Source organism: Phaeoacremonium minimum (assembly GCF_000392275.1).
Source record: "Phaeoacremonium minimum UCRPA7 unplaced genomic scaffold PA7_03_scaffold_62, whole genome shotgun sequence".
Taxonomy (NCBI): domain Eukaryota; kingdom Fungi; phylum Ascomycota; class Sordariomycetes; order Togniniales; family Togniniaceae; genus Phaeoacremonium; species Phaeoacremonium minimum.
In genome coordinates this window covers 70676-142764 of record NW_006920969.1, presented here as the reverse complement: position 1 = coordinate 142764, position 72089 = coordinate 70676, and the positions used below count along the sequence as shown (strand labels likewise).

Genomic DNA, 72089 nt, shown 5'->3' with positions numbered 1-72089 from the left:
TCTCTCGGAAAGATACTGTTGGCAAATGATGCTCTACGAATTGTGCTCATCACCTGTGTTGCTTGATGTTATCGTTCTAATCGTACCGTGCCAGCCCGCGTCATGAGTGTCGGGTTTTTTGAAAACATTGTTCGTGAACTACTCCAAACATTTGGATAGCGTCATGTCCATTGATAAGACAGATATTGTGAGAGCAGAGCACCTGAATTATGAACCCATGATCGGTAGCGGTTTGAGGCTACCATGAGGAGGGAATTAATTAGCGAGGTTACTAAGCGAGTCTTCAGCCACCAATCCGGAAATCACCTGGACGCACAGTGGCACAATAACCATCATTCCTTCCTGACGAGCTTCATATTCCAAGTGACGAGCGCATCGAGTCTCCTCCCTTGTCCTGACATTGAAACAACACGCTGTCTATTTTAAAAGAAGGACATCATTTGAAGTACAATAAAGCTTCCATTACCCGGGCACCATGAAGGTTAACCCAAGCCACGATGCGTGGATTTCGAACTTCGAATTGCTTGCTCCTGAGGTCCTCCTCAACATTTTGACCAACATTTCCGATCTGCACACCCTTTATAATCTGCTAGTGGCATCTCCAACTGCATTACACACATTTAGGGAGTACGCAGTTACTGTATTCGAATCCGTTCTTTCAGGTGTACAGTCTCTCCTGCCAGAGGAGATTCAAGAGCTAGTCCGTGCAGTGGTGCTCACACGATCCGGTCGTCTGCCAATATCTTCACTCAGAGATTTCCAGTTCGGCTTCATGCGTAATCGCAAGCTCCCTGGAGCAATCAGCAAGGCACCTATTACATTGGGTCAAGGTAGTATCCCACGTGAAACACCTGCTGTCGTGCTACGAGATGTCATTGCGATCGCTCGACATCTGTCGGTGCTGACTCATACGTGTCTTGACTATTATCTTGAAAGGGTACGCCACGCAAAACAAGTGCTTGATCCTCCCGTCGATGTCATAATTGACGCCGGGCCACCGAGCTGGGTGGAGGAAATGCGAGTTGCACGGGCTCTATGGACCATACGGATCATATGCGATCTTCAACAGAGTGCCACAGACGGGACATTAGCAGCGCGAGGTTGGCCAGCTGATGACATATTACGACTTTTACGGGCAGACCGGGGTAGCCTAAACATTCTTGACGATCTACATGCTGATGAGCAAGAAGAAGCCCAGACCATAGATGATCGTCATCGAATTTTGGAGCGCCGAGCTCGACGGATACGTTCTCAACAAGAGCGTGAGGAGTGTCTCACAGTGAAGCAGTATCTTCAGGAGTTCAGCGGAAACGAATGCATGCCTTGGCCACGAGCCAACTTAGTGTCTTTAAATCCTCAGACGCAAATGCCTGTCGATATCGAAAAAGTATGGGGTGCAGTTGTATACGGCTATGGCGACAAGCTAGACCGGCGACCACCACCAGGTGTGAGAGCACAGCAGAAAGTCCCTCGACACTCGGAAGGCTTTCTTTGGGGTCAGACGCGAAGCAACCTCCTTCAAATCTCTCCTGGAGTCATATACTTTGGAGTCGTAACGCAACATGATGGGGGCTGGATGTTTGACACCACGTTCGACCCCTACCGACGGCTGGGGTTCGCCATTTGGGATCAAAAACGCATGCATCTTCTTGGCTTAATGGACGGCGCACATGCGCCCTTTTATTTACCCTCGCATTACGCCCTGACCTGGAGGAGCCTCCTCTCACCGCAACAGATTGCTGAATCTGAAGCAAGACTGGCAATGCTACGAACCATTCCTTGATACTCTGACTGCACAGATAGATAACAAAGTCTAAAGTAACTTGGAAATGGTTCCCACAAAGCTGGCATGCGGAACCTATATGCCCAAGAGCCCCCGGGGAGACTTGTCTATTCTGATATCACTTCCCTACGGCGAGTCCACATAAAACAGTAACATGATCTTAGCCGTATTGGCGATCCCGCCACCTGTTGTGCCAGTTACAGTGAATGGAATCGTCGGGACGAATACATCCACTTTATTAACGGTCTTGATACCCAGCTTTCCTTTATGCGTGAGGAGAAAATACGCTGACCCAGCGCCATTCGGACTGCCCAGGACGGCGTGAAACTCCGTGGGATTGGCGCTTTCAGTAACCGTAAGGCGATTTGCCCAAACTCCAATGGTTGGACTACCCCCATAGGCATTTCGTAGCGCCTGGAATACGAGCTCTTGAGTCAACTGGTTGGTTATCCACGAACGGAAAATGTACTTCACGTTGCTCACACTGCCTCCAGCCAGTGAGCAGGCATTCTCCCACTCCATAAAGGCCCCATCTGACCATTGCTGAACATGCGTCACGACCATACCCAGATCTCGCCAACCACTTCCGTACTGCTCAGACATTGCAGCATTGACGTTCTTGTTCTTATCTGCAATGACTACGCCAGCATCTACTATAAAGTCATTCATAAAAACTGCTTGTGTTGGCTAAATGAAGAAACACCAGGCAATTAGCAAGGACTTTCGAAAGCTTTTTGATCAACGTTTGAACATACAAATCCCTGTTGTTCCCCCTCTAGATTCTCTAGATCATCGAAGATCATGCCTCCCGCCGAATTTATCCAGTTCTGTGTCTTCACATTCTTTGTGATACCGAGGCCGCTGAACGCTGCATCGAGATAGCTACCAAAATACGGAGCGTTTGCATCCTCGAACTCTCTCCAGCCCTCAAGCTCCATATAGTTTTCTTGGAGTGACGACTCCAGCGAAGTGCCACCATTACGTGTAGCGGCCTGTTGTTGGGTCATGCCGAGTAAGCAATGAAGTCTGTTGCCTGCATCTACGGCATGGCTGTACTGATCAGTTGTAAGCCGTTTGGTCAAATTGGCGTAACTGTCGCTATCCGCGGAAAGAGAAAACTCGAGAAAGTCTCTTGCAGTAAGACTCAACCGACCAACACTGGGAGTCAGAAGAGGGCCAATATACAGAGATACGAGGAACAGCGCAATTCCGAAGAATGTGTACGAAAACATCGTCTTTGTCGCCATTTTGTCGCAGACTGTAACGATCCGCTGTTTAGGGATCACAGCTATCCGAGTCTCAATTTATTGGTGTATACCTAATGATTGATGACAGACGAGCGGTAACACTTGATATTTAGGATTGCGTCTCTTCCGGAGGACTGTCACAGTCAAATTCGGTAGACTATGCATGTTTAGTTGGCCAGGATGTAGCAGAAGTCTTGTTTCTCGATGTATCAGTACATGGTAACGTCGCGCCGCTCCTGGAGGATCTCCTCCAGGTCCCCTGAGAGCTCTAGATTGGCTCAAATCCACTTCAGGGATTTGCAGCCAATTGTAGATGCTAGCGTAGTCGGTCACCCGCAATGCTTGTTTCTAGCAAAGGTGGTCAAGCAATGTTGGAACATATCCTAGAGCAGATCACAAACGTCCTTTGCATTTCACGAAATCCTAGAGGACCATATGGCAACTCTGACAATACAGTAAGATCTTCGTGAACCAGGCCTCCTTTAGGTATTAACCTAGGCAGCGCGTCAATAGCCGCACTCCTTCAAAAGAAAAAGTTATTCTAGGGCTTACTGTAAGTTGTTCAACACCACTACCAAAGAAAATGTGATATTGTGTCCGCTGTAACATTCAAAACCTGGAACTACTCTCGCTTGGACCTGTTTGCGGGGCCACTGGTGGGCCATAAGCAGGCAACATTTGGTCGCTTATAATCTAGAACCAACAACATGCGGCGCAGCGAGTAAATACGCGTCATTTACCTGTGGTCGAATGTTATTATAGATTCCCACGTTCTGTTAGAAGAAGGTAAGGGCGTGGCGCTAGTTCCTACGACTATAATCGTGAGCCTCTTATGGCCTAACAAGCTAAAGTCCGCCTCCACGGGATACACGGGAAATCATCCTCCTGAGCAATTTCCAGCCCTAGGCAAAGTTATGTCAACCTCTTGATGTAACCATGCTTCTGAATGGGGAACAAATAGCCCCGTCTCATTGGTATCAATACCTTGACCAATGCCTGGCTCTTCAGGATCGAGGTGCCGTTTGGCCCGGTCATGATAAGACTAACTTTGAGGCATAACTACATTGCCATATATAGGGGCTTTCTGTGATAAGGCACGAAAAAACTGACGATTAGTTGTGTCTTAAATCTTCTTTGCCAGTGTGAAAGAGTCGGCAAGAATGACTTGGAAACTGGTTGCTTTCCTGACATCAGGGTTTGTGCTGGCTCCGAGGTTGATTCAAGCTGGGTCGCCAACACATCAAGACCCACCAAAAGCGCCGCCTGTTCCTTTTTCCAACATACCCAATGAGTTCAACTCGCCGAGACTAGCAATTGGCGGCAACAATGTATCTTCTCTTACTTCTCGACATGTTTCTCAGGCTGGTCATCCCACATTGTGGGTAAGACAAGCAGAACTCTGTGATATATCTACCCCTTGTGCCGATGGAAGGTGATCAGCCAAAATCATTATCATTTCAACGTTTCATTGTTTTCTAACAGGAAAATAGCTGCTGCGGCGTAAGCGGCGTATGCGGCTATGGCCCTACATATTGTGGCAATGGGAACTGTACATCCAATTGCGATGCCACTGCAATGTGCGGGATCTACAGTGATGGCGGAGACAAAGCCTGTGGAATGAATCTGTGCTGTTCTGGCCATGGCTGGTGCGGTACTGACGCCGCTCACTGTCTTTCTCCTGACCCAACAGATCCTTGCCAGGCAGGCTACGGACTCTGTGAAATCATTCCTCCACCTTCTTGTGGACTAGGCTCCGGCTCTACTGGCGGTCGTTCTATAGGATATTATCAGGCATCCAATACACGCGATCGACTTTGCAACAAGGTGCCACCCAGCCAGATCATCACAGAAGGTTTCACTCACTTGTACTTTGCTTTTGCAGCGGTGAGTACTAGTTCCACTAGAGACACAATCAGGAGAAAGGCCTAACGACGGATCACTTACTAGTTTGATCCAAAAACATACCAAATCATAGCTGTCGATGACGATGATGTTGCCCTTTACAAAGAATTCACAGATCTCAAGAGCAACGGACTCGAGACTTGGATTGCTATTGGTGGTTTTGACTTTTCAGATCCGGGCCTTACCCACACAGCCTGGAGCAATATGACTTCCACGTCTTCCGGTAGAGCCGCTTTCATCTCTTCTGTCAAATTGTTCATGGATCAATATGGCTTCACAGGTGTAGACCTCGGTGAGTTTTCCATAGTCATTATCTAAAAACTCATAGTAGACTGCGCAACTACCTGCTGATTTGATTTATAAAGACTGGGAATATCCCACAGCGGTCGACAGAGGCGGTGGCCCTGATGATACCAAAAACCTTGTGTCTCTCGTCAAAGAAATGCGCGCCAGCTTTGGGTCTACCTATGGTATCAGTCTTACTCTAGCCCCTGATTATTGGTATCTGCGAGGATTCGATGCGATTTCAATGCAAGATAGTGTGGACTTCTTCGGATTTATGGCATATGATCTCCATGGATACTGGGACGCCGATGTCGAGACTCTCGGATCCATCGTCCGAGGACAGGCGGACATACGTGAGATTGCTAACGACACACTTCCTCTCTGGTTTGATGGCCTAGATCCAGCAAAGATCAACTTTGGCCTTGCATACTATGGCCGAGGCTATACCCTAGCTGACCCCAGCTGTAACACTCTAGGTTGTTCTTTCAGCGGGCCTAGCAAAGCAGGACCCTGCACAAATTATGCAGGTGTGATGTCGCTCCGCGAGATTCAACAGAAGATAGCATCAGATAATTTAACACCGCTACTTCTGTCTGAAGCCATGATGAAACAGATCACATTCGACGACCAGTGGATTGGATATGACGATGAAGACACTATTACCCTGAAAAAGGCTTGGGCTGATGGCGAGTGTTTTGGAGGAACAATGGTCTGGTCTGTGGATTTTGCTTCTGAAGGAAGGTAAGGCAACCCCCCTTTCCGAGCAATATGGTCACGAGCACTGATAGCGATATATAGCGGCGATACTCCTCCGAGCACTACTGACGGCACATGTGGTCAAGCGAATGGAGGCACAATCTGTGGCGACTGGCCGACAGGCTCGTGCTGCAGCGCATCAGGGTGGTGTGGCAGCGGAGATGCGTATTGCGGTAATGGTTGCCAAAGCGGAGACTGTATTACCGGCGGTGAGACAACCGATGGCACATGTGGTGCTTCTTGGCTAGGATCGTATTGTGGTGATTGGGCCTCAGGAAGCTGTTGCTCGTCTGCTGGATACTGCGGATCCGGGGATGCTTACTGTGGCGCCGGTTGTCAGTCGGGCTGCCCTACGACCGATGGCACGTGTGGTGCTCAGAATGGCCACAACACATGCGATGGATGGCCAGGAGGCAGTTGCTGCTCTTCTGGTGGGCAATGTGGAAGTGGTGAGGACTTTTGCGGCCTGGGTTGCCAGTCTGGAGAATGTACCGATGTTGGTGGCAGTGGTGTGGTCTATGTTGACCCATTGATCTGGGATGATCCGAGCCCAACTATACAATGCTATCCGCCTTGCACATTTGTCTTGCCTCCATGGACATTGTCATCGGCCACTACCATACAGATTGGTACCATTACGCAAAGCATTGAGGATACTTGGCCTGTGACCACAAACGGGCTAATATCTTACACCACCATCACTACTGTGACGGTGATCACAATTCCCGCAATCACGACGTCCGAAATCCCGGTCTCAAATATCATTTGGTCCCCAGGTACATCCAGCAAATCCTCGATCAACAACATCTACAGCAGTATCGATGTCCCAGGAGTTACAGTGACTGAAGATGTCGGTCCTCAAGGTCAGCCTGGTGTTACTTACGTATACAGCATGGGGCCATATCCTACCACGTCTTATCAAACTACTTCATCAAGCTCGACTTCGGTGGTTGTGGTTCCTCCAGTTACTGTGCCTCCTGGCATGCCTAGTAATGTCCATATCACATCTGGGGCCCAAAACCAACTTGCCCTTATCCAGCTGGTTGCGGTGGCTACCTTTGCTCTGGACTACATTGCTTGGGAGGAGGTGGCGGCATCTCGATCAGTCTTCCTTGCATTGGCTTGGGATGCCCGGGAGGCGGTGGAGGTGGCGGCGGCGGTGATAGCACACCTTGCGCTGGAGCTGGCTGTCCCGACGAGGGCGATGATGAGCCAAGTTCGACATCGACTTGCGCTACCCAAACAACTACAGAATGCCACCAAGTCTGCACGACCTCGCCGTGTGCCACTGTCTGCAACACTTATATGGGCTGCGAATGTCAAACTTCTACGGTAACTGACTACTGGGTGTCTTGTCTATCTTCATCTTGCACAACCACATCGTCAGAGGTTATCACCGGCTGCTATCTCACTGTGACTGCGACAACCATTGGTGCCTACTGTCCCGCAACCATCACTGCTAGCCCTACAACAGATGATGAGGGGGATGATTCGAACGATTTGCCTCAGTTAGGAAACGTGGTGGCGGTGACTTATCCGGAAAGTGTCGTCATTGGAGTCATCCCATATCCCGTGGCAGGTGGACAGGTGGTCATTGGAGGCAGCACGTACGGAGATATACCCGACGTCACCTCGCCATTAACAACTAGTCTTGGCGGTCAGCCCGCCACGATCTATCCAACCTCTGTAGGCTCAAGCGTTTCGATTACAGTATCTTGGGTCACCGTTTCAGAATCAGGGCCAGGTACAACAGGCAAACCAACAAGTACAACGCCAAAACCGACCTCCAAAACATCAACCACGCCGACTACGACTACAACAAGCCCGCCAGAACCTTCGAATGTGGTCTATATTGATTTATATGAGCGCTTGGATAGCGACGGCCAGACAAGCAATTGGGTTCGCTATTGGGAGGTATTTGAAGGCGGTGTTAATGAAGTCATTTACCCATGCGAACTCTCTCCATTGGCTGAGGAAGTGGCTACAAGTGGTACTGGTAGCAGTCCAGGATATCCTAACATTGACCTCAGCTTTACTGCACATGGGATCGACGACTGTAAATACACAAACAAGGGGCGTTCCGAGATAGGCACCTTGTCATGTCCAGGTGTGTCTGACATCGTATGCTATGACAATCTGAGCGCGGACTCGGTCTCTTGTGGTATTGGCAATATTTTCCCGAGTATATGGTGTGAGTGGTAGCATACGGACCAGATAGTTTAAAAACGCCACCAAAGGAAAGATGGAGTCCAGCTTAGAGTTGACAAATTAAGCTTGCCATGAACTCATGCCATTTAATGTACTTGAGTTCTCTGGCAGTGAAGGCACCAATAGACCCTAGTTAAGTAAATTTTCTGCTTTTGAAAGAATTTAGCTGTAATGCTGCCCGAATCTTGCCCTCCCAGAGCCACCGACGACCCGCCGCCTTAACAGGCTCTAAACCGGCGCTAAGTAGGACGAGCACAGGTAGGCACCGAATGCTCTACGAACATGGTTCAGCCAAGTTGGCAGTGCTCTATAGCTGAGAACCCTAATGACATAACTGTCAACTCTTCGTGAGGGCTCTGACAGGGAGTTGTTTTGAGTAACTAAAATGTAAAGAGTAAACACTAGGGTTCTCTTCTTTGTACCATATGCTTACACACTGAGATTCTATATAATTCTAGAAGGCGCTCTATTTGGCTTTCTAATTCCCTCATACTTCGCTCACATATATTTTCTAAGCCGACCCTCTTTTCCTATTCTGACTCCTACCCTCTAGTGCTAATATCTTGCCTTCTTCTTTATCTACTTCTTCTACTACGTCAATAAAGCAATTGCCTAAGATACTAAAGGCAAGATCTATAGAAGATAGAAGAAGGTTTTATAGAGGAGAATAGTTATACGGATAACTATAATATTGTCGATGACAATCTTATACCTAAGATGTCTTAGACTATACTAAAATTATATTATACTAGAAACAATTAGATTTATAAGATAATGGAGTTATCTTTAAGAAGGAACTACTACCTTGAAAAGCGACTGATATAAAGTATAGGTTCAAAGAGGAGCACCCTCATACAACTCCTCATAATCTATAATACCTCATGCTCTTTGCAGAGTTCATAGCTACATCCACCCCAGACATCCTCTCAGAAATGAGCGACCGTGCAGTGCGTACGCATCCATTTCCAGGAATTTGCCTCTGGTGGAACCTTTATAATGCGAAGTCCTGTATCTCGCGCGACCTTACTAATTCGATCACCAATGTAAGCTCTAGTGAGCACCATCCTGTTGCAGTGGCTCCCTATAACAAGAGACGAGGACATTAAGACAAGGATTTAAAAAAAGCAACACTGAGATATTGCGGGACGTAAGATTATCGATAAGCGACGTCTGCTCGAGGAGCCTTAGGAGCCCTGGCTCTAGTGATATTGAGAACATCGATATCTAGGCAGACATACTACATTGAAGGCTAGCAACCTTCCGTCGCTCGCGACGCAGTAATACATCGCAGTCGCTATCACTATCTTCGTGTTACTCAAGACCTTCAAACAGGCATCCCTATCATTTCTAGGAAGTCTAGGGCCGTTACCTCAGCGCATACCCTCAGTATGAGAAATGTTGACTCCTTTAGCTATTCTTATCTATAACCTTCGTTTCTACCTTCTCTTTGGCCTCCTTGGTGCAGCTCAGCCTAGGCTTAGCCCGACTTGGTCAAATGTCTCAGCGTAGAGCCAACTCACCTTAGGGTGTCAAGAGCTTACCTTTGAAGACGGAAATGGATTTTGGTACACTTGAGTTTTGTCTCAGAGTAATGCAGTATCCTGAGACGAAACTTAAGCGACTTTTAAGTCAATATCACTAGTCGCTTTATAGGTTTCTTTGCTGGCTCGCTCCGGTGAGCTGCCTGTATTGTAGACATTGCCAAAGCAAAGATCGAAACACTTGGAGAAGGCTTAAAGAAGACCTGTCTCCCAAATATGGACTGAAATAATCATTATACTTGTTATTCACCAGGTACAGAGTCTACTAGCACTTCTAATTGCGTTTAACATAGTAATTTCTGTGACAGCGAACGTGTAAAACCCCATCAATTCTCCAGTCTACAGCTACAACAGAGGTCAAATCCTGCCGTAGCCTTCACATATGCATACGCTTGAGCGAAGACTCAAGCGGCCTTTTTTTGTTATGAAGTTAAAGCTTTCCCTCAATCGCGGCATTGAAATAAGTTTCGGCATCTTCAATACCTACTTGGGCGATTCCGACTGTCTGAAGACCTGCACTAAGCTGCTCACACATGTCAGGCTGCCTCAAATCGCATCTACAAGCCATCGTTCCCCACTCTGGACTCGAGCGTGTACAGAGCCAGATCCAGTACCGCAACTCATTTGGCGTGTTGATAAATTCGGGAAAGAAGATCGGCACTTTCTTGCTTTGCGGCTGAGTATCATGACCTCGTTCGAGCCTTCTGAGGGTATCACTTTCTTCCTCAAAGATACACCACATGACCTTCGCCAGACTATAGTTCTCAAAGGTCTGCCGCTCTGAGTCAGTAGCATTGGCAAATGGCGTGAAATACCCTGCAGGCGGGTTTGAATAAAAAATACTCTGGGGCATGCAAACGGGGTTAATAGCGCTGTTTTCCCAGCCAGCGGAATGTTTAGTATCCCAGGCCCTGCCAAGAAATGGATGAAGCCATTACGAAGGAGATCCAAACTGTTCAAAATCTACCAGAATAATATCATTGCTTTTAGATAGAACCAAATTGTCAAGCCTTAATTCTGGATAGAAGCTATCCTTAGAACCATGGATATGTTTTAGGGCTAAGGTTATCTACCGAATCCACTTCACTTTCTCTTAGAACTTGATAGGACTCGGATTTGGCGATTGTAGAACATTGTCAAGCAATATGCCGCCAGAATGATATTCTAAAATGAATCCGCAAACAACAGGATCTTACGTTTTCTCAGTAAACCTTGTTACTAAGTACTTTAGCTTGCTTATTATATTAAGATGATAGGACATTCAAAGAAGTTCTCAAAGCTTATGATATATACAAGATATAATAGAGATAGCACCCTTGAAGATAGCCATTTCTCTGTTAGGAAGAATAGTAAGAGAAACTAAATCATAGAGTCGTACTACTGTATACAATTCTTCAAAATCGAGGATTGGTAGGAAGTCTAGTAAAATAGGCGACCATAGCTACTTTAATCGATCTATAGATAAATATTGGGTTTCTACCACTATGTTGAGGCCAATCCAGATGGTATCATTCTAACCTCCAACGAACAGATTATAGACACGGGACCCCATGGTCATACCCCTTAGTACCGGTCGAAATACATTTGCGCTGCTCTATATATCAAGTTGTATGACAATGAGCTTGAGAGTTTCCTTATATTCTTGTCGCTTATCCTCCTGATCACGACTTTTGGAGAAGCCTGTTAGGGTTCGAATGCAAGGATCTTTTTCGTCTAGAATGCCTAGAAGATGATAGGGAGGAAAGGCCCGTTTGTTCTTGCTCAGCGGAACGAGCAAGAGAGCATTGGATCCATCATTTGTAATCCCCTCTATGCTCCACGCTAATGGCAATGTAGGGTTGCACAAGTCGTTTAGCATGCCGAGAAATCTAAATGAATAAAAATCTGTTGTGTGAATGGAATGATCGATGCCACGAAAAGGGAGAGATGTGATACAGATTATATTGTATTGTATTATATTATTGGCGTGCATGGGTATAAAATTTTGTACTATATCTCTTTGATTGTCTTACCGTTTATGGATGGGGGGACTTGATATCGCTCCTATATTTCCAGGTAGGCCTTTACAGCTTCACAGCGACTTCAGCAGATCCCTCCTAGTACTGATAGACGTACATACATTATACCCTTAAGTATCAAGCCTACTAAATATGTATTGACCAGCAAGCTAGTGGGAGGTATGGGGTTAGAGAATGCTGCCTGTTGCCTATGCTGTAATGAGGTAGGGAGGGCCCTTGGGCTGAAGACCATCTAGAAATGAGGGCAAAGTATATGACGTCAGAAAAGGTTGTATTGATGATGGTGAGCTAAGGCTGGTGCCTGGTATAAGAAGTAGCTTATATAGTGCCTTTAGTGCCTCCCTAGCACCTTCCCTCTTTCCCCCTGACAGTACTAGAACCTCAGACACGACTTCATCGCTACTAGGTGCTTACATTCCCTTACCCATATAGCGATAACTGAAAGTATATAAAATCATCTTATTTATAATTGCCGAACCCTCAGACTTGATAATTCTAGGCGGCCATGTAAAACCAAACGAGCATTCACTGGCCAAATCTACAATTGTTGACGAGCCTTCGTATAGCTTAGGAATTTAATATGGCTGCTGTGGCTGCTTACAATACCCGCTTCGTGTAGAGAGGCCTTTTTGACGTGGCTGCTTTACAGGTTGTCCGCTTACCGACAGTCTGTAAGGTTCTGTGCCGGGAAGCATCTTCTAGCATAGGTCATAATTCAATCTGAAACATACCATCCATCCCATCCGTGATCCTTTCTATCATTTTTATCTTAATACTGTCCTTCGCTTCATGATTGCCGGGACGCCTGGCCTGTCGCTTTCCGTGGTCGTCCGTGGGGAAGTAGTCTACTCTCAGCATTTTGGTTTTCGAGACATTAATCACCAGCAACCCCCAGATGGAGACACCACTTACTTTATTGGCTCTCTTACCAAGTCCATGTTTACAGCTTTGGTAGGAATCTTCGTGGAAGAAGGCATACTTGATTGGACCACTCGCATCGCATCCATTTTGACTGAGCTTGAAGATGCGTTTGGTGGACTTGGTTCTCAGATGACAGTTGCGGACCTCCTATCGCACCGCACCGGGGTTGCGCGCGGTGATGGCCTGTGGTTGCAACGAGCTGGGAACATCCTCATTCCCCAGTCTACAGGCATTCAGACCTGGATGTCGCAGCCTATAATTCGCGACTTTAGAGCCGACTTTGTATATAACAACTTCGGCTACGACATGGTCGGTCGGGCCATCGAAAAGTTGACGGGTAAGAGCCTTGGTGCAAACTTCAAGGAGAAGCTGTTTGGACCGCTTGGGATGTCCCGGACATCTACCCAGGACATTCCAAACAACACCAACGCTGCTAAGGCCTATTTCGCACTGGACGATGCTTCTCCTTTTGAAGTTCCCATTCCCATCATCTCGGACCAAGCCCTCATGGCATCAGCCGGGTACGTGCGGAGTTGCACAAATGACCTTAAGAAGTTCTACAGCAGTTCTGCACACGGCAAAAGATCAATTTGCTACCAAAACTACATCAACCCATAGATCACCATTTAAACAGCTTCTGCAGATCCTTAGACCACATAGTCAACTCACAACAGTGTCCCTTCAAGAACAATCTTATTCTCTCGGTTGGGGCCGCAAAGAACTACCTACAACTCTTGAAGCATTCAATTACAACAAGCATCTCATACCTGCTATGCCGCTAGTCGGTCAAGGTTCGCCATCGCGATTGACAGTATATCATGGTGGAAGCATGCAGGGGGTCACCACAGCCGTCTATCTTCTGCCCAAGACAGAGACAGCTATCATCACCTTACAAAACTCAACTAGACTAGGTGACGCTTGTGATTGGATTTCTCAGCTTATACTTCACACATTATCCAGAGAAGAAGGCCAAGACATTGACTTTGAGAAGTTGGCCACCACTGCTAGAGAGACAAGCACCACGCTGGCGTCCAAGATCGAATCTACACTTGAGGAGAAGCATGAAAAGAACACCAAGCCTCTAGAGCTCAAGGCCTACGTGGGACGATATTAGAACAAAATCAAAAACTTTCACATCAACATTACCATCCATAACGACAGTAAGCTCTACATAACCTTTCAAAGCATAGAAAGCGAAACATACAAGCTAAGACACTATCATCACCATGTCTGGGTCTAGAACATGTCTTACAATGTGACGGCAAGGCAGGGACTTTTTCAGACCCAACCTTAGGTGTCGTATAAGGTGGAATTTGATTGTGGGGCAGGAAAAGCTGCGGAGTCCCTGCTCTGGATATATGACGCAGAGTATCCAGCACCAGGTGTCTTTATCTTGGAAGAGGGGTCTCGCTAACGAGTAGGACATTCTATGTATGTCGTCGGCGGCGGAGGTAACATGGTTGTCGTTTTGGCCAGTTCTTCAACCAATCAGATCCACTAGATTATGTGGGTGATATGAGGCTTGTATCATAACTTTGAGAAACCGAGCTTGGTTGGGTAGATGGGAACTACGCCCTGACACTTAGTTAAATTCCTACCTAATATTGGCATAAACAAGCAGAGATTCGCCCGCCTGACAGATGCATATCCTGTATAAAGCTGAGCCTATCAATGCGATTATCACCTATTACATGGCCGGAAGTTGGCAACCATCGTGTAACCTGGCTACGCCTTCACCCACATTCCAAGACGCCACAGCGCTTACATTCGGAAAGAAGCTCGATTGAGAATCTTTCACTTTGACACTAGTAGAGCGCAATTTGTAAGTGGGAAGTAAAGGATCGGGCAGCTGTGTGGAGCGTCCACGTTATGGTTTGGCCGCAATTCTACACATACAAGTCATGTTCTCCTCGAGACCCCTATTATAATACAATGACATAGGTGTTATGGCCTGATAAGAATCCAGTTAATCAGTCCTCAAACTGCCTGCTTGAAGGTTCAATTAGGGCATAGAGTAACTCATAGGCAATCTATTCTTATAATTATCAAACTCTTTATATCCTGCCTCTAAACAACGCCTTTCGTGACAGTATTACAATCATTGACTGTTAAAGCACCGACTGTTATAATTGTACCTGCCATGACATCGCCGTATGAGTTCAAAGGCGATGCAGACCTTTACGGCTTAGGTGTTAGAACTGGATCATATATTTCATGGCTCACAACTGTCGTAGCGTTCCACGGGTACCCCGACAAAACAGTAAGCAAACTTGACGTCACAACCTCTATCAGAAACAATAGCCAACGTTATGCTACTATTTAGATAGAGTCTCTTACGACAAACTGTATATTCCAATTCTGTCTAATGGTTGTAACAATCTACAAGATTGCGACTTATACTGCTTATACTAGGGAGGTATTTCTTATGACAATCTTTAGCATTGGGGGAGGATTTGCTACCATAATCGAAACAATGGTTGAAAAGAAGTCGAAAGGGTTTGGGTCAAGTAAGCTCGCCGAGATTCTAAGGTCTCTCTTACTTCTTTCCTACAGTATTCTCTCGATATGGTTTTAGTATCATGGCTGTGGAATATTGGTAAGTAACTCTAGACTATTCTCCGCAATCTTGAAGGGCGTTTCCCCTTCAAAAGATGATTTGACTGCTGATGCCAATCAAAAGTTGCTTGCTTCCTGTAATTGGCGTGTTTTCTTCTTCAGCTCTACGTCCATTCAAGGCTGGTTCCACAAATTCAGCCAAGGTTTGTCGATCATCGTTCTCGTTGCGAATACGGTCCGCATATGGTATATGAGCCTCGAAGCATGGGTTAATCGTCGAGACATCAGATCATGGCTTCTTCTCGCCAGTACGTTGCCTAAGATAAGAGTTCAACGAAGGAGGGATATGTGGGCTTTGTTAGCGACGCAGACAATTTCTTTTGGTATGTTTGCAGCAGTGATTGAGCTGTTTTTGGCATGGAACCTTGTCCGAGACGTGAATTCCGTCACATCAGCGGGACAATTAATTCCACTAGTGACGGCACTGAGTGGTCTTGGCACTGTATGCTTGAGCCGGACTGACCGCAATTAATTAATTCATATATTGCACGATTGTGAGAGTATTTCAGACAGATTTGTCTGAGGGCCAGTCTATCTGCTCTGTTGCAGCCATCATCTCCCAGAATCCGTCGATGACACACTGGTCCAACTTTACTCTTGCTCAAAAAGAGACAGATAGAAGCGCTCAATCGAGAGCTAAAGGGCTTGAATTTCATACACGCGCTCTTCGCATCCGTCAACAACAGTGTGGCGAGCAGTTTGTTACTGCTATATCCTTGCACAAAATTGGTGTGCTTCTTTATGAAAGTGGCGATTGTATAGGAGCCGCTGAGGTGTTAGACCACGCAATTGCCATATTCGATGGATCGTATATGGCTATTAGGGAGAAGACAAGGTCAATTTTCTATTTGTCGCTTATAAAGGCGGATATGAAGGAAACTGACGAGGCAGAAGTGTTACTGGCCGATGCTTGGAAGTACCTGACTCAAATAACAGGCAAAAAGCGGACGCCAGAGACTGAAAAGAACTCAGACTTCTTTGATAATATTGTCTTCTACGCTTATCACTGATAAATATATACCAGAGCTAGAGATAGGATCGCCCCGCAGGCCACAATATTTACTCAGACTGTACATCTGTCTCTAGGAGAGCTATGATACAGCGAATGATGCACCGAATCTAGCTTCAGGGGCAATAGTTATGCTTGTATCTACGCGAGATCAGTTATAGCTAAGCACATATAACTAAGTCTACAAACGAGGTTCCTTGTGCTACAGGCCGAGTGTAGGAGCCTAGCATACTATGCTTTAGATTTGCATTCGTCTCATGGGTGTACCATTGAGTTACCTACTCGGTCTACCCGAAGCTAAGAGGCTTTATCTCGGCCTTCTCTACATCCCTCGCCTTCCCTAACTTCAAGGCTCTGCCTTGACAAGCATCGCTTACTTTTGAGGATTTTATATATAAATTAGCCTAGTTTAGCCAATGTAGATATGACTTTTGAAACTAGCATTATGATCTCGCTTGTGATGGAAGTTATGCCAGAGGTCATTCTGATATGTCAGGAGGATCTCCTGGCTTCTTACTTGTTCCTCTAGTGTTGCAAACCAAGCCTGAATGCAGGCAAGGCAGATTTAGAGAAGTAGGATTCGGGATGTATGAGAGGCTTAGAGCGGCGTTGCAAGACGACGTGTGGGCATCGCCAAGGATTGAGCCCTCCCCGCCTTTAAGGCGCATAAAAACTCAGGTCTAAGACTATGGTCAGCATTATCTTATGACCCTATTTGTCGTTGTTTTGCGTTATGGGTGATAGATCAATATTCCTTTGAGAGCCTTTCATTATGCATATAGGTGGATTTCGAAGGCTGTGAGCACTTTGATTCTGGCCGATCTATAAGACGAATCAGTTGATCAGTTGTATCGTGGCCCTCACACCACGTCTCCTGGTATCTAGACCTCGTCATCTACGCTCGTTCTGCTAGTTTTCTGATTTCTTGGTCGCGCTACGGCCGGATATGTCACTGCTGGGGTGCCTCCTAGGAGTCATGCTGGTGGATATATGTCAAGGGCTGTGCCCTCTCGGTCTCCATCTGTCACCCCGGAGAACATGAACACGTCTGGCTCCTGAGCAGGTGTAAAGCCAATTTCTCGATTTGCCACGGCAGAGGCCTGTTTCGCCAAGTCTCATTCATGCATGGGCCTGACTTCACAGCTTATCTCAACGAAGCTCCTGAACCCTCCCCCAGCTATCACCATTGAGGTGGTAGCTATGCTTGGCAAGATAGTAGAGATTCGCCATACTAATAGACTACTCTGACTTTCCGTTTGTTTCTTTGGTATACTCGACTATCCTTCTCGTAGATAGAGCTGCCTTAGAACTAGAAGATTTGGGAGAGATGAGATTTCTCAAAGCTATGGCAAGATAAAGGTAGCTTGTCTTGGCTTTTAAGTATTATGGTGTCATAAAGGATTGACTATATCAATTGTATAAACTATAGAGTCTAAAACCAAACTACTTTATTTACTCTAGCATATTCATCTTAAACTAACTCTAAGTCATGATGATACGTTCAATGCCTTCTTTATGCTAGTGAGCCAAATCTAGAAGTTTGGCCTATTACATTTGCAATCTCTATAGACATCCTGAAGTTTTTCATAGATTAGGCAGATCTAGGTGCCCGTGTGTTGAATGATGTCTCATTCTCTCAGCGTAGACCTCCTCGCCACGTCATTGCATGGTAGATGCTCAAGTGTGCCTTTCTCTAGCTTTGCTCTCCACCGGAAATTGTCATATTTACTAGGGAGTATCACGAAAAGTGTGCTATAACTCTATCTTTCTGTATCTCGTGAGATAGTAAGTCAGCTATACTATTTACTTAATATACATTACCTTTATATTTCTTTCAAGTTATTCTTATACTTTATTGATTTTAGTGATTTGGAAGTGGTTTTCTCTGATAGTAAAAAATCAAGTTAATTAGATAAGCTAGAAATTTAATTCTTAAGATACGAAATACGAGTAAATAATTTCTAAGTAGGAGATGAGAAAGTAGATAGTCAAGGTATTGTGTTTGGAACCCAACTTTTATTGGCTTCTGAGACTTAAATCCATTTTTAGCTTTGCGGCAACTTTAACCAGGGTGGCAGATAGAGGCTTCTAAATATTACCATAGTCAACACCTCACTGTATACCCACTGCACACCAACTGCATAGGTTAAAGCAGCAGCAGCACCGGCCCACTCACGAAGAAGGAAATGGGCGAGGGCAAGATTCGGGCAGCATTCTAGTCTGTAATCACTATAACCCTTTAAAGCTCGTGATGGACAAGGCTCTTCTTTTAAGGAGGAAATCCGAAGGTCGCCAAAAGCAAATATCTATGCTCGATGATTGTTTTTACCTATTTGTGAGCAAATAATATCGGATTAAGATGCGTAGTACAGGTACTGTGACAGTAGTCCTTACCTAAAGCACTGGGCGAGAAATGCTCAATAGCTAGCTGGTACCAAGTGTTGCCAGCTGCGAGATATATGTCACAATGCCGAAGGCCCGATTCGGGAGTTAGAATTGGCCGAGTGCTTGGATCGCCATCCCGAAAGCAAAACTCATAATTTTCTAGGATGACTCGTAAAAAGCCGGTGTTGGAGATTTTGAAAAAGTCCGAAGGCAGATATACATTATGGTAGCCCATGTTGCTTTGAATTCTTGTTCTAGCAGATAATCTACACAATTAAAGAGGATGGCCGAGACACCAACACTACCACCGCTCGCTAGCAGCGCCAAAACATGCGTGTATAAGACTGTTGGGAATACAAAGATAGAGATTGAAGTCCTGTCCCCGAAAAAAATCAGCTATGTGAACGGCAATGACATTACGGTGCTACTTTACATCCATGTGGGAGGTTGGATCGCTGGAAGCCGAGTTGATTACCCTCGGACCCTTGTCCATGAAACGCTCAGCAAGGGCTGGATATTCGCATCGATGGATCACCGTCTTCTTCCTGAGACTTCGATCGATGACCAGCTAGAAGATGTACGGGACGTTGAAGGATGGTTAAGAAACGATCTTTCCAGCCAAATAGCCAACAGGATTACGGATGCACGTATCGGTGACATCATGGTTGCAGGTGGTTCTGCCGGAGGACACCTGGCGTTGCTTACGGTAAGTAGCCTTGAGTTACTGTTTCCATACCTAGGTTGAGTTGGTTAACGATCATTCAAATGCAGCCCAAGTTGTGGGCGAAAGCTCCGACTGCTATTCTGTCTTTGTATGGACCTACAAATTTACATCAGGCCAAAGGTCTTACAGACGGGCCGAGATCCGATTTCCCTTTACCAGATTTCACTCCAGAATTTCTAGGTTCCATTACTCACTATGACAATCCGCCTACAAACATTTCTCTTTTCGCTTCCAAAGGATTCAACCAAAGGCTGCTGCTTGGGATGAAGGTGATCAGAGAAGGGATTCTGGCTGAGTTCATATTGAAAAGACTCCGTCAAGACTCGAAATTAGCTCTTCCAGAGTCGGGAATTGTCTCAAAAGAAGCGATAGACTCGATAAGTAAGTTTATATGATCCGGGGGAAGCCACTAGGCGGATGAATGAGTACTGAGTCTTTCCAAGGTCCACTTAGCATTGCCAAGAGTGTCAAGTATCCGCCAACTTGTCAGATCATGGGGACTGAAGACGACATGTTTGACGTTTCGCATATAACAGATCTCGGAGCGGTGCTAGATGGTCAGGGCATACCTCACAAAGAAGTGATCGTCCCAGGAGGAAGTCACGGCTTCGATATTGGGGCTGAAGTTGGCGACAAGACTCATCTGGATTTTATTCAGCCAGCACTGCATTGGATATCACAATTTGTTCACGAATAATATTCGAGAGGAGTAAGAATTTTGCGCATAATTAATGCGCAAGGAGATTCTTGGGAAAAGCGTAAGCTCTGCTCTGTATTACAATAGGTTTCCTCTCTCTGTTCCTCAATATCAGATGTTTAGATATCTAAAACAAAACAACCTCCTGCGCTAAAGACATGTGATTGTGCCGTGCTAGGTTTTACCTTTGAGGATGTTCGGGCTCTTGCTGAGCTTTCTCCTCAGGAATGGCATCTTCAAGGTCGGCAGCATCAGGGTCCTTGATGTTTTCAGGATCGTACAGTGTAGGCTCCTCGTTCACCAACGTGCGGGTAGGAGGCGACACAAGGTTGAGTATCAGATAGACTGATCCAGCAATAAACGTGGACGTCAGCCATGACGCTTTGTCTATTCAACGTGTTAGCGAAATGTAGTCATCAAATAAGAGACAAAGATAAGGCCAGTCCGTGAATCTACAACGACACTCCTTGAGAGAATATGACTTACAGAAATAAGAGTAGTTTCCAATGTCAACCTTGGCATTAATAGCATGAATCAAGCCCGGCAGATTGACTGGAACCACAATGATCAGTGTGGCAAGAGCCCTCCAATTCACTCCGTAATCATAGCGGTAGATGCCTTCGTTTTGATAAAGCATGGGAACGTGCAGGCGAGTGCGTCGGATGATCCAGAAGTCGACAATCTAAGGCGTAAAGGACATTTATCAGCAAACGCTTTTACGCAAAACCATTTTATACGCAGATGCTTACCATGATAGCCACCACAGGGGCTAGGACAATGATATATCCACTCAAGAAAGTCGTCAAGCTTGTTGCACTCGCCAAAATCTTCCAAGGAGCCGTTGCCCAGCCACCAATGAAAGCAGTCAAGGCTGCTCCACGTCGGAGATTAATCCATCTTGGTGCAATGAATGCCAGATCATTACTTGTGGCAATGCAATTCGTGGAGATGTTGGTTCCCAAGGTAGCCAGACCGAAAGCACACGCGCAGAAGAAGGCGCCTGCGCGATTTGTCCATAGTGCAATGATGGATGTTGGATCCCAGTACAAAGTGCCGTAGATAGATTGTCCTGCTGAAGCAACAACAATACCAATAAAAGAGAACACCCAGTATACGACGGGAATGAACAGAAGCTGCCAGTACGTGACAGAAGTCTTGCGGCCGTACCGAGTCATATCAGACTATTGGATCCGTTAATAACGTTGCAGGTACAAAAATGCCCCAACTCCGGAATCGGAAAATTGCTTACGATATTGAGTGCAAGAGTTGTCTTGCCGCTGATTGCAACATTAATACCCATAACCCAAGCCCAACTTTTGGTGCTACCCGAGATCTTGGCCTTCTGAGCAAACACAGGGCCAGCGCCGCCTGTGTGAACAGCCCATCCAAGCAATGCGAAAGCGGCTATCACAGCGACCACGGACTTGATGAAGAACAGCCAGCGCATCTTGCTAGGGTGTATCATGAGAAGCGGGAATTGAACTGAAAGCAGAGGTTAGTCAATCTCCCACGATCTGAATAGGCAAACAAGAACCTACTCAACCAAAAGACGAAATATGCTATCATCATGTTACTGGTTATGCCAGCGGATGTTGGCAGGGCATTAGGGTAAGTCTTGAGGCTTGGCCAAATCGCCTCTAGCATGATAAGCATGCATGATGCCCCTATTTTTGTGTTGATTCTATGATATGAGTCTAGTTAGAAAGCCTTCCTCACGAGGAGAGTCTCATAACCGCCAAAGTTTGCACTCACCCGAAATAGAGTAATCCGAGGACCAGACGGGAGACAACGGCGAAGTACGAGAAGTAGAAGCCCATTGACGCGCGGGAGGCAATCGAGAATGGGATGTGATGCTTTGAGCCAACAGCTCCATTTAGAGCAACCGCTGCAGCAATGATGATGTTGCCGATAGCACTGTCCATCCAGATCAGCATGAAGTGAGCCTCATCATATGTCGGATAGGCCTTACATTGCAACGGATGCTTCACGCCAGCTAAGGCCCAGAGCGACGATTGAGCCAGCTTGCTGCATTGTTCCGACATTGGCACCATCTGCCATCCACAGCCACAGAAAGTCAATGCTAGATACCCGAATTCGATCAGCATTTACTTCTTGCAAGTTAGGAATATCGGGCTTCGTACGCCCTCCATAGTCGCCTCTCTGGCGCAACCACGTCTACGTCGGCATTTGACCAGCCATGGCGTGTCGCAAAAGACGCCCGCGGGGTCTCAAGTCGCCAGTAGTTGACGGTAAACCACTTCCGTGGCTCGGGCTTCCTCATCAGCTTCATCTTGAGCACAAACACGAAGGCGAGACTGATTGAGGCTGCAAATCACACTCAATCGAGTCGGTCACACGAGCTACTCTGAGAATTTTCGTAAATGACCTTTCGCGCGCACGCGGCGTAGAAAAATAAATCATTGTGGTACCACTACTATCTTATATCCGTTGCACTAGAGAAGGATGAGGTCCACTTCGCCAACTCGTACTATCACCAGTTGATACGTTATCTGACGCTTATCAGGCCCTTATCTGATAGAGACGGGGTCCGGCCCGTTCACTTTTGCAGTCTTACAGCGACAAATAGCCGATTTCGGCTTGTCTTGGGCGCAGATAAGAGGTGGAGTTCAGCGCCGAACCGTCGTGTTAGTGACGGCTAGTCAGTCTGGGCTCCCCGAAAGTAGGGGTTCAAGTACTGACCAATGCAAGACTGAAAAAAAATCCAGGACTGAAGTGTATGTCCCCAAAGGCCTGTAAGATGACTGCAGAAGCGACCAATCAACGGCCGGCTTTCGTCTCCTTGGGGATGGTGGTGCTCGATGAGCTTCGCTTCCCTGACAGACCATCGTTATACGATGTTCCTGGTGGCTCGGGTGCCTTTTCAGTGTTGGGGGCCCGGCTGGTAGCTGGACAAGAGCGGGCAAGCCAAGTGGGATGCTTTATTCTGGCCGGCAACGATTTCCCAAAGAGTGCTGTGGAGAGCTTTAAGAGCTGGGAGGTGAATCTCGATATCAGAGTCGACCCTACGAGACAATCCACGAGGGGATTACTTGAGTACAAAGATACTGCTTTTGGCCGTAAGCAAAGATCTCGCAATTGAGTTGATAGACGATTGGATACTCAACCTCTGGTACCACGCTAACCGGTCTACTGCATGTAGGCAAGACATTCCGCTATACTACCACACCACTACACCCATCACCAAAGGATCTACCTTCACATTTCTTAGAGAGTGCAGCATTTCATATCCTTGCTCTTCCATCTCAGCTTACCGATCATATCGAGGATCTCGCAAGCACAAGACCAAAGGCGTCCATTATTGACCCACCCCTATTGGTGTGGGAGCCAACTCCTCCGTATTGTAAGGAGGATACAAGGAAAGAACATATCACCGCTGCAAAGCTAGTCGATGTCTTCTCTCCTAACCATCTCGAACTATTGGCGTTCTTCGAGGACAGCAAGTCGGCACACGACACATCTGATTTTGACCCGCGAGCCATTGAAGCGTGTGCGGATGCCTTCATTGACTCGGGAATTGGCCCCTCTGGCAAAGGAACCATTGTAGTGCGAGCCGGCGAGCATGGGTGTCTTGTGTCATCATCTACTATAGAGGGACGTCACCGTTGGCTCCCAGCTTTCTGCACTGATGCATCGGCCGTGGTGGATGCCACTGGCGGCGGCAATACGTTTTTAGGAGCGTTCACGTTTGCCATGGCCGCTTGCAACAAAGATGCCGTGGGTGCTGCTGAGATGGCAAATGTGGCGGCCTCCTTTTCGCTGGAGCAAATAGGTACACCAAAATTGCAACAGAATCCGGGTCAGAGAGAAAAATGGAACAATAGCGAGTTTGAAGAGCGATATCAACTATATCAGTCTAAACTTCAATAATATTCGCTTAATTAAGCCCCTTTTTCGCTCATGACTTGAAGTTAACATGAACCTAAAGAGTAACTTAAGTTTGTAAAGTTTGTTTCTTTTCACGTTAATTATCTGACACAAGGTGAGGGTTATTTATATACTAGGGCTTGTAGGTTAACCACGTTGTGGTCGATATCGCCGGTTTGAAGTATTAACTTGATGTTGTGCAGCCGTGTCGGAAAATATCAAAGGAAGCTCAATTTAGTTTGTATTTTGATCATGAAAGATGCCAAAAAGCTCACATGTGCTAACTTTTCTTCGAGATTATTCTATACAACGGCTCTAGAGTGTCGTTAAGACCAATCAGACACCTTCACAGGACTTTGAAGTGGTATTGACCCGAGAGAATCCAGACTCTGCGGCACCTTTTCATCCACTATATGCCCTGCTCGGCCCTGGCAATCCTCGACTGCGAGGAAAGCTTATAGCGAAGAGAATGCTACTCTAAAGTGTGTTCATGTCCCTGGCCGACGATTGACCAGATCGCATGCCTAGATATCTTTCCAGTCGTGAAGAAGACTCATACTTTGCGTCTTTCTCCTCTGAGTTGTTTGTTCTTACTAGTGACACGGGCGGCCGGACAGCCGCTTAATACCACCTTTAGGTCATTGGTTCGTATCAAAAATTTGTTGTTCGGCAAGAGCCCATCATGCCTCGCCAAGACTTGGTTCCTTGTCGCTCGCCTTCCGAATGATCCAGCCATAGTAGTCAAATGAGCCTTTCCCACTGAGAACCTCCATCTCCAGGTCCCATGCGCTGGCGGCGTCCAAGAGAGGCCGTATGAAATGGGGTTGCCTGAATGTGACATATAAGAAGATGCCATCAAAGTTCCTAGCAATGTACCACTGAGGCCTAAGATATCTTCTACGAGCCCAGACAGCAAGCCACTCTTATCCGAATCCGCATATCACCAAGCGTGGCAATCGCTTGAAGAGGGCCAAATGGCCGACTTGACGAGAGGAGATGCCATCCTATTTCTGTTTGAGCAACTCCGCGAAACGGATCAGATGCATCGAGAGAAGTCGCATTTTCAGAGGGGGTTCCAAAATTTAGTCAGTGAAAAGGCTTCCAATAATAGATGCCCGTTGTTCGCACTTACAAGATCTATCTAAGTATTATTACATCTGGGTCCGCCGCTGAGCTTTCCTTAGCGCTTAACTTGAATGCAGTAGACGTCTATCTCCATCTCCCATGACCATATCCGAGGACCAAGCGCTGAAGAGCATGTATCGAATGTCTTATAATTCCCGCTATTCACTATACAGACATCTTCATTGCAATGGTCTTATGCGGATCGTATCCCTTGATGACAAACTCTTCCACCTTCCAGCCATCAATGCTGCAGCCCTTCTCACGAGCGATCTCTAGCTCTGGGAAAGCGCGCGGCTCGCGTTCCAACTGTGTCTTCAGAGCATCCACATGGTCGAGGTAGACATGCGCGTCTCCCATAACATGTGTGAGGCTTCCAGGCACCAGATCGCAGACGTGGGCGATCATGTGTGTTAGGAGCGCATAGCTTGCAATGTTGAATGGTACACCCAGGCCCATGTCGCATGAACGTTGGTATAGTTGGCAGTGTAGATGACCCTTTGGCTTGCTCTCAGCTGATCCGTTCACTTCCTGACCTTGTCCCGGGTAGGAGACATAGAATTGAGCGAACATGTGACAAGGCGGCAGCACCATGCTGGGCATGTCCTTGAGGTTCCATGCGGAAAGGATCATTCGTCTGTCGTAGGGGTTTGTGCGGAGCTTGTGTATGATCTCCGCCAACTGGTCAACACCCTGGCCGGTGTAATCGGTCTTTGCGTCTTTGTACTCTGCGCCAAAGTGTCGCCATTGGAAACCGTAGACGGGTCCCAAGTCGCCGACTTCGCGGTGTGTCAACCCCAGATTATCCAGGAACTCGCGGGAGCCATTGCCGTCCCAGATCTTGACGCCGATCTCGTTCAGCGCGATAGACGATGTGTTGCCCTCAATGAACCAGAGTAGTTCCGCAATGACGGCGCGGGTGAAGACGCGTTTCGTGGTGAGGAGAGGAAGGATCGGGCGGCCATTGTCGTTGAGCTTGAACTTGAACGGCCGCGGGGCGAAAATGGACAGAGTCCCCGTGCCTGTTCTGATATTATGTTAGACTTCACGGCTAGACCTCAGGTATGGATAGCATGCCCACTTACCGATCGGGTCGCCGCTCGCCCTGCTCCAAGATCTCGCGGATGAGGTCGAGATACTGATATTCTTCGTGTACTGCCGCCCCCGTCATTGTCACTGTGTCATACAATCGTGAAGAGGTGGAGAAGAGCGTCGTAGCAAGTAGAAATCAAGGAGAATTCGGATATCGTAGTGATTGCATGGAGGGGGCAATCCGACGTGTTGAGGCGTGTCAATTGCGACGCGCTAAAGGTTGACGCGCCGGCGCGCCGGAAGCTGCTAGTAAAGTGCGAGCGCACGTGAAAAGTACACTTTAAGGGTATATTACGTGACACCAGAGTCTGGTCTCAACCCCCCTGTGAACCTAAGCCGACAAACATCATTGACTTGCCCTGCAACAGTCATGTGTAAGTACGCAACGGTGTAGTTCCTTTACTGAGAAGGAAAGTTCCCAAAAGGGAAATAGAGATCCTTTTGCACATCACGTGCTAAGCATTGGCACTGCTAAGGGTGGCGGAAGACGGCTGAAGTAATTGGATGAATTCGGGTCTGGTCATCGTCAAAAAGTACTATGCATGAAAATGGGCATGGGTTCCGTTGATACGGCTGTCGCACATAATATTTGGGCAGCTGTCTGTCTAAGTACATCGACTCATGATGATGGGTGTACTCTATCAAAGCTTTCCAAATTGCCGGTGACCTTTTGTGTCTTTTCGTGCAAGCAGATATTGAAAGAAAATCATGCACTCTAATGATGGATCTTCACAAGACCAATGGGACGGATTGCCATCGGATTTATCTTATGCAGGCTACAACCAAGACGAGGAAAATGACTTCGGACTGGATTTATCTGAATTCGCAGGTTACGATGATAACATCGACATGCCTCACCAAACCGGTCTGGATGTTCTAGCCATTGAGAACTGGGATCATCAGACAGGTCTCCAAGGCGTGACACCGCCGTGGAGTTCGGAGGTGACTTTCAGAACGTATCCGACAACTCAGTTTCAGACGGCGACATTGCAGCCGGTGAGGCACTCTCCTGCGGCCGCCACCGAGACACTAGAGAGTACCCCTATTGCCCTTTTCAGCACGGGGCGGGGCACTCAGAGTGTTTTCCGGGCCGTTGAGGATGTCCCCCGTGGCGCCGCGCAGCATCCTACCGAGGTGTGGGAATTGCACAAAGCCGAGATCCGGCGTTTGTATATGGAGCAGCAGAAGACACTGAGAGAAGTGATAGAAATCATGGACCAAAGGGGGTTTCGTGCCACGTAAGTTGTACATCGATAACCCAGTCAGACCTCTAAGTAGCCAGCTAGACCTGCGCTTTGTACTAACAAGGGGAAAACTGCAGTGCCAGGATGTACAAGAAGCGTCTCGACCAATGGCGCTTCTCCAAAAACAGCAAAAGAAAATCCACCAGCGGCAAGACCCATGAGAAAGCCAATCGACCCGGTAAACCACCTGCAAAAGATGCTTTAAGTCTTAAGCTAAATGCTGCGAGAAAACGGCGGCCCGTACTCGTAAAGGAAGAAGAGCTGTTGGAAGCCGGTATGGCTGTCTACGAGGATCATCGCTTGTTAGCCTATCTGACCTCACCGGATTCTCCCCTCTTTCGAGAACAATTCATGAGTGGCATAGGAGAGCTCTCAAGGCGCCACTACACCCTTGATCAAAACTTGTACCGAGGAGTCATACCTTTCCTTAGTCATATCTTGAGTGAATCTAGGAAACGAGTTAATGATCTTATCGAAGCATCATGGTTTTTCAATCAAAAAGAATACGAGAAAGGCCGCAAATGGGCCTGGAAGGCATTTGAGATGCTTTTGGACTTTTTACAAGATCAAAATTTCTACTCATTACTCTATCTATTCATCAGCATTCCCCGATGGAAGGACTCAGGTCTCATGTTGAAAATGTTGAACTGTCTGGATACCAATGCCAACGACATTATGGGTCCGAACCATCATTTGTCAGTCTTGTTCAAGCAAATGTGCAATTTTTACAGATCGCATGGCCCAGATGAGTTTTCCGCGGTGGTCTCTGATGCCTTGAAGAGGGTCTTTGACGTCATTGATGATATGGGGCGAGAGGATTATTGTATCACCTGGCTGAAGTGCGACTATGCTTGGACCTGTGACCTTGACGAGCTCTGGGTCAACGGACTTCTCGACGAAGTCATATCGCTCCGCAACTCGCTCAAAGGGGGCCTACACGACGAGGAGATTCTAGCATGGACCCATGCAATGTACTTGCATATACAAGTCGTGAGACAGATGGAAGGCGACAAGTCCAAGCGGACATTTGATGTGGCAGAAGACGTTGAAATTAATCTCTCCAGGACTGACTCCGAGGGTGATACGAATGCGATCCAGGCATTGTGTTTTCGGACCATGGCTCAATATCATAAAAGCCTCTGCACGTCACAGCAACCGGCATCAGATCCTCGGCACGGCTTAGCTCGACATTGTTTAAAGAGGGCTACTATTTTTGACGAAGCACATTGGGGCCTGGGTCCAAACATAGTGATCCAGGACCTCAAGCGGCTAGAAGCCTGGAATAGAGAAGCCGAACGGTGGGAAGAGGTAGAGGCAGCGAAAGTCAAGTGGGTTGAGGGGATGTGGATAAGCTCAAGCAACACATGGGCATCTAAATCGTAACACGTGGTACTTTGGCCTGGGAAGAGCTAGATTGGAGGCTAAGATACACGATCCTCATTCTGACTTATCTTTGAGCATTTCCGTTGTATGTCTATCTACGCAAATCTTTGGGTCTGTCTCATGTGGTGTAGAAGAAATCTGTAGGAAACATTAGCAGAGAAACATATATGCAAGGGCTTCTCTCCCGTCATACCAGGGTGCTTATCGCCTAATTCTTCCATGGTCTTCAGCCTGTCTTGTGAAGCTTGTTCCGAAAATTGAGCAGCAGCCTTCTTTGCATTCAGGTAGCCAAAATACCACCTAAGCACTAATGAGGTTACCAGGATTACTACTGATAGTGCGAGTGCAGAGGCATGGCCGATCCTATCTGTACACAATCTCGTTAATACATCGCCTCCGGAACATGGAAGGGGCCACCTACAATTCGGCGGATCGATGTAGGCGTGCTGCCCAGATATTGCAAAGAGCTGCGAGAAAATGTTGACAAAAGCGAGCGCAGAGCCCCTACCAATTCGCAAATTTTAGTAAAACCTCCCGCAACTGAAAGGATAAGGTATCAGGAAAGTCGGCAGTTATTACCTTCGAGTGTAACCGACGAAGCTCATTGCAGACCATGATAGCTGCAGCACAGTATTTGGATACATTGAGAATGCAACCAAACATGTGGCCACATATCGAGCCGTGTTGTTTGTCACGCCGATTAGAATAGCGTATCCAACAATGCCTCCCGCAGTCGATAAAGCTATGGCAAGGCCACGCGCGTTTGTACGATCAGCCACTCTAGCCCAAAACAGCACGCCAGCACATGCGAATGCGTAGACGATGACCGTAAATAATTGTGCGTTGACGCTTGTATAACCAAAGCCCTGTGTTGAATATGTTAGATCGCTTGATATACACGTAAGCCCGTAACATGAATAAGACGTTTGCCTACCCTGACGATATCCGGGAGAAAGTTGAATAAAGATGTTGTAGCAAAATGACTGCAGCAAGCAATGATCGTGAACAGCCAAAAAGGAAGACTCAACAATATCAATGGCACTTTCTTGACCTCTAGCCGAGCTTCAGCAGTATTGTGGGCTTCCAAACTTCTTTGGATGATGCGTTCTCTCTCCCAAGCATTAAAGCCGAACCGAATCCTTCTGGGACTGATCGGCAGTAATAGCAAAACGACGAAGCTAAAGACGCAAGGCATGATACCCTCGATCAAGAATATCCATCTCCAAGCTCGCCAGCCGTTGGCTCCATCTAAATCCTTACTGATACCATATGATATAAGGCCGTTGAATGCGCCGGCAATCGTAGACATAGAGAAGAATATGGCGCCTCGGGTAGCCAACTCGCTATAGGGGTACCAGAAACTTAGATCTGCGATAATTATAAGCCATTGCGTAGGCAAACAACGACGTAACCCGATAGGCTGATACTCACAGAAGACGCCTCCTTGCACAAATGCTTCCGCGGCACCAATAAGAAATCTCAGGGCAAGCAACTGCCCTGTGTTCTTGATAGTTACGGTGACTGCGGTGAAGACTCCCCACTAAAAGCATGACCATATTTAGCACTCTACCCGGTCAATAAGTGTTGCGCGGTCATACCAGCATCATCGCTCCAGCAAACTGAATGGGTGCTCGAATTTTCTTGATCAACAGGGTACCCGGAAGTTGAAGTACAACGTATCCTACGAGGAACATAGTCGCCGCGTTGGAATAGTCTTTTGGCGACAGCTTCAGTTCGTCTGAGAGACCTGCAATTTTTGCGTTGCCAAGATCCGATCTTCCCTGATAGTTGTAAGCCATTAGTAATTTTGATATAGAATTAAACGCTTGTGAAAAGACTATGAGAATTCTCAGGGAAATTGTATAAGCATAAAGAGAACTAGCAAGAGACTACATACCATGGCGGCGAAGAAATAGACACTCGATATGAGCGGTAAAATAAAGAGATCGAGCTTCCATTTCAGTTTCCGTTCCAATGCTGGATCAACCTCTTCTCGGTTTTCCTCATGTGAAGTAGTTGTCTGCAAAATAGACGACTCTTTGAGTTCGGTCGCCTCAGGGATTGAAGAAGCCATCATGTATCGGGATTAACGAGCCTCGACTGTTGTATACGCTTGGCTACAACAAGGGGTGAGGTAGCTCGTCTTCAACTACTCTGCACAGCAAGCGTATCTAGGACGAGACAGTGAAAGGTAATTATATTCAATAGTATTGGAGACATATTTAACCCTGGTGCGAATCTTCTACCCTATTCAGCTGTAAGTGGACCATCGTAGGATGCGGGGTGGCCTTTATTCGCGAAATTCGGCACACTAAGGCTCGGGATATGAAGTCGACATTCTTTGCACTAAGCCGCCAAAGTCCACCTTCATATTGTCAGGGGTGCAGCAGTAGATAGTTGGCGGAATGATACAAGTTCCCCAGCATGACGGTATTGGACCGAGGCATTAGAGATTAAACTACGGAGATAACCTTCTGACATGTGTGCTTAAACTCGCGGAACTCTAGTACTGCGTTCTCACTCAGCATGACTGCATCACGACTTCACTGGGGCCCCATCGTTCAGAGCGAAATTCGCTTGCGGGGTGCTCCACGGCAGAGATGCCGACCCGAGACTTGGCAAGCGAATTTCGCTTCCTTTATGGCGACTTTGTAGTTGCGTCGTCAGCAGGTTATTTTGACTCGTGCTGCCCGAGTAGGCGTCTGAGGCTGAGCACGTTTCATTCTTTACATTTAAATTGTCTTTGACTTCAAAAATGACAGAGATTTGCTGCCGAAAGCGTGGCGGTGCGATGGCAGAAACCCACAAGTCGTGGATCACACAGTTCATCGCTGACGACTAACAGATAAGAAACACAATCAACCATGGACAAGCCCCTAAGTACGGCAGATGTCCCACCGCACTTTTTGAGGGCTGTGCTTCTGGTCGGCCCTATTCCTTTCAAAGCTTTGGCCTCAGATCCACGCGTCTCGTATGGTCTTTATGTTCCACCAACGCATTATAATCCCGATCCTGCGAAAACTACGACTAGTGATGTGACGACGAAGAAGCTCCCGCTGCTGGTAAACGTCCATAGCACCAAGCGCGACGTTTCTGCTCTTTATCGCGAACTTGCATATTTTGCTGAGGAGACGCCTTGCGCAGTTCTTGCCCCTCTTTTTCCCGCTGGCATTGATGGTCCTAATGACATCGACTCGTATAAGACGCTCAAGTCTCGGACTCTACGGTCAGACCTCGCACTTCTCTCAATCTTAGACGAAGTAGCACAGCGCTGGCCCGGAATCGAGACGCGTAGGGTCTTTATGATGGGATATTCGGGCGGCGGTCAGTTTGTGCATCGATTCCTCTACTTGTACCCTGAGCGACTTGCTGCTATTAGTATCGGAGCGCCAGGGCGCTCAACCTTCTTAGATGAGCAACAGGCATGGCCTAGAGGAGTGGCAGATGTCAGATCAATTTTCGGCCGCGATATAGAAAGAGAACTAATCAAGAAGGTCAACATTCAGCTACTTGTGGGAGGGGCGGATACCGGTGTGCATGGTGGCAAGGAGTTTTGGGAATGGCTACAGCAGGTACGAAAGAGTCTTAGCCATAACGAAGATGGCGCCTCTGGATCTAGCAACACGCACAACGGGCTGCCGGCTATGGAGAAGGGAAGACTTGAGGGGGTGAAGCAACTGCATCAATCCTGGGAACAAGATGGCATTGAAGCTCAGTTTGATATCATAGAAGGCGTAGCTCACGAGGGTGACAAGGTCCGGGGCCTCGTTCTGGCCTACCTGCAGCCACGGATTCGAACCCATCGTCAACAATGATGAACGCCAAGATCTCAGATTCGTAACCTGGCCACAAGGCGCTTGAGTATGCCATGCGCATGCGCCTAACTTTCTTCAGAGAGCATCCATTGGGTATAAGCCCATGCCTCAAACGTAGCAAAATACACACTGATGAGAGCATTCAATACAACTCGGCTTGTCCGTGAACCCCTTGTATTCTTGGTATGAGCCTACAATGAGCCACGAAGGTGGTAAAGCTACCAATGACCCCGCAGCGTACCACAACCTCCTGAGTCAAGTAGCACAGCCCCCAGCAGGCGGCCACTGTATTATACCTACAGCGCAGGGCCTCCTCATTTTCTCAATACGACTCCAGAAGCACTCCTCATTCCGGCTCCGGCGGGGAATGCATAGAAAAACCATACCTCGGCTGCGAGCTTTCCGATTCTCTACGATCAGAACTCCAACCCTCGAGTAGGACGATATTCAGTATAATTGATTTCAACAGTCATCAAAAGCTTGTTTATGGTGTCGGTCTGTTTGGCAAGGATGTCCGGCAGTGACCCATCATCGCCCAATCGACATGAGGCGTCAGCCTCTGGGAAGCGCTCCTCAATGGCCTGCACGACTTGCCGACAGGTCAAAGTGAGTTATCTTCATCACCAGCACACTGAAATGTAGCCAATTGCTAACAACGGCCCAAGTTGCGATGTGACGCCACCAGGAGGTTCCCAGCTGCCTGTTCTCGATGCGAAAGACAGGGGAAAACATGCCTTTTCGACCCAGCGTTCAAAAGGCGCCAGGTCCGAGGGTAAGTCGCGAAACATCGCCCATTAACTCTCCTAATTGTATATACCTCAGGGCACTCGAGAAGGTCATTGAAGAAAAGGAGCATCTTCGAAAAATCGTTGACTCTTTCGGAATCCCCTCAACTGGTCAAAATAGGCTTTCATCGACCAGATCGTTCAGTAAGACAACCGACCAGGATCACAGCACTACCACCGTCGAGAATAATGACTTTCACAATGGACCCTATTCAACTACTGCGGAGGACTATGGCCTCGATGGAGTTCATGTACAGAAGCAGACAGTACACTTACTTTTCTCTCAGTGCGTATGCTATCAAGCCACAGGTAGTGTGATCAGCTAACTTCGACAGTTTTGCTCATTACCACTTGCCACATCTCCCCATCATAGACATGAACAAACCTATCGACACTATCCAGAATGACAGCCCACTACTGTTTTGGACTATAATCTTGATTGCAGCGCGAGATCACCAAACGCATCGGAAGCACTATGTACACCTTGAGCAACCTTTTAAGAACCTGCTTGCAGGTTGCCTGATTAAGTCAATCAGAAGCATATATACCATCCAGTCATTGTTGCTTCTCAGCTTATGGCCGTTCCCAGTTCGGTATCAAACAGATGATCCAAGCTGGACTTATTGCGGCATGGCAGTTGCTGCTGCGCTTCAACTAGGTTTGGATGAACACCAGGTGCCCCGGAGGCAGGACTCTAGCGAAGTCGCCTCCGAGGATGCTGACATGCGTCTGAAGACTTGGCTCGGGTGTTTCGTAGTCAGTTCCATGTGAGTGAATAGCCTAGCATCAAGATCTATGTCTTTGAGTGATACTGATAGCCGTTGTAACAGCCTCGGCGCTGATCTTAGCCTTCCTTCGCCAGTAACATCCACCGGCAATTGGGAAGAGAAATGTCGGCAATGCCTAGATCAACGATTACCAGAAACTCTGAAATCACAAATTGAGATTCAGCTATTTTCATCGAGAGCATCGATCATGTTAAGCGAACGGTCTTCTTCCGAACACCAGTTATCCCTTATTGGGCTTCTGGTTCGGGACTTGAAGGCCCTTGCGAGCAGGCTGCCAAGTACTGTCGCAAACCAAATCGACTTGCTTGCGGGAGAACTGCGCTTGTACTCCCTACCATTGCTGTCTAGAAGCATAACGGGATCCAACAAAGCCAGTAACCCGCTCTCAACGGCAATGTGGTACAAGGGCTTCCGCGTTGCTCTGCAACTAGTGGAAGTATTTTCTGGTTCTGTCCAACAAGGCAGGCTGACATCTCTGGCCACACCCCGAGATAGTCCCACCGTAGGTCGTGATATAATCACGGCATTTCTCCCAAAACACTACTTCCGCGTCCTTGTAATGGCGGGGATGTATCTGCTCAATTTGCTGATTGTAGATCGCGAGATTGCCGAGCAAGATGAGGTCATGGCTCGAAGTCGGATACGAGAGGTTTATGAGGCCCTCCGGTATTGGTCTCAACAGGATATAGATGAGTGCGACCGTGCCGCGAGAATGATCGAGTTGCTATTACGACACGTGGAGGACCTGCGTTTATGTGCACAGTCAGACGAGGAAACGGACAACAGCCGGGGTATCATCGCACATGGCATGAAGATAGCCAGGAAAATTCGCAGTGAACTTCAGGCATCTGCAGGGCAAGGAGTATATGGCCAGCTCCCGGAATCAGAATATTCACTTGATCCTGCAGCAGCGTTTGCAGGATCGCAACTTGGCTCTGTATACCTCTGGGGAGTTGACTTTCCGTCTGACTGGGAGTCATGGCTCTCGGACGCAGATCCTATCGTTGGATTGCTGGAGACACAGCCAGACCAGGTCCCAATGAACACTATATAGCCTCCGTAGCTGAGTGCAGACCTAAGAGGTCCATTACGAGAACATCGGCCCATACTTTTGGGTGATATTGTTGACATCTTTGAGAGAGTGTCCTTGTCGGTAATTAGGAGAGGTGTCTGGCCATTTGTATGGTAATTCTGCGGACCCTTCAAGTCTTGGGCAAGAGATCAATGCTGCTTGACGGGAGGGAATGGCGAGGTTCTGTGCCTCATCCTAGTGCTGACCCACTGCTCGCCAGAGCTGTGAAAGTTGCCGAAATTCGCTTCCCAGGCCCTTCTCCGCTGCGAGTTAGGCGGCCTGTAACGAATCCCACTGACGGCTTTCCCTAAACTTAGTGGAGCCGAGGCTCAATCACGGACATCCGAGCGATATTCGCTTCGCCTGCAGTGCTCCTCGTTTATAATAACGGCGACTGGCTGTTTGACCAGATTCTTGTATCAGATTATCGATTGGACTGCGGTTTGATCGGGAATCACAATGAGCCCTTCAGTTGTGAAAGCTGGCAGCTTGAAGCCGCTATGTCGCATCGTGACGCCAGTGGGAATGCTTGGCTACGGTTTCGAAGAAGAGGAACTAAACAACGGCTTGGAAATTTCTCTATCGACAGGAGTGCCTACAGCAATCATTCTTGATTCAGGCTCTACGGACTCTGGTCCAGCTAAGCTTGCATTTGGATCTATGACTTGTCCTCGAGAATCATATGAAAGAGATTTACACAAACTCGTCCAAGCCGTGCAAAAATATCGAGTGCCACTGCTTATTGGTTCCGCTGGAGGAGATGGCAGCAATGCGCATGTGAAAGAATTTATGGATATCATCGGTGAGATACTTCAATCTCAGGATCAAGAGTAAGGTCAAATTCCAATTGCATTTATTCAAAGAACTCAGATCTGACCATGTATATAAAGAACAAGTAAATTGAAGGTCATAGGTATCTACAGCGAGGTGGATCGCGGGGTGGTCTTGCAGAAGCTTGAAGCTGGAATGATATCGGGCTGCGGACCATGCGTGCCATTGTTGACAGAGGAAGACGTCAACGCCACTCCGACAATTGTCGGCCAGATGGGGCCAGAACCTTTCTTGCAAGCGATGATGGCACATCTAGACGTGGATATTATCATTGGAGGAAGGGCATATGACCCGGCACCATATGTCGCCTTCTGTGCTTTCCACGCCTTGCGCCGGTCCCCTGGCCCAATCATGTCGCTTGATCGCGATATCCTAGGAGGGTTCACTTACATGGGCAAAATCATGGAATGTGGTGGCTTGTGCGCTTTGCCTAAGAGCCGGTCGGCAATGGCAACAATCTATGAAGATGGTATATTCGACGTACGACCGTTATCACCAGGTTCGAGGTGCACGCCAACCAGCGTGGCGGCACATACCATGTATGAGAAAACTCGACCAGATCTGCTTCACGGCCCTGGAGGCGCAATCAATCTCAATCATACAAAATACAGTACGCTGTCAGACGATATCTCTATTCGAGTACAAGGGGCAATTTTCGAAAGCTCAAAAGAGGCTGGTGGGTATTATACAATCAAGCTTGAAGGTGCGAGAGTGAAGGGCTATCGTACAATATTCATGGGCTCTTTCGGAGATCCCATACTCATTCCTCAGCTCCCAACGCTTCTGGATGCTGTCAAAGTCTACGTTAAACAGCAACATGCTCATGTAATAGAAAAATGGGAGCTTGGCTTTCATATCTATGGAAATAAGGGCATGGAGGTTACTGACCCATCTTCGACAACTGTTCCGAGAGAGGTATTTCTTGTTGGAGAGGCTCTTGCCGAGACTCAGGCTGTGGCTACTAGTATTGCATCCACAGCTAGAGTTGCTTGCGTTCATGCACCTTATAAAGGCCAGAAAGCAACCAGCGGTAACTTTGGGATGGGTATTGGCGGAAAATTGGAAATCGAGACAGGCGCTTGTGCAGAATTTTCGCTCTATCATCTGATGGAGTTAGATGAGGGGGGCGAAGGGGCAGTAGGGATTGATGAAACAGGCGTCGACAATGATCTTAACGCCTTATTTACCTGGGAGGTAAAATGGCTGGGGTCCGGCAGTACCGACCGGCCTTCTCCACCATATATCGCTAGACACGAAGAAGACTTGACAGAAATAATCCCTTCAACAAAGACAAATGGGATAGAAACACCCCCAATCACACCACGTACGCTTGGAGAGGTTGCCAAAGTCATTCGCTCTAAGAACGCCGGTCCATATGAAATCACATTGGATGTTATCTTCGACGATGAAGCAGTCTATCATCACATCAAAGAGTCAGGATCATTGAAACCCGAGGTTATTGCCCAGCTGTATAGCCTCCCTGTTGAAGATCTCATTTGGTGCGGGTTCTTTGACCAGGCTCTTGCTTTCAAGGCCACTTTACCACGAACACGACACGGGAAACCCTTCGCATCTGGAAGCTACATGGAAAACGACGTTCACGGATCACAGCAGTACTTACCCCTTATGAATGTAATTTTGACCTAGAATGGTTTGTTGAACGCAATATTTCATAAAGGGCACTCTCGTCATCAATCGACATGATGGAACTTAGAATGGGTTGCGTATTATGCAAATGTGTTTCTATGGGTATGATTGGCGCAAACGACAGCTGGAATCTTCTCTGTGTAGATGAAAAGAAGCAGCGGATGCAAAACTACCTCCACTTCCCGATTGTTTTCACATATCGTTGATGAGCTCGACTGGTCGACATTCCAGGCTCACCCTATCTATTGTGTCGAAGCATCCAGCCTCAGTTTCCGAAACGCGCGTCCCGGAAGGAACGATAAGACTTATTTGCATGCTCCCAGATGTTTACAAACCACAAGCTTCTAGTTGTCTCTAACAAATGAATATGCAACGGATCAGTGGCGATTTGTTTAGAAGTCCGCTTTGGGTCGCATCTGAGCTTCCAGAGACGGGTTGGATCATTTGGGTAATTGGGTTATTTAGCCACTGGAGATCCGCAATCCCGGTTTGGCAAGTCTGTAATAATGTCACCGTATCTATGACGATTCATAAGGATCTCAATTAATTCCCTATAATTAGAATCTCCAAATGTACCAGGCATAATTGCAACGTGGTGTACTAGACTTGTATTTTATGAAAGTTCTCACGACCGATAAGCACGTGGGCGAAATTGAACTGTCAATATAATGTCCGTCAATACCATGTCATCTTGATACCTTTACTTCATCGAAATGTGCCAAGAACTTCCATCGCAGCCATGCGCTCCTTGTGTGGACTGGGCTTCGTGATCTTGGGCCTAGCCCTCACTTCCCAAGCAGCCGCGAACTGTCCACCATATGGACCTGTATTTTCAAAGCCCAAGAATTTACGCCAAGACCCGCATGTAAAAGACGCACTCGACAGCCTCAATGAGCTCATTGAGCAGTATATTGACAAGAGCAACTCGTCTGGCTCTGATGCGTATTCTTACTCTTTTGAAATATTTTCCGCTCAGGATAGGGAATCCATTTTATCACACTACTGGACGGCTCCAAACCTAGCGACTCTTAACTCAACCGGCGTGAAACAGGTAGATGGTAACACTGTTTACAGACTCGGCAGCGTGACCAAAGTATTCACCGTCTTAACATATCTCGCCCAAGTTGGAGATACGACATGGAATGACCCGATCACAAAATATGTGCCCGAACTTGTTGATCTGGCTGTCAATGGCTCCGGCAATAGCATATATAGTCCAGACTGGGATAGCATTACGTTGGGGGCACTGGCAAGCCAGACTTCAGGTCTAATTCGAGATTGTTAGTCAACAGCTTCTGTGGTAAAATGTCTCTAGTTGACAAAAGCCAACCTAGATTCGCTCCTTGGAGAGTTGACACAACAACTTGACCCGGACGTTCCGATCAAACTTGGCTTTCCTCCCCTGCCTGAGGATGAGATCCCGCCCTGTGGACAAGGGCCAGTCTGTGATAGACAGCGTAAGTTGTCCACGAACGCCTGTCATATATAAAATCAAGCGCTGATTCATCAAAAGAGACCTTTATGGGACTTTCCAAGGCGCCGCCCTCATTTGCCACGGATACAACACCTGCTTACTCTGATATAGCATTTCAACTTCTGTCATACGCGTTAGAAAGTATGACGGGCAAGGACTTCCAGAGTATGGTTGATGAGAGCGTAATAAAACCCCTAAATCTTACGCGAACATTTTACAAGACCCCAGAGGACAAGCTCGGGATTATCCCAGGAAACCGTTACAAGGTGACGTGGGCTGGGGATATGGGGGATGCAAATCCGTAATACTCTCCCCTCATCAAATCATTTCTCGGGGCTGACCTGATTTTAGAACTGGGAACATGTACTCGTCCTCTTCGGATTTAGCGCGGTTTGGACGAGCTATTCTAGCCTCTGAAGTCATTCCTGCCGCTATAACACGGCGCTGGTTGAAGCCGTCCTCGCTTTCTTCAGACCAGAAAGCAACTGTTGGGAGCCCCTGGGGAATTAGAACAATCGATTCTGGTTTGTCATAACTGATGTTACGTTGTGATGTCCGCTTACCCCGACCAGGCCTCACGTACGCACCTGTGACAGTGTTTGATAAGCTTGGGAGCATCGGCCGGTATACCACCTTGTTCACATTAATTCCCGATTATGATATTGGGTTCACGGTCATGGCATCTGGCAACATCGGATCAGGCGTGGCATTCAGTATTGCAGACACATTGGCTTATGTTTTACTGCCTGCAATGCAAGATGCAGCAAGGGATCAAGCAGATGCGACTTATGGCGGTTCTTATGAGGCAGAAAACGAGTCACTAAACTCATCAATCACATTCAACACTGACCCAACTCGTCCTGGAATTGGAGTCACTCAGTGGATAAGCAATGGTACTGACATGATGCGGGTGGCAATTGGAATTCAAGGCAATTACTCAGCGGATGACTGGGAAACACTTCAACCCAGTGTCCGCTTATATCCAACGGGGTTGGAACAGGTCAATACAGATGGAAGTAAACAACAAGCTTTCAAAGCCATCTTCGAGAACCTGAACGCCGGCAATGTCAGTACCGCGTTTTCGACGGATTGTTCATCCTGGGTGGGCATGACTGCTGTTGTGTATGGAACGAAGCCTCTCGACCAGTTCGTTTTCGACTTTGACGCTGGCGGCAGCGTGATAAGTGTCGAACCATTAGCGTTGCGTGTTAAGCTCAAGAAAGCGGCCTAAACCCCGAGCATAGCTATCACAACAAGAAACTTAGATCAACATGCTGGGCACTTGATTCAATGGTTTATCATCACAGTGCACTTCCTAGTGTATATTTTGCTTCATAATGCCAACATCCAATCACAGTAATGTTTACTAATTGCATTTAGCAGGAGTTTACCTGAAATGAGATCTCTCGCAACACCATGCAATGTACAGGTCGATGTTTCGGATCGGATAATTACTTTCTAGGATGGACTAAGCAAAGTGCGGCTCAAGAAACTCCGCAAGGATACTCCGAGCCGAGAAAGTGGCTAAGTGACATACACACGTGCAAATCCCTTGGCAACTTGCAAATGATAGATGATGATGACTTCGTCGCTTCTTTGCAAAGCCAATTTATAAGTCATAAGATCTCCTCCTGCAATTACGATTTTTTTGTTCATCTCTAATTGCCTCAGTGCAAATTACCTTTCATCCATCCGGCCCCCCAATCTCAAGCTCCTGCAATCCATAATGACAATCCCACCGGTTGGTACTCCTGTTGGTCTTGAGGTTCCTGCCAAGGACGTTGCTCGTGGTATGGCCGAACGTTTTGTCAACCCGTCTGAAATTAGAGGCTGATAAGATGTGAGCAGGATCCGCATTTTACAGCGCTGTCTTCAACTGGTCATTTGCACCATCGAGTCTTGGACTGCCCGAAGAGAAGCTACTTACATTTAGTGTTCCTGGAGGAGCATTTCCAATAGGGGGTGCGTTGCGTCTTGTCGATGTTGAGAATCTGGCATCGACTGCGAGCACAAAGCTCTATCTTTACGTAGAAGACATCACAGCTGCTATGGTAGTGAGTACTCAATCCCATATTCACCAAGCTCCCATCGTAAGAGAATTCAAGACGCAATTGCAGAAGGCATCTAACATATATTGGTTCATCAAGGCCATCGAGAAGAACGGCGGCAGGAAGGCTAGTAACGTGATCCCAGAAGGATCTAAAGCGTTCTTCCAGTTCTTTGAAGACACAGAGGGAAACGGCCATGTCATCTATACTTGCGCAAAATAAACGAATAGTAGAGCAAAAGGAATTGAGTCAACGCTATAGATACACGCTAGAAACAATCAAGTAAGATAGTGGATCATAGGCAATCTCTGGGAATTCAAGTCCTAATATTCCAATGCTGCCCGTTAAATTAGGAGACCCTAGATCTGCCTTTTGCAAATTTTCTTCCAAGAGGGTCTCAATACTGACCAAGGTCATGTCTCCTTTTGAGTAGGTCACTCACTTGAACGCATCATGCTTGAAAAGTCCAAAGTGAAGTACAGGATTTTACGAGAATAGAGAACCGGGCTCGGCTTATCCAAATACGATTGGATCGGGGAAACCAAATCGGAATAGACTTTTGTCGGCTCGGAGAATTGATTGGCGGCGAGAAAATCCCATAACTTGCCAAAGACTCCCAAACACTAGCGCAGAAAGCTCGCCCATTGTACGAGTCGAAGACCCCATTATATATGTATCAATGTCCACTCCGCTATGGTCTACTCTCTTGGGGCATCATTTCCTTAAATCAAGCCGATCTTCAAATATTGTAGCGTTTTTCAATCTATCAGAACTTCATTCTTGTCTCAGCTTTAATCGGATCATATCTATTCGCTCCATTTGATAACATTACCTTTACACCGTTAGACATGGACGAACGAGATATTTCTGATCCAGAAGATTCTATCAAAAGGAATGGCTCGCTTGACAATAATTCTGCCATCTTTGTTCGGGACCCGGCCAAATCATCTCCCGCCGAAGCCCATCAAGATGTCGAAAAACTCGATAACGCGGTAGCAGACACGTCTACGCCGAATGACCCTTACCTAGTCAACTGGAATGGACCAGAAGATCCAGAGAACCCTCAGAACTTCTCTTTTATAAAGAAGTGGCTCATGACGTTCTTGTTCAGCACTCTTACGACATGGGTAACTTTCTCGACAAGCGTTTTCAGCGCTACTGTGTTGGTCACCGCGAAAGAGTTTCATGTCTCTACTGAGGTCACAACACTTGCGACAAGTTTGAATATTTTGGTATGCCTTCTTTTCCTAACACTAACGTGAGAGAATTGAGTTGATCAAATTCTTTTGCACAGGGGTTCGCAATTGGGCCGCTTGTTTGGGGTCCCATGTCCGAGCTCTTCGGTCGATTGAAGCCACTGTATTTTGGGTACACGCTCTTTAATATATTCCAAGTTCCTGTAGCCGTTGCACCGAATCTACAGACCCTCATCATAGGTCGATTTCTCTCTGGATTTTTTGCTGTATCCTCACTAGCAATCATTGGAGGCTCGATGGCCGACTTCTGGGGGCCGGTAGACCGCGCTATAGCTATTTCGATCTTCAGTGGTGCGACGTTCATTGGGCCGATATTTGGCCCTATTATGTATGTTGGAGCGATTTTACTTCTCACTGGACGAATTTCAGGCTAACCGTGCTTGTTTGTAGTGGTGGCTTCATAGTAGACTCGACTCTCGGATGGCGATGGACCGCGTGGATAACGTTGATCCCGGCTGCGACTTGCGGTATCATCTGCCTCCTTGTCATTCCCGAGACGTATCACCCAATACTTCTACAGAAGCGTGCTGCTAGAAAACGCAAAGAGACAGGAAACAAGGCATATCACTCTCTGCTTGACACCAGCGCACCAACGTTGCACACGATCGTTTCTAAATACTTGTCGAGGCCTTTCCAAATGTTGCTACTAGAACCGATTCTTATCAGTATCACGCTTTACGTCGCATTTATATACGGGATCCTTTATCTATTCTTTGAAGCCTACCCAATATCCTTCGGTGAGGTCCGCGGCTGGAAGTCTACAGGGGTTGCTGCCCTGCCATTGATAGCAATTCTGATCGGTGTTCTTCTTGGCGTTTTCCTCATATCCTACACAACCAAAGTCCACTACTCTCAGAAGCAAAGGGACGGACGAGCGACACCTGAAGATCGCCTCCCGCCAATGATGCTCGGAGCTGTGGCACTGCCAGTCGGGCTATTCTGGTTCGCTTGGACATCTAACCCGGGTATCTCATGGGTGCCACAAGTCATGGCAGGCGTCCCTATCGGCTTAGGAATAATGATGATATGGAGTAAGTACCTTTTGAAACTTCTTTCCTTGGTAATGTCATACTTTGTTCGACAAGGATCGAAGACAATCTCGGAATCGACGGTCTGGTTTCCCCGGGCATGCATTTTCTTTCTGATTCAATGTGTTCACAACAAAATCTGCTGACTCTAGACGTTGCAGTGCAAGGCGTCAATTATCTTGTGGATGTTTACCTAATGACCGCCAACTCAGCTCTGTCAGCCAATGCGTTGATCCGGAGCACGACAGGCGCAGCATTCCCGCTCTTTGCTACAGCCATGTATCATAGACTCGGTGTAAATTGGGCCACGTCGCTACTTGGGTTCATCAGTGTCGCTATGGTCCCGATTCCTGTTATTTTCTACTTTTATGGTGCAAGAATCCGAGATCTTAGCCGCTTCGTACCCAAGAGATAAAGAGGTAGTAGGAGAAAGAAAGCTGGCAGGCAACTTCCCAGGCTCCTTGCAAGACTGGTGACTATAAAGCATTGCAACTGGAACCTAGACTGACTGAAATTTCAACACACAATTGTGACGTAAAATATATCTAAATCAAAGCGATTTTTGAATGATTTCCTTCTACAATTGCGCAATGTTTGACACAAACACAACATCTTAGTGTAGAAGCAAAGTAGACCGAGAAGTGTGCCTTACACGTAGTTTAGCGTGGCTCTCTGGAAGCCATTGGTCAGGCCGCCACTAAGCTGCACCGTCCTCAGGTCTCTTTTGGTGCCGGAGATAAATGCCAAATCTTTTGACCGATTAAGCCGGCCACCCTGCACACGTGCAAGAGCACCTTAAACTACGGGCAATTGAAGTTTGCTCAAGTATCGTAAACTTATTCTATCAGACCAAAGGACTTATCCTATCTAGTGATACTCTTTGAAGGGCTCTTACGGCAGATCATCCCACGAGCGGATGGTCCGTAGTCCTGGTGGCACGGCTTCGCCGCCCGCTATGAGGACGACACGAGGGCGACAGCGTCCGGGAGGAGCATGCGAAGAATGCAGACGTCGGAAGCTGCGCTGCGATGGTCAGCGCCCGCAATGCCGTGTCTGCCAAGAGTCTGGCGTGACCTGTGAAGTCACGACTCAGCGTGCCACCCGTGGACCGAAGAAGGGCTATATGAAGGCATTAAAAAGCCGAGTTGGTGAGTCTTCCGTCACTTCCTTACCGAATCCTACAGCCTTGCTCTGCCTCTTTGCTGAACAATGCTATCATAGCTTTTTTGGAAAGTCGTCTTGTCACACAGCAGGAAGACGCTTTCGCCAATGGCGGAGCCCGCGATCTCTCATCTGCCTCTCCTATAGAGCTTTCAGACACGGTTTCAAATCAATTGACTCAGGAACCCCAGCCAGAGTCCAGTTTCACGGTCCCCGAGGCAGTTGCCTTCTTACCTAGTCCAGCACCATGTTCCGGTTCGCTGTCGGAATCATCGGGAGCCGCCAGTAATTCTGATATCTCTGGTCTCGTACGGGCCGAGCTGTAAGAGACCACAAATGTTCACCTCACACTGTCATGAAGACTAGAGACTGACATCTGCTATAGGGATCAATTATACTTCGACAGGATTCACCCGTCTGTGCCTATTCTGCACCAACGTCAGTATCTGTCGTGGTCGAATAAACCAGAGGAAAAGCACACATCACGGGCTTGTCTTCAGCATGCCATGTGGACACTAGCTGCTCTCGTGTCTGCCCAGTTTCAGCATCTACAAAAGTCTTTATACCGAGAAACGAAACAAATGCTTGAGGCTTGGAGCCTCGGGGGCAACGGAAAGACCCCAATTGAGGCTGAGCAGGCACAAGCTTGGGTTTTGGTCGCCACGTATGAGTCTATGCGGACGTATCATCAGCACGCATGGATGAGCGCTGGACGAGCATTCCGTCTTGTGCAGCTGATGAGGCTGCATGAGATAGATAGTCCTACGAACCTTGCGGCGACTGGGCCCGACTTCGTCAAGACCGAGGAGAAAAGAAGGGTGTTTTGGATGGCATACTTCCTAGACCATCTCTTCAGCATGCGAAATAATTGGCCTATCACTCTAAACGAGCACGTTGTAAGTCACTTAAATTCTTCAAATCGACGACAAAGAAAGTGAAATACGAACCTAATATTTGACTTAGATATGTACACGCCTTCCTGCCTCAGATACGGATTTTCAAAGTAGCCAGCCGGTGCTAGGAAGCTTCCTGTCTGAAGCCATAACCGAGACGTGCCCAAGTATTCGGTCTCCTTTCAATGAGAGCCTAATCCTGGCGACCATTTGTGAGCGAACCATGTTCTACGGGCAGCAGTACAACATTCGCTGTGCCTATGGAGACGACTCGTTGGACCCATCGGTTCAGCACCGTTGGCTTGATGATATACTTGAGAACAGGCTGCAGATCCTATCACAGTACTATCCGTCGCCAATTGAGACATCCGATCCCATTCTCTTGTTCTCAAACATCATGGCTCAAGCTACTGTTATCTACTTCTGTAAGGGAATGAGGTCGGTGGCTAGCGATGATCACGACGGCCAACTCGCTCAAGCATACGAACAGCGCGCACTCGGCGCTGCAGAAAAGATCATCGCATACGCTCAAGTGCTCAGAGACTTCCATATTTTTAAAGCTAGTTTACAATCTTGCTAACTCGGGATGATACAATCACTAACGAGCTGGCAGATTCATCCTCTCATGCCCCTACCACTCATGTTAGTGGCCGAGTTTCTCCACAAGAATTCATCCCGAAGCGAGACCTTTGAGTCGCGGCTACAAGAACTTCTCAACGTCTTTCGCCAACTAAAGAATATTAACAATCACAAACAGAGTTATATCAAATTACTCGAGCTATCATGTATCTTCACGTCATCAGAGGTGGCCCATGCAAACGCACACCCTACGCCATAGTTCGCTAGAGCACTGAGAACCCCTGCCAAAGACGTACGTGGAGCCAAGACGCTAGAAGGCATCAAGCTGCATATTTGCGGCGCGTCATGCTTGTCGGCTGCCAATTCTAGCGCTTTAAAATACCCCAGCGTATCCAGATACAGTACTAGAGTGCGAGGAGCACGCATTACGTTAAGTTGAAGAGGGGTCCTAGAAAATGAGAGCCAGTCGACAACATCATCATCAACAGCGCATCTCAACGCAACTTCCTTGCGACAAATCCTTGCAATCGAGTCCTTCTTAACTCTCCAGTCATCACGTTGAAACAAAGCTTGACAATAGGGCCATGCGCCCACGTGTTCCCGCTGTCTTCGCCTTCGTCCAGCTCTCGCTTCGCTCGGTGGCCGCGTGCTTGAGTCTTGCGACTCTTGCCCTGCTGATATACTGCACATCGAAGCTGAACAAGACCTTCTCGATCAGCTATGCATCGGTATGACCTATCTATTCAACAATAACGAGTCATCAAGGTGTCCCGCTAACGCATTTCCTCTATCAGACCTCCTGGGCAGTGGTGTTCAACATTTACGAGGCGGCCGCCAATGCAGACTTCCAACGCCGCATCCGCCGCCTTCAGGCGGGCTGGCTCATGACCGTCGATGTCTTGACTGGCGCATTGTGTGCAACTGGGTGTGCTTTCATGGCGCTTGATGATTACGGTGCAGCATGGGAACTCGGCGCAGAGTATCCAGGAAATCCTGCGGATCCATGGAGATGGAGAGCTTTGTATTTGCTGGTCACAGTTGGGTATGCCACCAAAGACTGACACCCCAGGCTTGTGAGGAGCAAGAACTGATTATCATCGCCGTAGGTTGCTTCACCTCGTCTTTACAGTCTTCGCCTGCGCGGATTGTTGCCGAGGAAGATGACGCTTCCGCCAGGTCAACTCTCCCGACTGATTGCCCGGCTTGGGACTGGGAAAAGACTAGAACATGAAGGAGCAATCTCCTTTTCATTTAACTCACTCTATCGATACTTCACCGGGGAGAAGATGGGCTGTTGACATCCGCGCCACGAATCGTGACTACACCACAATTCCCACACGGCAAAAAGCTCGATGGACGCTAAAGCATCAAGAACGATATGGAAAAAAGGCAAAAAGAGAATGCATTTTTGACAACTGCAGGACTCGAACCTGCGAGGAATATCCACTGCGACCTTAACACAGCGCCTTAACCACTCGGCCAAGTTGCCAATTACTTAATTGTTGAGGGATTTCGGTCCCTAAGCTGGTCCATGTGCCAGAGTCCAGAAGGCGTGCGGCCCACTGGGGCAGGGCTTCCAGGACCGGAAAGCACGATCCACTGCTACAGTGGCTAGACTAACCGTTAGCGACAAAGTAAACACACATCAGGAACGCAGTTTTCATGAAATCCCTAAATTCGACTTGAATACCAAGTAGCTACAGCTCTGGTCCATTGATGTGCTATTCCGACATGACCTTGCTTCTGCAAATGGCATCACATTGCTTTGATGTTTCGAGCTAGGTGCAGACAGTATTGCGATCAGCAGTTCTGCCCAGACATACGGGAGCTAAATAGCTTGAATGGCAAAGGCGTCGAGATATCTCCATAGAACTTCCACTGCGACTTGTAGTCCTTTGACAGCTCCTTCTCCAGCAACAGCGCTCGAAGCATCTCGATCGGCATTGTGTTCGCCTTTAGGACGCGATCATGAAACTCTTTCTCTGTGTACTTCTTGCTCCCAAGGACCTCGGACCTCAGCGCGTAGAGCTGGAGCGCGCCTAGGAAGTATCCCGCCTGGTAGAGTGGACTGTAATCTCCATTGAGAGAGCGCCGCACCTCACCCTCTGCTGTCGCGCGCTCGTGTCCTACCATATCGACAAGCAAGTCCACGCACTCCTGTGGCGTTAGTTGACCGAGATGGAACTTTAATGAGAACAGGATTCGCGCACAGCGGTGCATCCTCCAAAAGAGCGTGCCAACACGATCTTCGGGCGAGCTGAAGAAGTCACCCCGATCCCAGAAGATCAGCTCCCAGTACATGGCCCACCCTTCGACGTAAAACGGCGTGGTGAACAAGTTTCGGTACTTCCGGTTTCTCGTAGCCACATATCCTTGCAGATGATGGCCGGGAATCATCTCGTGAAACGCGGTCGCCTTGGACAGATGTCTGCCATTCCCTCGCATACTCATGAGTTTGTCTTCGTGCTCCATGGTATCTGTCGGGTAAGAGACAATGATCCAACGCCCGCCGAGAAAAAATGGATTGACCTTTTGCCATTCGGGTGACATCATGTCCATGCGGATGAGCTTCTCTGCCAAAGGAGGGACGGTGATCAGATCGTGTTTCTTGACGTATTCCACTCCACCATCGACGAGTTCTTTGACCAACTCCGGCATCTTCCCCGGCTCTGGATAGATGTTCCGTACATGCTCAAGGGCTTCTCTCCAGTCGTCGCCAAATCCCAGCTCGTGGGAGGCCTTCTTCATCTCTTTCTCACACCATGCGTACTTCTTTTTAGCAATCACAAGAAGTTCCTCCGGGGTATACGGGATGCACTCTGCCTCCAGGTCCACCAAGAGGCCATCTCTGCCAATAGGCTCTCCTACAATCTCATCCTTGGCATCAGGCTTCATTCCAGCAAGCTTGAACTGTATCACCGGTACCAGTGCCTGCAACGCCTCGTCCAGCTTCTTGTACGGTGCGGCCACCCACCAATCAAACAAGGGGTTATAGCCTTTGAAAAAAGAACAGAGCTCGTCCAAATGAGTTCGTAAGCTGCCAATTGTCCTTACGGCGCGGAATGCGGCTGTCTTGTCTACGGAAAGACTCCCAGCTTCAATTTTCGACTGGGTTTGGGTGATGATTTTGGTTGCCTCGTGTACAAGTTGAGCGATGCGTTTCGGCTCAAGCACCTCGAGCTTTACCTCGCGACGGGCTTCCCATAGTTCGACGAGGGGAGGCGCAAATGGTAGTAGAGGCTCCATCTTCTTATCTCGGGCCTCGTCCAGTTCCAGTCGGCGGCGGCTTCTCTCAAGGTAGCCCTTCAGGAGCAAGTAGTCCACACGGTCCTCCTGGCCGTAACTGTTGAACGGACATCCCTCGAGATTCTCGAGCTCGTCAGAGTAGAGCGTATATAGCTCGTTGTAGCGACGAGGAGAAAATTCAAGCGTCCAGAACTTCTTCAACTCTTTCTCGTCTTCGCGAACCCTTGCCACACGATCCGACATGCTCTCGTCCTCCACAAGTTGCTGGAAAGGGTTCTCAATAGCAAGACTCAGCCCTTCTGCTTCGGACATGTCGACATTATCCCAGCTCCCTTCGAAGATAACACTACTGGACTGAGCCACATCCGAACTCATCTGTGGTAAGGCTTGCGACAAGCCCATTTCCGGAGATTGGTCTCTTGATGATGATACCAGCAGGGGGTCGAGGGCGGTCAGTCCAGGCGGCGCCATGGTTTCGTGAGTTCCTCTTACCGTGAGGTAAAACTCGACGTGCCCTCGATGATCTCGTTCTCCAACCGCCTCGAATGAGCATAAAATGAACAACTCAATTGATAAGTCTCAAGCACGGGATGATAGGGGATTCCAATATCACGATGAGGACCTGCATCCCTGACCTGGTGAATAGGAAGTTGTCGGAAGTCACCGCCGCTGGCGGGAGATAGGCGATGCGGGGCATCATCCTCTGCGTTGATGCAGGTGCAGCGGGGTCGCAGAGTGATATTGCCCTGGAAAGAGCTCTGATCGTCATCAACGTGTATTACAGGCAGGAGCCTCCCGGGTATTTCAAGCCCGTAAGGGAAGGTGCACCAGACAGATGGGTGTTCCACGGTTGCCTTATCTGCAGGCTTATATAAGATGTTATAGTCGTTCAACACCGGGAGCATTGAACGTAAATATTTAGAGGAAGGCTATCTTAACATTTCTAATACTTTGACAAGAATCAGATCGTGAACATTCCACACCCAAATGGCTGTAAAGCTAGAAGACTAGTATCGCTATTAGTAGTGACCTACTTATGAAGGAGTGCGGGGCTTAGAACGCCCTGAAATCAAACAGGAAGCAAAATCCTGTAGGGATACGCATGCAATTGCATAGTTCGCCCAAAGATGACGCGCTTTTTATCATTGGACTGTCAAGTGTCTATTAAACGCCTTCTTTGACCTCTTCATCCAAGCCTTTATCTCATAATCACATCGAAGTCGTAGCCATACTGAGTTAACATCCCGCCTAAAGGGAGCCGTTCATCTTGGTGGCCCCTGCTGTGCATTCGGAGGGTCACAGTGGACATTCCAGCTGGCCGACACACTGTTCGATATCAACTCGTACATGGCACCAAAGTCAACTCCATATGAGTCGACATCCATCGCGTCCTCCCCAAACTGCCCTGGCTGGGCGTATTGGCTCAGCCCGTTCAGTTCCGACGGATCGAAGGCGTCGGGGTCAAACGTGTCAAGAGGGAGCTGGTCGTGGTGGTACGATGGTGAGAAGAATTGATCGTTGAAGAGCGCCATCGCGGCAGATGCTTGTGGCTGGGCAGTGCTCTCCGCTGCATCGTATGTTCCATTTGGTATCTGCAATTCCGTAGTCGGGGTCACTGGCAGCGACTTCGGGGTGACATCACCGCCTAGGGGTTGGATAGGGGGTAGCATGATCTCTGCTGGGTTTGGTCGCAAATCAGCTTGACTAGGTGGTGGCGTCGGCTGGGGAAGCTTCTCTGTCTCTCTGCAGTCTTCATCCAACTTTTTGCAGAACTCTTTGTACCACGGTATCACCCTTGATTCCAAGGCATACAGCCAGATGCCCGCAACTTTGAACTTTCCGTCTGCCGATGCGCGCCGTAGACAGCCTGCAAGTACGTCGATGTAGAGTTGCAGCCTGAGTGAGTCAATGTTGATGAGGTTGTACGTGTTGGTTGCCCATATCTGATGGCCGAGCTGGAACAGGAAGCGCAGTGCGTAGAAAACTCTGCCATAGGCAACGTTGCCCAGTCGTCGCAGTCTTTCAGGAGTCATGTTTGTAAATATGTCTAGCATCGCATGTGCTGCCGTTAGGCACTTGCGAGAATAGCCAACCTTCCACGGCGTGAGTAGGTAATGTTGGTGGTTGGTATCGTCTGCCTTGGTGAGAGGTGGGAGGCTCGAGGGTCGCTTCTCGAAATCTTTATATGTGAGTTTCCCGGCAGGAAACAAGACCTCGGAACTTTCATTAGGTTAGATACTATAAGGGCAAGGTGACCATGGTCACTCACATTAGGATGATGTATGAATGGTATTCTACCATCAGTTGGGCTTTCAGTCATTAGTTCGCGTCCTTGCTGGGTTTGCAGGAAAGACTGTTTACCGTTCATAATCTCCATTGGACAATCCACCATCCATTGTCCTAGTCTCTCCTCAAATTCATCGACGATGACATCGCGGCCTTCATCTGTCAGGCCGTAGTAGGATGTGTGAGCACGAAATAATGTTGTTGCGGCATCTTGAGCGAGGTGTGCCAATTTTACCCAAGCAGCAAGACATCTATCAGCGTGCTCTGGAGATCTTTCAATTATACGCATGCTCTGTCGTACTAATCGATTGTATCGCAGCATCATGGGCTGACGGATTTTCATTGTTATTCTGTTTGGTCAGTGAGCTTTCAGCCACTTTGTTGGGAACGCGTCAAAACCTACACGAAGCTACTCCAGTACCATATCAGAAGATCCCGACTGAGTTCCATGGCGTATTCATCGATGAGATCTTCCGGCAGCTCTGGGGTTTCAAGCATGTGCACCTTAGAGGATTGACCGAGCGATACGACCATCCGCACTGCAACATGGGAGTGCTGTAGAAAATGCCGTTGGTTGGGATATGTAGGCTCATGATGATGGAAGACAAAGTTCTGCAACGCTTGGAGGATCTCTAGAGATGGCTGGGCCTCGGGGGTAAGCCGCTCTTCTATTATACGGTTCATCTCAACGTGCAAGCTTCCAGCCAGCTTAAAATTCGTCAGACTACCTGACGATGCAGCACAGAGGGCACTGAGCCAGAGAAGTGGACGCGTTTTCCTGAGCTCTGCGGCACTGAGATGCTTCGGCAGGCTTATGCCCAGGAACTCGAACTCCATGTCAGCTCGATACTCCCGTATCAGATCCTCCGACTCGGCTAAAGTGAGAATGCCCTGGTCTACGACATCTGGTAGCGGAGGCTCCGGTGTGTCGGGCACACTCTGTGATCCTACCGATGGCGAGCCAGGATTGCTACCGCTGACGGTGGCAGGAGCCGATTTGTAAACAGGAGACGGAGCTACATCCGCAATCTCTGTGTAACAACTGGTTGGCGTAGAGTCTGTACTAGCTGACTGCTCCGGGGTGAGGTGATGGTCTTCCTTGTTTCGCAACAGCAACTGCATGTCTCGCACGCGACGTTCTAGCTCGGCGATCCTCTCATTCTTCGTGCGGGTAGGCCGCCGCCTCGGTCCCACGGGCGTGTAGACACATGGGCTACCATTCTTGGCACATCTCTTGCATGCGCCGACTGGCGACAGAGGCTCAGGGATACATCTCACCTTCGATACGTGGCAGGAGTCACAGGCCTTGTTAAACTTGTGCCCGGCTGTACGCTCGGTAGATGGCGCCGAGTTGGCCGGGATGCCCGCGCCTGACATCCGTAGAGGCTGTGCAGTCGCGGGGCTGAAAGCAAAAGACAGGGGGTGTCCAGGGCCTCTTGCGGGGTTGCGAAATGAACTTGAAAGGACAAGAAATGGCCAAGACAGGAGGGGCAAGACTGGGCAAAAGATCAGATGTTGAAATTAGCTCAGACGCATGGCGTTTGAGGCGGCGTTACGAAGCGAGTTAAGACAGGTTCCGGAAGTGCTTGGCTGTCCCGAGAACGTGGTAAGTCAATGTGAACAAGAGCCCCGCCACGAGAAGTACTGTACAGCTGGAATTTTGCGCAAGATGCCACCAGTCTTTGCGTGGGGAAAGGTGGGATGGATAGATAGATGGTCAGTCCGGACTGACTCGTAACATCAACCGTAGGCGGCGTCAGGACAGGCAAATGCCGTTCATTAGACTAGACAAAGATGAGAATAGATCGGGAAATATTCTCGAATTCAAGATTTGTCAAGAGCCGAGCCGGAAGAGAACATCTGCCTGCCAGGAAGCGGTGAAGGATGATGGAATGAATAAGTTAGACTTTGATTCATGCTCCTGTCAGCCTTGAGAACAGCGGAATTCGGGAGAGTGCTATGCAAGCCCGCCGCACGGGAATGCTACGGCTTCCGTCCGTGAAAGACGAAGCTCCGCCGAATAATGAAAGTGCCCGTTGACGTCAATTTGCGCCTTTCGACGGTCGGGTGCTGCGGAAGTCCACCTGGTCCTAATTGATCATGGGCATGGAGGAGAGTGCTGACGAGGCCTGCCTGGTTTGGCATGTCAGACGGATGCCGGCAGCACAGATGGATGGTGATTGTGGGATTTCGCGCTTCGGCGGGAGAGATACGCGGCGGACCAATGCACAATTGGCTGCCGTACTTTTAGGGGATTAGTGCACAAGTTTGTGGCAGCCGGCCCAGTCAGCTTCCGATCGGTCGTTGAACGGCGCCGATAAGTTATACTGAGCATCTGGGCAAGGCGTGCTCCTTGCAGATGCTGACTAAAAGCCGTTATATCCGTTAGCCCAAGGCACCGGCTGGCCGTTGTTTGATTGTTATTACTGTGGCCCGGTCCCCTCTAGTTTATTTCCGCTGCTGTCCCTGGATTTTTGCGCGATCGTCCGTCATTCGTTCGTTAGGAGAAAGCATTCCGTATATACGGACGCCATCGCGAGATGGACGAAAAAGACATCGAGCGCGGCCAACCGGCCGAGGAAAGCCGCCCGGAAGTGCACCGTCCAGTGAGCGGCGGTGGCTCAACAACCGAGGCAGACGAGAAACCAGCAGTGCAACGACCGAAGAAGACCAGCGAGGACGACGATGCTTCCGACCACGGCGAGCCCGATATTGATCACGACGAAATCGAAGAAACGGTCCCTGGTCACGAACTTGACGTACAACTCAGTCGGGTGAGCAGCCCCCGGATAAGCGTGTTATACTGGCACAGATTGAGTGCTGACAGTAGTGTAGGTGCACGACATCGAAAGCCTACGACGAATTGAAACCCGAGAGAGCATAAAGAGCAAAGTCTCGAGGGTGCTTACCGCCGTCAGCCGCAGAAGTAAGAAAGAAGGACTTCGCCATGAGCCTATACCGGTTTCCAATCTCGATGAGGGTATCGTCGGCTGGGATAGCCAAGAAGACCCCGAGATGCCTCTCAATTTTCCAAGCTGGCAGAAGTGGATGCTTGTAGCGTTGCTCTCAGCCATCACATTGCTGACACCATTCGCCTCTTCAATTCTCTCACCTGGAATTGCGAGTTTGTCGGAAGAATTCGGTAACAAAAACGAGACCGTTGGCGCCATGACCGTAAGCATATACCTCCTAGGTTATGTGATCGGGCCATTGTTTCTCGCTCCTCTCTGCGAAATATATGGTCGAAAGCCGATCTTGGGAGCCGCCAATGCTTTCTTTTGCGTATGGCAGATTGGCTGCGCTCTGGCGCCTAACATTGCGACACTAATCGTATTCCGATTTTTCAGCGGTGTCGGCGGCGCAGGCTGTCTGACACTTGGTGGCGGTGTGATCAGTGACATCTTCCGAGCGGACCAGAGAGGGTTTGCCATGGGCATTTGGACACTCGGTCCTCTTTTCGGTGAGCTTCAAAACTTGCATGACTTTTACGACCTCAAAGCTAACATTTCCAGGTCCAAATGTCGGCCCTCTCATAGGAGGCTTCATCGCTGAGACAATCGGCTGGCGTTGGGACTTCTGGATCGTCCTCATTGTTGCAGTCATTGTCACAGCTCTCATCGAGTTCCTCAACAAGGAAACTAGCCATCGAGTCTTGATTGAGCGAAAGGTTGCTCGCCTTTCTAAGGAGCTAGGTCGCGATGATCTGAAAAGCTGCTACGGCTCCGCACAGCACCAGAGCAAGTCTCGCATCCTGCTCAACGGCCTCGTCCGACCAACGAAGATGCTGTTCCTCTCACCTCTCGTCTTCTTCCTATCACTATACATCGCATTCGTATACGGCGTCCTATATCTCCTATTCACGACCATCCCTGTTGTGTTCGAAACAACATATGGCTTCAATGTCGGTCTTACTGGGCTAGTGTACCTCGCTTTAGGTGTAGGGAATCTCGGTGGCTGGGCTGTCGTCACTTTCCTCTCTGATAAGTCAGTCATCCGTCTTGCCAAAGCAAACGACGGCAAGTTCGAGCCGGAAATGAGACTTGCAATCTCGATCTTTTTTGGCTTCTTTCTACCCATCACGTTCTTCTGGTACGGATGGTGCACACACTACCATGTTCACTGGGCATCCGCTGTCATATCACTGATCCCGTATGGCTTTGGCATTGTGGGTATTTTCCTGCCCATTACGACGTACCTCGTGGACTGCTACCCAATGTACGCCGCTTCAGCGATAGCAGCAAACACAGTGCTCCGCAGTCTCGTCGGCGCTCTTCTTCCACTTGCCGGATCATCCATGTACGCCAGCTTGGGGCTTGGATGGGGAAACTCCTTGCTGGGATTCATCTGCGTCGCCATGATTCCGTTGCCGATCGTCTTCTACAGGTACGGTGCACGGTTGCGCAAGGCGCAACACTTCAAATTATAGACAGTTTCTGTTGTTTACATCACCGCGTCTTTGATTCATCAGGCTCAAGCCATCCTGGAGGGAAACTGGACTTATAATGAGTTGCATATTCTTGGGCGTTTTGTGTTTAGCCTTTGATACAGTCTGGAAATCGATGGCGTTGTAGAAAAATTGTGTAGATAGATTCAAGTTGGCTAATGATATACCCATTGAACTGTAGAATTGACATCGTTCACTTAACAGCGCCCTTAGCGTTGAGTCACAGCTTTGTCATCTTGCTTTATTTCACGGCTCTTGTTTCCGATTGTCAATCTAATGGTGTTGACCCGGCCTTGAAACAACCGACTACCATGCGGCGCAGAGCAATTCTGCCTATACCTGGGAAGGCGTGTTCGTATATTCGCGGCGCTGCTTTGGTGTGGGTGCGTCTCAAGGCTCCATCTCTGATGATATTGCAACTTTCTACCTGGAATTGAGAAATGATTGGGTATGAAATCATCGCCGTAAGTTGGGTTGGTTGCGACTTCATACGCTGTTCGGTGGCACAGTCCACACACAGCACTAGGCAGGCAGGCACCCACGCCACTAGTCAGGGGTAGTTTGGAGGCTGAATTCTTCAATTTTCCTCGAAGACTCACAGCACTTTCTATTCACAACGGCTTCACCCAACAATTATATAAGTTGTCAAGTGTTTGTCACCTTACAATTGATTACTGCTAGCCCGGGTTGCCCCTTTCCCAAGGCTTTCGCAGCTCCGTGTTGCCGATACTGAATGGCGATCACCTTTGGCGAGATTGCCTCAAAGGCATACACCACTTCAGCTATCCTACTACTCTCGTCATGGAGCCTCACCGCACTCGTCATCACTGCGTTGAACGTGATGAATGACAAAAAAGGATTTCTCGCTCCAGCTGCCTCTATTGGCCTCCTCACATTCTTGGTCTGCCGACTCATTGCAGCCGTGAATCCTCTGCCTATACCAGTCGCAGCCAATCGCGGGACCTTAGCTCATCTGATTGCAAGCGCAAATTATGGATCGCGATCAGGAGCTTTTGTTCTCTTCTTGATGACTTGGACTTGGCTGTATCAACTTCTAGAGACCTTATTCGTCCTCGTTCTTGCGACTACCATTGGGGCGTCAATGTTACTGCTCATCGTTCTCGGCGAGCCTGTCAACAAAGAAGAGTCTGGCACCGACGGGGGCTCAGCCACGGCTTTTGATTTCGATGCGAACAGCACCGCCTTGGTGGAATTCGAAGAAAAGCTCGGCGTTGACCCTACCGATATTATTCGGAGATTCGGGCCTTACACGTTCGCAGTTATCATAGGCCTTGTGTGGATCAACTTCGTGAGCCTCTGCCTCTATGTGCTGGGCCACGCTGCAAGATCTTTCTCAACAGTCCTGAGCACTCCAACGCAGAGTTTGGTTGTACAGCAGATGAACGTTGCTATAGTAGGGGATGGGGCTATTCCTGCGCCATTGAACCTTCCTGAACCTCCACAGGGTGTCAACGTTGTCACGGAAGAGAAGATGATTATTGATGCATGAGAAACGATCAAGGAACTGAGGGCAGAGAAGATGCCGACCTCAGGACCAGACGCTTGGAGACACAAATGCCTTGGTGTGGAATGTCGAAATTGCAAGAACCTTATTGGAAAGATAGATGATTTCGCCAACAGCGCGTGTTTAGAAAGAATGGATAGGCAAAGTCAGCGGGAAGCGGGAACTAGGACGGTGGAAATATATGCGTCCAATTCGAAGCGACTGTTTCTCAACTGGTTCTTAGAGTCCAGTCAAGATGTTATCGAAGTAGCGAAAATGAATTCATCCGTTCAATTGGCTGCATAGAACAGCTTATATCTAGTTCGTGATAGTAATATGTTATGTGGTGATCTTAATTGCCGAGACTATCTTCGCAGCATTTAAGTGTCTCTGAGCCCTGTCGATGCACTGGACTCCATCAAGGCTTCGGCCCTATATGGTGAAATGATGTTTTGAGCTTCAAAATGCGAGTATCAACTCGCATGTAGCTAGCTCTAGGCAACAGAATTTCCTGCAAGCGGACTCGTTCAAGCGCTTGCCTCATCGCATGGGCCGATTTGCTGCAGGATGGAACGTTGCTAGCGCATGCTTGTAGCTGACGATCTCTTTAGGGCTCGGCTTCAGTGCCGTTTTGGATTCATTTATAGGGAAGGCTTGACTACGCTTCTCTCACATTCACACGAGATTGCGGGGTTGTTGTGGAGTGCCGTCATCGCTTTCACTGGTCTAAGCATTGTGAAGGATTCAGAAGTCCATTTGATATGGAAGGTGGGATTTCTTGGTTTACGCTACGTGGTTGACACTGCCATAGCATGGGCATCATCGTTTAGTACAGTCCGCAAGGTGCGAACCTAGTAGGCGGATCAAAAAGCATATATGAATTCATGCTGCCATACGGCAAAGTGCTGATCTTGTCTACCTTGGTGTACCGAATGTCTGGATTGAGCGACGTGTTTCAGCAGGTGGTAAGGCAAACTCCACTTCACTACCAGATTAAGGCTTACATGATATGACCGTAGGACCTTGCGATGCGGACAGCTAGCGGTCTTCTGAGGGCAGCATTTGCTCTGTCCATTCCGAGCGTCCAGGCAACAATTCATGACTACACCACTGCCGAAGCCGGCAATCCTTTCGTAGATGGATGGTATGCTGATCCCGATACGGAAATTTATAACGGACTTTACTGGGTTTATCCAACATCTTCATATCCGTATGACGAACAAACGTATCTCGACGCGTTCTCATCACCCGATCTCATAAAGTGGACCAAACACTCGAATATTCTGACGACTGCTGATTTCAGCTGGGCCACAAGAGCAGTGTGGGCGCCTGCACCAATCAGTCGAAATGGAAAGTACTACCTCTACTTTGGCGCAAATGACATCCAAACAGACAGTGAGCTTGGCGGCATAGGTGTAGGTATATCCGACAATCCAGAGGGCCCCTACCTTGATGCTATTGGGGAGCCCTTGATTGGGGCTTACCACAATGGAGCACAACCGATTGACCAAGACGTCTTCATTGATGACGATGGTCAAGCATACATCTATTATGGCGGACACTCGCACGCCAACGTTGCGTTACTCAATGAGGACATGATTAGCATTGGCACATTTCCGGATGGGGATCAGTTCAAGGAAATTACACCTACGAATTATGTTGAAGGTGCCCAGATGTTCAAGAGGAATGGAACATACTACATGATGTGGTCTGAGGGCGGTTGGACGGGGCCGGACTACGCTGTCTCATACGCCATGTCAGATTCACCCATCGGGCCTTTTACACGCCTGGCCAAGATATTACAGCAAGACTCGACCGTTGCGACTGGATCAGGACACAATGGTGTTATCAATGTACCTGGGACAGATATCTGGTATATTGTGTACCACCGGCGGCCTTTAAGTGAGACTGATGGCAATCACCGGGTTGTTTGTTACGATCGGATGTATTTCAATAGCGATGGGACGATCCAGCCTGTCACCATGTTGGTGAAGGACAACTTTGAAGATGGTAACATGATTGGTTGGAAGACCTACGGCGGGTCATGGTCCGTTGTCGATGGTCAATTCAGTGCAGGATCCTCGACAGGCGGAAAGGCGCTTCTTGACACCAACTTCACTGAAGTTGTGGTTGACACGGATATTACAATCACTTCCGGTACTGGAGATGCTGGAATAGTCTTTCGTGCTACTTCCCCAAGCACGGGTGTGGACTCTTACGATGGGTATTACGCTGGCATTAGTACTACTGGCAACGTAGTTCTCGGCAAAGCAAATGGAGGTTGGACATCACTGGGTAGTGCAAGCGTTCCTGTCGTCTCAGGCACACAGGTACACCTGCGTATCAGTGCTGTTGACAGTACTATCAACGTGTACGTCGGTGACATGGGCACTCCGAAAATTACGGTTACAGATAATACATATGTGTCGGGCATGGATGGTGTTCGTGTCTATCAGACATCTGCCACCTTTGACAACGTTTCAGTGGCGAAGGCGTGAATGACTCTTTTCTATTAGTCGATGATATACACTCAATCACTCATAACTTTGTGATAATGGATACGTTTGAGTCATAATTTGTTTCTCTATTCCTAAATCGCAGTCGTATCATGTCTGAGAGTTTTCCCCACATTTGTTCATAGCCAGGCTGCACTTCCTGCTTGACCCTCCGTAAAGTTACAATTTAGCCTGCTTATTCTATCGTGACATCCGGTCGTACCCAGTCAAATGTATCCAAGAGATCGAATCCGGCAAATTGGAAGTCATTCCAATCCGCTGCGAATGTCGTGTTGTCGATATTCAACTGGGGTTCTAGTGAGGGGCCGTTGGTGTTGCTAAGCTCTTGGTCGATGACTTGCTGTATTATAGATTTGACATTGTGGCAGAGGCTGCCATTTGCGTCTGTAGGACTGATAAAATCTAGAAAGCCCAGTAGCTGGCTGAGCTTCTGAATTATCGAAGATCGGGAAATCTTAGGATCATTGTGCGGAATGGGACTCTTGAGTTGTTGACACAGGATACCGCTTGCAGGGGCGGCAAAAGTTAAAACCTAGCAAGGAATTTGTGAGCTCTCATATTGCATCGCTGTTCTTCCATAACGTCGTGTACGTTCTATGGTCTTTCAGGGTGATAGGGGAGTAACTTACTAAGCAGTCCAAGTCACCATGCAAGTCATAGAGGCGACTTTTATACATCCAGAAGTCCAATGTTAGGGAAATGATGTCGAGGCTGACGGTAAGAAGGCTTGTGCTCGGTTGTGAGTGCTTCTTTAACAGTAGCCGCTCGAGAAAAAACATATTCTGCATGTGCTCAAGTCTCAACACGAGCTTAGCATACAAAGCTGCCCCAGCGTTGTCATCATCTTTGGTGTCGTCGGCATAGCAAGCCAGGAGCTCTTTGATATCTCCTTCGTCAAAAACTAAGGCTCGTGGAAAGTTCTGGATGGTTTCCAGCTCTCGATTTCTTAAATTCCTACCAGCCGAACGGTGGTTAGCATAGAATGCGCCAAGTCTTTTTTTTTATAAGAAAGAAAGGGACAAGGCTGGGGATACGTTATGTGCTTTGTAGCCACCATCGGATGGCTGTTCACAATTGGTCCAGTACGGGTAGTGACTGGGTGGAACTTACAACAAGACATCCGTTGAAACATCCTGCATCTCCTTAAGCGCAATCTCTAAAATCGCATCACGAATGCATGACAGCATGGTACGAGCACGGAGCATGGTCACGGGCAGAATTTTTCCTTCCGTGTTCCAACCGTTGCTGTCCAGGTTACGAACTGCTGTATCAAGTACAGCACCACCCGCAAGAAGTGTTTCATCGCTCAAGTCTAGTGGCAATGGAGTTGACACAAAAGTTCGTACCAAAAGGGGCGGCCGGCCGGAAATTGTGGCCAGCTGCTTGTCTGCTTTGAATGCTCCGCAAAGTATCCGTCTTTTTGCTTCTGACATTGCACTGGGCTTATATGGCAGATTCGACGGCTCAGCATGCATACCGAGAAAGGTCAACATAGCTATTGTCTCGGCATGTAGCTTCCAAACTTCAAGGTCTAGGAGTAAAGGTCAATACTGCCAATTAACCGCGTTCCATACTAATGACTTACGAGCATCTCCGACAATATTTGAAACAAGAACGGCATATCTGTACACGGTGTATAGTATCAAACTATTGGCGTTGCGCGAGGTATTTGCAAGCTGAATGCATGTCGCAGCACACTCTTTATACTTGAGCACCGCCTTGCGTCTATCACGGCCACTTTGCCACAGGCCTTGTAGACCATCGACGTCATGGAGTTGAAATTTATATGACCCAAAAGCCCAAAATGTGAAAAGGAGAGCTAGGCACTCCCATCGCATGTTCTTCCCGGAAAAGGAGGCCATCCACTGCTCAGGATTGGTGTCTTCGCCTAGTGGTCGATTGCTATTATACGTCAATTGCAGCGCCATTTCTCGCAGCATGGATGGATCGGCATGTTGACGAAGATTTGGACCAAAAGTACGCCACATAGCTCCGATCATTTGTTCCGCTGCAGGTCTGATCCAGCTGGCGTTGGCATTGACATGCCACCGGAAGAGAACCTCGCCAGTTTTCTGGTCGGGGATCATACGCAGGACATCAAGAGCAGTCTGAGGTGTGTCCGGTATCGATGTTAATTTATCCAGCGAGACTGAATTAGGAGTGGAAACCCCAATCCCTACAGAAGTTGCCGTTCTATCAAACCCGAAGCGTGGGCTACGGTCTTGGTCAAGGTTGGTCTGTGTCTCGAGGAAAACGGCAGAAAAGCTTGTTGGCCCAAGGTATCCGTAATTGCGACTGGAAGGGGAGGCAACCGCTGTTACAGTGTTAGAGATGTCTGTTTGTTCGCTTTCTTCAATCTGACTGAATGCTGTCGAAGGTTGCTCGGACGGCGAAGGGGACGGAGGTTCGAATTCTGCTGGTCGTCCGGCGATGAGGTAAATACATTTATTGGCTGATGAGCTTCTCTTGCATCTCTGGCACACCGGAACCTCATGGCCACAAGAGACCTTGCGCCGTCTGCAAGGCTCGCATGCTTGCTGCCGACCGTTTCGTCGCCGAGGCGGTCGGGTCAACGCGGCAGAAGACATGTTGCAGCTCAAGATCACTGTACTGTGGGCCCGCGGTGTAGAGTATTCGTTTGCAATACTCCACAGATGATGAAGAGATAGACAGGTATCGGGAGTCAGGTCCTTCGGAGTCAAATATTTTCGATATCTCAATAGATCTCAGTGGAGATGGTGTGCCGAGCTCCTAAGATAATGGCATCGGCGTTCGTAGTCTGAACAGGAAGCGTAGAATCAATGACCGAGCAGTGCAAACTTGAAGAAATTTCATGCCATTGCGAATATTTCCTGGATGATTGAAGGCCAAAAGTTCCCCGAGAAGTCTGATATTTCCCAATATGCAAGACGCTTCTGAAAGCCGTGAGCGCCGAGGATGACATATTAGGAGGGCCTAGACCTGTAGTGACTAATCTGAACGCCGTCCTCCACCCATGCTTTCGGCGCTCGGCGCTCGGCGCTCACTACATCGATGTGATAGGCAAAGTAGGCAAATATCTCAGGCTCTGTCTATTCGCTATCTACATTAGAGATAGGCTGGATTCTAACTCTAGTCAATAGGATAAGCGGTGGTCCCTGGTAGTACCTCCCTGATTAGCCCCATCGCTGCCATTTGATCAACAAGCTCAAAAAGGATAAGGTCACATCCCTTAGCTACACCTAATGCCACAGTCACTGGCTGCCATTCCATCCGTTTCGTGTAGGGGCTGAAGTACTCAACCTGGCCAACTGGAATAACTATCTCCGGAACTCCAGCGTAATTAACATATAATCCATCATACCACCCAACAACAAGTGTCGCCGTGTGTGGTGCGACTTTGGCCATCGATGGAGGAGTGTGGTATGAGTGTGCAAATATGTACTCGCTGCATGTCTTCTCATTGGCAGGAAGAACCTGTTTGTTATAAAAGTCCGCGAAAGCAAGCCTTCTACGTTGAGACTCTGGGTACCGCAATCGTGTAGTTTCATTTTGACCATCGACCCACGACACATTCACCGGTGGGTCAACGGGGGGAGAAGCACCGGCATTACCTGGAATCTTGCCGTACGCCTCCGTCAATGGTGCGCCAATCTCATCCCAGCCTTGCACGCTGTTCTGGTCCGCATATACATTCTTCATGAACATAGCTTGTGTCTGCGGGGGATCCGATGCACTCACGTTGGCATCGAGAAAAGCTTGTGTCATGTTGATCGATGCTTTGGACAAGTTGAATGCCGCTGTTAAGTTGGCGAAGAAAGCCTCTATCAGTTCCTTGGCGGCCGGCTGGGAGATATTGGTGGGCTGGTCCGCATAACGAAGAATCTTCTTCGGCATGCTGCTGGGCAATCGAGTGAAAGGCTTGCCCTCAGCCCAGACTTTGCCAACGCGGGTGAATATGTCCGGTGACCTTGCCATAAACCCTGGGGTATCTTGTTCAGTGATTGCGACCAGTATTCCCGTCAAGTTGAATATCCCATGCGTTGGCTTGTACCCGTAGAAACCCCCAAATCGTGCCGGAAATCGAACGCTGCCACCAGTATCAGTCCCAAGGCAAAAGTCTATCCAGTCATAAGCCGTTACAGCGGCACCTGAGCCACTTGAGGAGCCGCCTGTTGTTTGATATCCATCACCACGAGCACTCCACGGATCTTGATAGTCCACTTCCATTCCGTTATACGGTGTGCCGAGAGCAAATGCAATCGTTTTTGTCTTGCCTATGAGTTTCGCGCCAGCATCAAGAGACAACTGAACAGTCTCTGAGGTATAGTTCTGGTAAGAGTACGCTTCATAGTACGCGCGACTGCCTCCTGAGGTTTTCAGACCATTAACATGAAAGATGTCTTTCACGCCGAATCGAAGACCTGCTAATGGGCCCGCACCGGCATTTGTCGACGCAAGCTTCGATGGGACAATGATACTAGGGAGCCTGGCACCTGGCAGTGACACGTGTAACTGCTGATGCTTCCCTGACTCACTAGCATCTGGAAACGATCCTTCCATGAACGCTAATACGATAGTCAATACATCTGAAAATTAAAAGTTGAGATGAATCAGTAGCTTACCCTCATAATAATCAGTATGAAGAGCATATACCGGAGTCATGCCGAGACCAGCACCCTCACAGTCAGGGAGGATCGCGATGTATGGGCCATTGCCGAGCTCGCACGCAGAAGAAACGGCAAATATAGCTGAATTCTCTGGAAGAGAAGCCCCATTCAGCATGAAAGCTGTGGCAACAAAAACAGTTGTCACTCCATTGGACTTGATGAAGTCTCCGAAAGACGGATCCAGGGGAATATTTGAGGAACCTCCACTATACTGAATGAACAGACAGCCTAAAAATTGGTCCTTACTCCAGACATCATCAATTGAATAATCTTGAACGGCATCGTCTAGGGCTGCGGCAGACAGAGAGATGGTAGAAGAGTTTAAGGTGACTACTGTGCAGCCCAGGTAGCCACCCGATGGTAGATCTCGACGGCGCCCTAAAGATAACGGCGCGAGGCCACTCGGGCTTTGGAAGTGATATGTCGACGAATCAAGGTGCACAGGCGCCCAGAAATCAGTACCATTGTGTTTCCATGTAAGTGCATGAAGGGTTGGTTCAATCAGACCATGCGCCGACAGGCAGAAGCTTGCCAAGAATAGAGCAATCAGAGCAGCCATGTTGCCGTCAATCCCCGAGACTTTGGTTCACCCGCGCTTTGGGGAGCAAAATAATAACTGATTCTCATCTGGCTATTAATCTGTAAAATAAGAGATAAAGACATACAAGAGCACATTTATAAGATAAAGTCCCTAGTGTCATACGTTCAGGTTAAGTCTTATCAAACTGGTTGAGTCAGTGCAATTCCACTCTCGAACTTGATTTCCTTGGACCACCGGCTAACCGACATATGGGGGCAGAAGCGCGAATCTTTGGCATCGGCTGTGGCATGTTTATTTCCTATCTTCGGGGAGTAGACAATCGTTCGACCCGAATGTGGATATACGCCAAGGCGATAAGACATACACTAAGCCCAAAATTCATTTATAAGATGGAGAGTTCGGAGAGCCATATGCGACTAGAGGATACTAAATCTCTAATGACGACTATTGTAGCTCAACTAACTGCAGTAATTCAAACGTCCGTCTATGCGGACTGGTCTCTCTTAACTCGCCTCGGCCGAGCTGATTTGATTTAGTATAGATCGAGGTGAGCTGTGTAAGTAGATAAATAGTGAGCATCCTCCAGGCGATGGTCATTGATTGGTAAGCGATTGGAATATAGCGGTTGCGAGTGTGCCCCTACAGTAAATCAAATCTGCCTCACAATTGACAATGACAAGCCAGCGTCGATCAACAACCCCGAACCATGAATGTAGGATGCCCCTGGACTACAAAAGTAGATGATTCCAGCAGCGACCTACTCGAGTCAGAGTCTGCGATATGAGGGGTAATCTGCTTGTGAGAAGCCAGCGTCTTACCTCATCCGGATCTGCCGCTCTCCCATTTGGTGCCACAGCTCGAATTATATCATCCAGATTCGGATAAAGAAGTCTGTCGGAATCCATCATCTGGGTTTTGACCCATGTAGACGCGATATAGTTCACCCGAATTCCCTGGCTTGCAACCTCAACAGCTACTGCAAGTTAGTCTTCTTACATAATCTGGCTTCAAGGTTCCCAACCTAGTGTTTTGGTCACCGCGAGCGATGCATGCTTAGACGCAACATATGCCAGTTTGCCAGGTTCTGCCGCCAATGCGTTGGCAGAAAGGATCAATACAATCGAGCCTCGGCCAATGTCACGCTCAGCGCCTCTCTTTGACTTCCATATGCGGGGCTCTTGAGTAAGCATAGCTTTACTTACGGCACGGCAGCAAATTAGTAGAGCACGTGTATTGACGTCCAGAACATGATCTAATACTCCGATATCGTACTCAGAGACATTAGCAAGGGGAGGGGAGGGTATGCCAACACTGTGTACAAAATAATCTATGCGTCCGCAAGCTTGGAGGACATCTTTGACCACCTGTTCAACACTGTCTTCTTTTGTGGCGTCCATGTGATAACTGAAAGCTTGGAAATCGGGATGAATCGCATATTTTGCTAGCTCAGTGGCGACCGCCTCAACGCCAGTCCTGTCTATGTCGGCAACTGCAACTCGTGATGCGCCCGACTCGGCAAAGGCAATGGCGGTGGCACGTCCAATGCCATTTGCTCCCTTATAACATGTTAGCAAATGACCACATTAAGCTGAATGTATTCACGTTAGAAAAAATAAAAGAAAAACCTCCGATGCTTGACTTACTCCAGTCACAAAAGCTACACCTTCTGTTTGGAAGCATTCCATACTGGCGGGAATTTTGTTGCAGCACCAGTGATTTGTGTAGAAATGCAATCGGGGAGACGTCAATCAGTGGACATGATAAATTATACATCCCAAGGAGCCTGTGCCTCTTTTATGTCAGACCTAAGGCCAATCTACCAACGACCGTCGGACATCAATTCGGATTCGGGGTCAGCATTGAATCCTCCATGCATGGTGAAAAGAAGTGTAAGCTTCCTATAGCTAGCCTACTTGGCGTTGCTGTCGGATTTTGGCGGATCCTCGATTCGATGTGGGTACCTCATGCTTTTTCGAGTAATATGTATGCCCTTGATGGCGACTTGAGATCCTGTGGCTCTACGCCAAGTATCTTGTCATCCTTAGAGACAATCAACCTATCATCACTACCTCTTTCACAATACGTGCTGCGATAGCTTTTGTACTGACTGCATGGTCACTTACAAAAATGCTTCTGTTGAGGTCATGAAGAGGTCGTTTCACTGTCTAAATAATACCATCAGAAGCCACTCCAGACATTTGGTCGATCCCAGTCCATAGTCTCAAGCCATTGCGCGAAATCCTCATCCCCCCAGCATACAGGACCCTCCATTAACGCGCCCAAGTCAGCAGAAGGTTCGGACAGACCAAGGCTATTATCATGCATTGCATGATGTGGCGAAATATCGAGTTGCATGTTTCCAGATACATATGATTCGCCATGCTGGGCCAAGGGATGCCGGTAATTGTTTTGCAGGTTTGTACTAGGCTTCGGTGTGAGAATCTTGTCAAGAATCCGGGTTATAATCTTGCGCCCCTGTTCGCACATTTCATATGCACCGTCTGCAGGGTCAACGGCACCCAACCTCGACGCGAGCACGGAGAGTTCTTGGATAGTCTGGCTTCTGGGTAGCAACGGCTTTTCGGGATATTCCGACAGTTGTTCTTGTTTATATAGCTCTACCGCAAGGATAGCACCGCTTCGTAAGCCATGAGAGACGATTATACCTGTGAAGGTCATGCGAAACATGCCAGCTATGTCATGACGTTGGGTAATGTGTAACACGTCACTAAAGATCGCGCGAGCTGCCTTTACGAGCTTCTCTGGAGTTGCACCAGTATGACGGATGAGCACGCGTTGCAAAAGAAGCTGATTCGATCGCAAGCCCTGCCGCATCGCGCTCACGATTAATACTTCGTTCGGGGACATCTTGCTGAAATCAACATCTTCATCCGTAACTCTAGATATGAAATCAGGCAAGCTGTTCCAGTATGCCTGAGTCTTGGCTTCTATGACCTCGGCACGCTGTAAGATCTCCTCGCACGAATAGTTGCCGAGCGCCAAATCCAGAATCTCTTCTCGTCTGGCCGCCATTGGGGAATAGGCTCTTAGCCAAGTGATGCGCCGCCATCGTTTGGCTTTGTTATAGCCGAAATCGTCCAGGCTAGCAAGTGCAGCAGCTAAGTCGGGACCTTGTAGAGCAAGCTGGCTGTCCAACAAATCCAAAGGTGGGTCTACCGTGCAATACCGAAAGGATAGACGAGGCGGTCGACCAAGAAATGCAGCCAAGCTGATCTCCATGTTGTATACTATCCTGAAAAGTCTCTTTCGTAACTCAGAGAGAAAAAATGGTATGTTGTCGGTAGTTTTGACACCTTGGTGGAGGCCCATCGCAATCACGGCGTCGTTTATTTCTCCAGTTGCCCGATAAGTGGCAAAGCTTCTGTCTCCCGTCGTCACGCTTATGAGGCACTCGGTTTCTAATAGAAGCCATAGAAACATGTCGTCCAAAACCTCGCAATCGCGGCAAAACGCTACGCAAGTTTGGGCAATTTCACACATCTTCTTGGAGAATGCATGTGGCTCAATATTGTGCTCAACGAGATATAGATCCGACGGGTCATTTTCGACGCACATTCCCATGTGCACGGCGATAAGCCCAATAACCTCCCATCTAATGTTGATACCAGTTCCAAGGTGTGTATATTGCATTGCCGTGGTGTTCCTGTTGTAGGAAAGAGGTGTCTGTGTGTTACGCCAGAGCATTTGGCTAAGCCGTCGCAGTTTGTCTGGGTTTTGACTTGACAGGGCATTGTCATGATGAGAGTTGAGCCTGAAAAGCCACTCTTTGAGCATAAACTCCAGGCAGACAGCACCGGAGTCTTCACAACATTCGAACCAATGCGAGACAAGGCGGTTCACCATAGACTTATCCTTTAGGAACGAAAGGATTTGGCAGCCTCGAATAATGCGATCATTTGAGACTACAAATCCCTTGTTGTGAATTGCTTCGAGATCGGCTGTGGCACCATCTAGTCCGCCAAGTCCTTCGGAGAAGATAGAAGTGTATGATGTTACTCCAACAAAACCAGGGTTCGCGCGGATTGTCGATTCACGTTGGACAACATCGAGCGGTGGAGCCGAAGCTGCTCGCTGTACTTGACCGGCAGGCTTGGTGGTCTGCAGAGCCGCAGCCTCGGGACCGATAATAAAGAGACACGCCGGAGAAGAAGACTCAATTGTATGAACCAGTGTGTCTGGGGTCTCATGGTCGTAGACAATAGCCGCTTTTGGATCAGGAACAGGTGTAGCCGTTTGTCGACGCTTATATCAATGTTAGAAATCACTAGTCAAGCATGAAAGCCCTTGTTTGTGGTACGCGCGTCTTAAAGAAAGATTCCGTTGACGAAGGGGCATGGTGGTCTTGAAAGAAGATTAGGGAGGAATATGAGACTTACCGTGAGTGGATGCGGATGGTAGACGCACTTGTCGACACATCTCCTCTTGACACACCTGCCGCAGACGGGAACGACGTGGTCGCATTTGAGTTTGCTCTTCCGACAGGGTTCGCAGGACTGTAATTTACCATTCCGTCGGTATTTACCTGTCAATGTTCGGTTTGTCGGTGTACTCAGCCCTTCCTCCATCTGGGTATCGGTTTGGGCACTCGGACTCCGAGACATCATGATTGGACGCTTCGAGCTCGTTTTGGTCCGCAATAGAAGTTATGGATACATTGTATGAATGATGCCCGAGGCGGAATTGAACATTACAACAGATAAAGCGAAACCATGCTATCCCGATATGTCTGCCTTCGGCGATCGGTGAGTATGCGGCTTTCCTGGTGACATGACGGCGTGACGAAGAACTCCGAGTCATGAACTCCGACAAGTTTTCAATTCTGTTGGCGCTGGACGAATTTGCTAAGGAAAGCGGGTCGGAGTTGCACATTAGTCATTCCGAGCTCCGATTCCAGAGGCGGTGCGATGACGAAAAACACACTAGGCTGTGACGCGGCCAATCGCAGCTTACCCGGCATCACCTATACTCAATGGCGCACAGTAGTACGCAAGAATGCCGACAATTGGCTCCTTCGGAGTTCAGGATTCTCTGTTATGAGATGAACCCGAATATGGTGGGAAGACGCTTATAAGTATGACGAAGGAATCTTACGAAATGCCATTCAAAGGATCATAGCACTACGATACCAAGCATCATACTTAATCACGAAGTGTCTCAATACAAACACCACTCGAAAAAGATCTCTATCATCCTCAAATTTTAAGCCATTCTTACCAAAATGCCTTTCGGCTTCGGCACCAAGTCATCGTCAAAGGACTCCAAGACCATGTTGCCTACGACATATGTAAAGGAGGTTGACTTTCGCGACTCCTCCTCGACTTACTCATTCGAGCCAGAGAAGAGCCGGAAATCACAAATGACTGCAGCTGAGAAGAAAGCAATAAGAGGTAAGGAGGCTCCTTTGCGTTTAGGCTTTTGGCTTTCTCGGCATTACTAACGGACTAAATAGAAGCCTATAAAGGCTTAATTCGGATTGGCGTTTGAGCTACTACCGCCTGCCTTTTGCTTTTCTACTCGACTATGTTTTTATTACATGATGGCGGTGTTAGAAGCGGTTGTCGAGACCAGTCGGCATTACTGGGATCAACATACGGCGTAAATACCACGGACTTGAATTTCTTTTGTTAGGGCACTAAGGAGTGAACATGGGAATCAGAAAGGCGTCTATGAAATTAGGAAGCAAAGACGGCTACAGAGAACTGGAATGAAATTCGATCCAACAATTATGTTACTATGTGCCAAATGCGATTGACATGATGTCTTCAATTGCTTAGAGATCTTCGGCAGCCTCCAGTCGGCATGAGTGGCATAAATAGCTTTATGTGTGGTATTGTGTTCGTGCGACATCTGTAGAAGCTTCCTCTCCATAGCAGAAGCTCATTCTGTTCTGTCTCTGTTTTTAAACGAATGCACCAGTTGACATGAGGACCAGATATTTATGATATCGCACCGGAATAAGATCCGTAATATACATTGGTCTGTCACTTTTTGAGTATCTCTGCTTCGAAGTCGCCTTCAAGCTCGGCCAACTCCAAAATAATCCTTTGAACCTCATCCCATTGTCCATGGACAGCCGGATAAACCGCTTTGCCATAAAGCTGAGCCTGCTTTGCTAGCGAAAGAGCGGCGCCCTGCAACCCGCCACGGTCAAGAAACGCCGCAGCATCAATGGCCCTGCGCGCAGCCAAAGGAAATGCGAAGGTGGCAAGTTCGTTGCGAATAGTCGGTTTGTCCAAGTTCGCGGCCGTACGTCTTAGGGCTTCTGCGCCCGAAAACATACTCGGTCCGCGATATTTCTCAGCTAGTTGAGTCCGCACCATATCTACTGTTCTGGCAATCATGGTATTACGGGCTGGACGCTCTGCCATTTTGAAATGGGAGCGAAAAACGTATGGTTCCGGGCTGTAGTGAATGCCTTCGGCTTTCCAGGCCATCATGAAGTCCGGTATTGGAACGGTTGCGTAATGAAACATTTTGGGATCATGCAGCAAGACACGGCCCTCTTCATCGTTGATGCTGATTACCAATACATAGTGGTCAGCTCCACGCAGAAACTGATGATGGGGATTGTAGGTCAAGAAACCCATGTCTAGTGGTCCGACTAATACAGGCTGGTACCGTACCGCCGACCGTAATGCCGCAAGAGCCGCCTCGGGATCTCCGCCGGCACGATATTGGCAGCTCCAC

At 48.2% G+C, this 72089-nt stretch overlaps 6 protein-coding genes across 6 annotated transcripts; 3 read left to right on the top strand and 3 right to left on the bottom strand.

Moving 5' to 3' along the window:
• Positions 1-12904: 12904 nt before the first annotated feature.
• Positions 12905-13775, top strand: UCRPA7_1120 (putative d- protein; the record flags this gene model as incomplete). The annotated part of the gene is made up of 2 exons (XM_007913707.1): positions 12905-13182; positions 13622-13775. 2 exons carry the CDS (start codon positions 12905-12907, stop codon positions 13773-13775), a joined length of 432 nt encoding a protein of 143 aa, XP_007911898.1.
• A 6498-nt stretch (positions 13776-20273) lies between these two features.
• UCRPA7_1119 (putative cytosine-purine permease protein) lies at positions 20274-21661 on the bottom strand (the record flags this gene model as incomplete). Its single annotated transcript, XM_007913706.1, has 5 exons — positions 20274-20479; positions 20579-20774; positions 20842-21273; positions 21342-21574; positions 21631-21661. 5 exons carry the CDS (start codon positions 21659-21661, stop codon positions 20274-20276), a joined length of 1098 nt encoding a protein of 365 aa, XP_007911897.1.
• A 3606-nt stretch (positions 21662-25267) lies between these two features.
• Positions 25268-26270, bottom strand: UCRPA7_1118 (putative thymidylate synthase protein; the record flags this gene model as incomplete). The annotated part of the gene is made up of 2 exons (XM_007913705.1): positions 25268-26126; positions 26185-26270. 2 exons carry the CDS (start codon positions 26268-26270, stop codon positions 25268-25270), a joined length of 945 nt encoding a protein of 314 aa, XP_007911896.1.
• A 21725-nt stretch (positions 26271-47995) lies between these two features.
• On the bottom strand, positions 47996-49843 carry UCRPA7_1117 (putative x-pro dipeptidyl- protein; the record flags this gene model as incomplete). Its single annotated transcript, XM_007913704.1, has 1 exon — positions 47996-49843. One exon carries the CDS (start codon positions 49841-49843, stop codon positions 47996-47998), a length of 1848 nt encoding a protein of 615 aa, XP_007911895.1.
• Positions 49844-54267: 4424 nt separating this feature from the next.
• UCRPA7_1116 (putative major facilitator superfamily transporter multidrug resistance protein) lies at positions 54268-56153 on the top strand (the record flags this gene model as incomplete). The annotated part of the gene is made up of 3 exons (XM_007913703.1): positions 54268-54501; positions 54563-54653; positions 55240-56153. 3 exons carry the CDS (start codon positions 54268-54270, stop codon positions 56151-56153), a joined length of 1239 nt encoding a protein of 412 aa, XP_007911894.1.
• A 2550-nt stretch (positions 56154-58703) lies between these two features.
• Positions 58704-60173, top strand: UCRPA7_1115 (putative glycosyl hydrolase protein; the record flags this gene model as incomplete). Its single annotated transcript, XM_007913702.1, has 1 exon — positions 58704-60173. One exon carries the CDS (start codon positions 58704-58706, stop codon positions 60171-60173), a length of 1470 nt encoding a protein of 489 aa, XP_007911893.1.
• Between the last annotated feature and the right edge of the window lie 11916 nt (positions 60174-72089).